The sequence below is a fragment of the Temnothorax curvispinosus genome, unplaced genomic scaffold (assembly GCF_003070985.1).
Source record: "Temnothorax curvispinosus isolate PA1 unplaced genomic scaffold, ASM307098v1 QBEX01010743.1, whole genome shotgun sequence".
Lineage (NCBI taxonomy): Eukaryota > Metazoa > Arthropoda > Insecta > Hymenoptera > Formicidae > Temnothorax > Temnothorax curvispinosus.
Genome location: NW_020220523.1, coordinates 1 through 70471, shown reverse-complemented (window position 1 = coordinate 70471; position 70471 = coordinate 1). Strand labels below are relative to the sequence as shown.

The window sequence follows — 70471 nt, the reverse complement described above, 5'->3', positions numbered from 1 at the left end:
TTTCCTGTACTGTAAAATATTATTATCTATATGCTTTTTCACACGTTTTTCTGTACAAAAAATAATAAGATCTTTCCTTCAGGAATTTTAATCGATAAATTTTAAACATATTTTTCTATATATTGACAATGTATCGACATATTTGGAGTAAAATGCAGTTTAAATATTTATAACAAAGTGCATCGCGAACATGACAGACGTACGAGAAAATATTCATACTTCTGAAACAATGTAGGATCAGTTGAAGATGATATTTACACGTATCCTCAAGCAAAGTGCACTTTACGTTATTACAATATGATGTTTACATTCATTTTTGCGAGGATATGTGTCCATCAGGATATGTGTTGCATAAATTATTTATAAAAAGTTGATATCAAGAAGAATAAATTTTTAACGAGAAATACGAATTGTGTCAATAACTTTACATTAATTAGATATTAATTAAATAACGTCGTTTCTTGTCAGGTTAATAATACATTGGTAAATTGCAATATTTACTGCACAGAAATTTATAATTACACATTAATTAATGAGAACATTTTAAATAATTTTAATAATACAATTTACATATAAATCACGTCAATCTAAACTCTTTTTCCAGAGTCAAAGGCCACGGAGTTCACGGATGTCCACGATCCAGCGACGAATCAATTGTTATGCCGCACTCCAAAATGCACGAGGAACGAGATGGAGAGTGCGGTACAGAGTGCACGGAAGGCATACGAGAGCTGGCGGCACACCAGCGTGCTAACGAGACAAAATTTGATGCTAAGATATCAGGCTCTCATCCGCGAACACTCGGTCAGTTTATCAATTCTAAATTCTAAGACCTTAAAACTTCAAGGTATTTTACTAATTAATTACGTTGGAATATTACGTTGGAAAAGTAGAGAAAGAGGTGAAAGAGAGGTGATGACACGTCGTATATTCGGATTAAAAGTGATTAACGAGCGATGATTAACGAGGCGAAGTTACTGACACTTATAGACAGACATCAACAGCGCGAACTATCGCTACTAGGCAATTGCAATTAGCGTTGTGTGGGCATCGTAGCAAATATTTTATGCTACAGTGTCATTATATCTTCATCTCTTATTCGTCTTTATCTTATTCTTACGTGTTACTCATTTGATCGCAGAAAGATATTGCGGCGAATCTCGTGAAAGAAAATGGAAAGACTATGGCTGACGCGGAGGGAGATGTGCTTCGAGGTCTTCGTAAGTATATCGTGTCAAACTGTGATATAAATTATCATGTACATCAGGCAATGCTCTAATTTATTATTTAACTCGACGTTTTTTAATGATTTAATCAAAATTGTTGAATAAAAATATAAAAGATGTTAAATAAATATGAAAGAAATTACCCTGATATGCACGAATATTATTTTAATTCTAATTAAAAGAAATGGGTCGACCAAAATTATGCAAAATGTAATCATAATAATTTAAAATTGTAATCATGATTAATATTCAATGAACGATACTGCGATGGATATCGATTGATTCTTAATTAACGGCAGAGGTCGTCGATGCGTGCACGTCGATCCCGATGCTGCAAATGGGCGAATCCACGGCCAATATCGCCACGGACATGGACATCATCTCGTACAAAGTACCTCTCGGTATTACCGCATCCATTTGTCCCTTCAACTTCCCCGCTATGATACCGCTCTGGTCGTTTCCGATATCGGTCGCGTGCGGGAACGCCGCTATCCTGAAGCCGTCGGAACGGGTACCAGGTGCGTCCATGATCCTCGCTGAACTCTTCACGAAAGCCGGTGCACCAGCTGGCCTTCTGAATGTAATACACGGCCAACATGCAGCTGTAGACTTCATCTGCGAGCATCCCGACATCAAGGCTGTCTCGTTCGTCGGTTCCGATCAGGCGGTAAGCGAAGATAAAAAACGAGATCAAGAATCGAAATTGTGTTATCACTGCTATCGCAAAATCGAGCCTTTTCTTCTTTTGCTTTTATCCTCTAAGATATTATTTTTATCAGACGTTGTCTATTTTGGTTAAAATATATTTTGTGTGTGTGTAAAGTTTGCGGTAAAAACATTTCTAATTAAAATAAGCTGTAATGAGGCAATATTATAACGGATAATAATAAATCAATAATAAATTCTCCAACTTTCAGGGCAAGTATATTTACAAGCAGAGCAGCGCGCACGGCAAAAGGGTACAGTGCAACATGGGCGCTAAGAATCATTGCGTCGTTCTGCCAGACGCGAATAAGAACAAAACGTTGTCGCAAATCGCCGGGGCGGCTTTCGGCGCCGCCGGGCAGCGATGCATGGCGCTCTCGGTGGCCATTTTCGTGGGCAAATCCAAGGAATGGATACCCGAACTAGTAGAGGCGGCGAAGAAGTTGAAGGTAAACGCCGGTCACGTGCCCGGCACGGATCTGGGACCTGTTATATCGCCGCAAGCGAAGCAGAGGATCAGAGAGCTGGTCGAATCCGGCGTTAAAGACGGCGCGAAATTGGATCTCGACGGACGAGATATCGTTGTGCCCGGCTACGAAAACGGGAATTTCGTCGGACCCACAGTGTTAACTGACGTTAAGGTACAATAGCTGTGCTAGTTCAGAAATTGATCAAACTCAAGCTTTAAATAAAATAAATTAATAAAATTTAAGCTTTTAAACCGTTGTGAATTAAAAAATAAACTAGGAACTTTTTGAGAAAAGCCTGCTCACCCAAATAAAAACCGAAAAGTTAAATTATTCTTCATATAGCTGGTACGAGAGTTTTATCCATGAAATCATCTTATTTAAGATTCATAAGATTTAAAGTCTGTGCTGTATTTTAATTAACGTTATATTTTAATTTAACACTGCATGGTTATATTCCACTTTATTTATATCACACTCTGCTTGATATGCACGTTACAGCCTACGATGAAGTGTTACACGGAAGAAATATTCGGACCCGTTTTATCGTGCATGTTCGCCGACACCACCGACGAGGCCATCGACATCATCAATAAAAATCCTTACGGCAATGGCACGGCAATTTTCACGACAAATGGGGCGACAGCCAGGGCATTCGTAAACAGAATCGAAGCCGGCCAAGTCGGAATTAATGTTCCCATACCCGTTCCTCTACCGATGTTCAGTTTCACTGGTAACAAGGGTTCCTTCCTCGGCGATATGCACTTTTACGGCAAATACGTGAGTACATGCAACTTCGTGGGTCTTTATTTTAACGAATCAGGTCTATTTATCAAAATAAATCATATACTTATAATTCTTAAAAATAATTTTCTAATTACAATTAGTTACTGAAACTAACTGAAACGTATCAAAAGTAATAAAAATAGTTAAAAAGCGATAAAAATATCCCATTTTTAATTGGAATTGTTGTCTTTGATAAATAATTGCATTATTATCGCATATATATACGTATACTATTTATAGTACGACAGAAAATAATAATTGAGTAAAATTTTTGTGAACAAATAATAGATATATAATATAACAATAATATATTGTAGTAACGAGAGCTCTTTGATTAATCTTATTTTAGGGAGTAAATTTCCACACGCAAACGAAGACAATAACACAGCTATGGAGATCCAGTGATGCTACCGATATCGCGTCGTCGACGGCGATGCCTACTATGCAATGAGACTGTAATTACGTGTGATTTTATGATATACCAAAACTTCACTCAACTTCACTGTGTTCTTAAATTTCATGAGTAAGAACGTAAAAAGCTTAATTCCGTGATTCGTCACGCAATTATAAACAATGTCTTCCATTGTTGTGTACAAATCTGTTTCTGTAAATGTTGAGCATATTTTTATGGCCTAGATAGACTACATATATTTTTTATACCACAATAAAATGTAGTACAAATATCAATTCTTTATTTATGCCCTAAAAATAAAAATTTGATTGCATTAATTACAAGGAGCTATACATATTATATATATTAAAAATTAAATAAAGAATTCACATGACGTTATATTTGTAGAATATATTCTAATTATTATTGAAGAAATGTATCTCTCGCAAATAAAATTGATTCTTTGCAATAATATTACTGCTAAAATAATAAAAAATATTAACTTAAGCGCAACCATCAAAAAATTCATTTGCTATATAGTGCTATTAAACGTTCATGCTAGTGAACATTTAGTCATTTAATAAGCTGCAGTAAGCCATAATAAATTCCCAATTTTCAACTAAAATCTCTTTATTAGGCGATGCAATAATTCGTAAAATAGCAAACAGCAAACGCGGAACTGTTTTCCTATCGATTAGCCCCCGCTTAGTAACAACCGCGCGTGGGCGAAGCCGCGGGCGAAAATACGCCTAAAATTCGATGGCATAAGCGCCGAAAGAAGTTCACGGTCGACACCTTCTGATTCGTCCTTGAACCCTTGGCCCGGCCCGCACGAACCCGCGCGCGGACATCCGTCTCTCGGCGAGAGATATTCGAACCAACTTCCGGCAGTCGGGAGCGATGCCGCGATGTACGCGCCGACGCGCGCACCCCGTCGTCGTCGTCGAGCCGCATCTGCGCATTTTCCAGCTGAGTTTCCCTCACAGGCGAGGTTCTGCCTGTCCCGGATTGTCGTGTATTCGCCGACACACCAGGCCGGCAGGGAAATCAAGAGAGAACCCTCGACTATACCGTTCACATATCGTGAGTACACCGATACACTTGTGATCGCGTTCCCGGCGTATAGCTTTCCTTCTCCCCCGTTTTCGCTTCCTTCGCGAGGATCAGCTTTATATTCGGCAGACGCGTCGAGAATAATTTATCTGTCTTCCGAGAGAGGCTATTGATGTTTTATCGAATTTGTGCACGATTAAACATTCGGCCTGCAGCAACGCTAGGAAATGTTAATCGCTTGAAAATGTTGAGCGTCGACCGCCGGCCTCCTTCGTTCGTCACAAGGCTCAATAACTCTTCGGTGATTTTTTTTTAAACAAGCCACCGTCGGTGTCGGCACCGGTTAAGTGGAGTGTAATTGACCGTTTTGGCTCTAATTTCCGGCATGTCGTGTTTATGCGCCAGGCGTGTACTTCATCGTGGCATTAATAACGCTGACTGCGAGGGTGCTTGTTTCTATAATTAATTATATTAAAAAGTAAAATTTAAATATGTGTGGTGTTAAAAGCTCTTTATATATAATTAGAGAAATTATATTTAATTTTATATTTATATTTATATTTATCTTGTTACAAATTATTATATTATTACTTTTATATTATTATCTTTTTTAATATTGAACAATCGACGCTTTTTTGTCAAAGAATTATTCAATAAATACCTGTAAGAGAGAAATGCCTACAAAAATCCTCGTATTTTGCAAAGTTATTTATTTTCAATAATGCATATATTAAGCGCTCATTAATTAGAGGTATTAATCGCAAATATTTCAGTTTTCAAATATTTAACTTTTAACATCTTCGAATGTTGATATGCTTTTGAACAATGCGGCTTTTAAATGTCAAGAGCTTTTTGTGTGAGCTAATTCAAATACTTTCCATTTCCGCGCTATGCTTATTTATATTTTAATTAAACATTGTTTCATGATTGAAGTTCATAAGCGACCTGTCGACTTTATTGCGAATTCAAAACTCGTCTTTGATAGCAAGTATTGCGGGAATGGGAATATTAATTTTTTTATAACAAAATTTTAAAACTGTCTTTAGATACAGAAAAGTAGTTCTATTTCTAATACTGTTCAATTTATTCCATTCATGTTAACTATATAAGTTATTATTACGCTAAAAATCGACTTAAAAAAACATATTTATGATAATTTTATAAAATTCTTGTAAAGCAATCTAACAAAAGAAACGTTGTTTGCAAATGTTCAATATCATTTCTCTGTCAATTCTTCATTTCTCTCTCTCCATAATATCTTTCCTTTCTTATGAGATACCTATTTAATGAAATAGTTTGTTATGCAAGAAGAAAAATATCGCCTTAATGTAGAGCCGGTGTTAATTAAAGTTTTTAATATATTCATTAACTCTTCACTGTTTCGAGAAAGTTGTAAACTCGATACTAATTGAGTCTTATTATTTTGCAAACAGTCTTAAGATAAAAAACATGATGATAATCACTAGCGAGTTTGGCTCACGCGAATACGTAAATTTATTGCCTTTCCTTCGCTTTACACAATGAGATTTTTTTCTGACAGCTTGAGTAATTACGTGTGAAATGGAAACGGGATGCCAGCTAACTCAATGTTAGAGCAGCCGATTGTAGAATAGAAGATCTCTTCTCTGGGTTCAAAATTCCTGGATTTGCTATCTCGTATATACGACACTAAGGGCCAATTTCACCAACGTCGGTTTAATTTAGAAAATATTCCACACTCAGATACAAAAAAATCCTAATATAAGATATGTATTTTCATGGAAACGATTATAAAACTGGAAAATTTGTTTCTGTTGTTTTTAAGTAGTTTTTCTTTTATTATCAATTTCTTATATTTAAAAGTCTCCTATTGTACAAAATATTGTATCTAAAATTGACATTCTGCGTTGTAGTGCCGTTTAAACGTCACGTTTAGTGATGTTTCATTATTTGGTGCATTTATATAAAATTTATATAAAACTTACATTTAATATATCCATAAAACTTTCTGTAGTGACGTTCAGCCACGATTTAATTCCTATGTAACTGAGAGAATAAACAAATTATGCTATTTGTCCTCCCTTGGAAACAGAAACTTTGAATTAATAACAACAATAAAGTTTTAATAATAAATGCGGTTTTTTCTGAGTAAATATTAGGATTAGACAATGGACTTACCAATTTCTTTCTATAAAAATTGCAATTATAATAAAACCAGTTTGGCCCATTCAGGGCTATAACGTCGTTCTTTTACGAAATTTTTTTTATTGCACCGTAACGCTTTAGTGAAAGACGAATGACTTATTTTGCGCGTATCATATATTTTTGTCTCCCGTGAAATCCCGTGAAAATCTCTATTTCTATCGTGATGTATTTTATAATTAATTTTTTATGAAATAAATGCCAAAATTATATCAATTCTAAAATGGATCTTAAATCTGAATAAATACAAAATAGTCAAATAATATCTGTGCAAACAAACTGATTGTCATGAAAATATAGATATGATGTGATAACTTTATTATATGTGTGCTGTGTTACTGAATGTTATTGCATTGAATTTAGTATCCTGTAAAAACAAGTCGATAAATTGCTACGATGCACGATGGTAAATAATTTATTGCATAATACCGGACGATTTATACAAACAAAATAATTGCTACTTATTTTATTACAAAATTGATTTCATATAAATATTATTCAATAAACATTGAATTTATTTAATAGATTTATTTTATAAATTTTTACTTATGAGCCCGTTAAATAATTTTCCAGAAAAACTGTATTGTTCAAATACACTTTAAATTTGCAATAAAATTTTTCATATAAAATTTATATTTGATTTAATTTCCGTTTCCAGGATATAAATTCAATTGAAAAGCTGTACATTGTTGACTTATTCTTCCCCGCTATTGTTTCTCAATAAAACTGAACATTCCGATTAAGTACAGTGCAGAATCCCGTGCTGAATAGTCGCGCTCGCGAAAATAAATACGAGAGGCCATTCGGCTGACAGAACCATATATTTCCGGCTGGCTGAGAGGATCGCCGCCGTGTATCTCTAACAAGATCTCCATTCCGACAGGTTGAATAATTATGTACAAAACGGTGCGGAAAGGCGATGCCAGTCTGCAGTACACGATACTGCCGCAGACGGATCAGTTCTCGTCCGGCGGATTCCCGCAGGCTTCCGGCAAGCCTCGGCCGAGGATCATCAAGTACACGATGGCCACTATAATGGTGCTGATCGTACTGTCTTGCGTGGCCACGCCGTTCCTGTTGAATCAGAATTACGATCACAACCTCGTCAGCACGATACGAGCGCTTAGCCGAGCAGAGCCGGTCATGAACACACCGAGAAACCAAACAAAGAACGTCAGTGAGGATAAGAACAGAGGCAGGATCTCGACCACGACGACATCGGCGACCGAGGTCACAAGGAGGAAAGACCTCGAAGATGGCACGACTTCCTTTAATGTAATTCTCCGGGGTGAAGAAGAGGAGGAGGAGGCTATGGTTGATGACGCCACGTTAGCAGGTATTATCTTGCTTGAATTTTCCAGGAAAACGATGCAGAAAATTATACTTCACAGAAATAATAAGGTTTTCAATATTTCGTTTGTAAATAATAACAGAAAAGTCGCGATAATGTTTCATGTTATTTTTTTTTATTAAAGAATATGTGCCACGTTTTTATAAAATAAATTTTATTTGCTATTCTAAACTAAAATATTATATTACAGAATAATATTTTCTCTTCTTTGTCTAAAAGTTCTTTCTGTTCTTTGTCCGCTTAAATTAAGATGAGCATTATGAGATCGAGCACGAAATTTAATTTCCCCTTGTAAAATACTTCGGAGTGCCGCGATAAAACATACAAACGATGAGCGTAAAATAAGATTCCAGCTTTACATAAATATTGGAGCCGTAATATAATTCGTCGAGACGCTCTGTTATCAGTTTTCCAACTAACCCGACGTTATTGTCGACTACGTATATTAGGTACAGACAATTCTCTCTTTTCAGACACGCCGGAATTCAGTACACAAGGGATCTCGAGCCTGGAAACGTCGACGAGGGACCGTCAAATGGCAACGACTTCCGTTCTACCGTCGATTTTTTCGGCGTCGTCGACGACAACGTCGAAGGCGTCCACGAGCGGCACGACGGAGAACACGAAAACGTTGAGCACGCCGAAAAAGCCGAAAATGCCGCGGGTGACCCTGAAGCTGCGAGAGAACGAGACCATACCGCAGATGTACGTGAAGGCGGGGATAGCCTCCTACAAGAAGGGTAACATCACCACCAGCGTCCTCGCGCCCCGTCTGAGTCTCGAGGGTTTGATATTCAAAACGCCGGAAGGCACGATAAAACCCTGGCCCCAGAAGTGGTTCTTCGGCGAGCCCTCCGATTCCGACGTCAAGTGGAAAGTGTTTGTAAGTGCTCGTATTTCTCGATCGAAACGCTCGTACGTTCTCCGGGAATTGCGTTCAAGGGGGATCTGGAGTGTCCTGCATTTTGATAGAGTGCATCGATCACGCGAATCACCTATATGTAAAAATTGCTAACTCGTCATTTTCTCGCACGTCTTGCTTTTTCCTTATTCCAGAATTATCTTCTTAGACAAGCTTTTCTTTCCGCATGTTTATTCTACAGTTTCGCATATTTTACTGATTATTTTTATCGTACTTTGGTAAGACCCTTTGAATGTTGCTAATTCGACGTTCTCTTCTGTCTTATATATATTTGTGTAATACATATATAATTATATATATAATTCTTACTTATCGTAAAAGCACTTTGAAAAAGGAGAGAAGAGAGAGAAAGAAATTTTAAGTTTTACTCTTTAAACAAGCATCTCAAGATTTTTTAATTTAATCCCATTAGGAGTTTCTACATTTTAAAACTCATCTCATTACCGCCGTTATTACACTTTAGAAAAAAGCAAAATTTTACAGGATGATTTTATATCTCCGACTTGATCTGCAAGATATATTATATCGTTTCCGTATACATTTTTCTCATATTTTCGAATTTAGCGATTCGAAATTTTTCGTCCTGTATAAATATTGATCGCGTTGCACCAAAGATATCTAAAACTGAAACTCTGTCCGATCGATAGGCAGAGCATGTTCGTGAATCTAAAAGCGGACGAGGAATTGCTCGGAGCCTTTATTTATCCCGCATGTTTCCCATCGGGACAGCGGTGGTACTTTTACTTCCTTCTCGGAAGATTGCAACATGTTACGTATTTATAACGATTTCCGCGAAATGTCTCGTGATATCGCATCCTATTATATTTTTTTAATATAAATACATAGAATGTATATTTCTCTCCCCGTTGCTTCCATTCTTTTTTATCTCCCGCAACAAGAAGATTTTCGCGCAAATGAAGTTACAGAAGAGGAAAAAGTCGCTCTTTCTTAAAACATCGACCTCGCTGGCCAATCAATATAAAAGCCGCGTGTTCTCCCTAGAGCCGATAAAGCTTACCTGAGAATGCTTGCGCTGCACTTAAAGATTTTGCGCGCAGACTACACGAACGTCATTAGGAAAAAAAAAGCAATCGCGCAAAATACGTTATGCGTTTATAAAAGGGTTGGAGTCGCAGTTTCGTTTAAAATTTTATCGTAGTAATTTTATTACGATAAAAAGAGATGAAGTTTCCGCTTTAGCTGAAACGACACATTTTACAACCAATAAAAATTCGTCTACTGAAAAGATAAATTTCCTATTAAAAAGTCAACAAGCGACAAGAGAGAGAGAAACCGTTTACTCGACATTTTCGCCAAAATATTTTCACCAAATATTTTCACGTGCTCAACAACTTTTGCATGTTTCAGGCCTTTTGCTTTTTCGTTACATATTTAAGCGGACTTATCGAGCTAACAGCTGCTCGCCAAGTAAAATGCTTTTGCTTTATCCAATTTTCATAAATTGTGTACAACACATATAGTACCGCGCTCCATTTTACAACGCGTCTCGTGCAGAATGCCTTTTACCGACGGAATGCTTAATTTACCGTGGAATTGAAAATACCAGTCATGATACACAAGGGGATTAATAGGATCTTGAGTACCTACTAATTCATACATTTACCGGTATACCCGACTTGTAGTAGTTATATCAGATGCAGTGGCGTCTGCCGGTTTGTATTTTGCATATTAAACGGTAACTGGGGTAACAGAGAGTAGCAACATTTTCTGATGAATATTCATTTTTTGGTGGATAAGGAAACAGTGTGGATTATATATCGCGGTGTTATACGAGCGACATTGGTGAAGCTGGTGGATCGCAAAATCATTCGCGAGCTTTTTAATTTGAAAAATGCAGTAGAAAAGACAATAAATACATGATATAAAGTTTACAATATCCTTGAGAAGTAAAAAGCATTATATTCTCAAGAAAAGAAAAATTTATTTTATTCGATACAGAATTATATTATTTCTGCTTATACAGCTATACGAATGTGTCTTAAAAAATTATATTTTAGAGATATTTTAGAGATTATTATTTTATTATTTTATATATTTTCTCCATTTCCTTTCAATTCAGTGAATTGATCACGAGCATTTATATGTTATACATAACGCGTAATAGCTTACTACATGTCTCGATCGAAATATTAAATCAAATTCCGCGAACGACGGACGCAAATAGCTGTACAGACGGAGGCTCAGTGGTATTAAACGGAACACTATCGTGAATTCCGTGCATTACGGGGTGCACAAATCAGAATTTCAAGCAGGTTATTGCGCCGATGGCCAACGGGAGCCGGCGAAAACGTATTATCGTGCACGCAAAGCCGTATAGACCGACGTTTGACCTAATAGTAAATTAAAGCAGCCGGTGAACAATCGATCGAAAGAATGCTTATTTATTTAACAATATTTGTCAACACCAAAATGGCCAAGATATTATATAAAAAAGCGATTTAACAATTTTAGTAGAATAAGGCATGATTTTCTTTATTACTTCACAGTGACTTTGGATTTCTTAAATAGATGTAGTTTTTCTTAACATTTTATTTTAGTTCTGAGATTTGTACATCTATATTTTATATGAATTTCACACATATACGTATTGCTGATTAAACTAACATTGCTTTTAATACTAATTGCAAATAAGACTTGCCTATTTTTATAAACACACACACACGCGTCGATTAGACTTAGGCGTTAATTTGCCATAAAGAATAACGTTTATGTAAAAAAAGAGAAAAAAACATTTAATATACGATATATTTCATCTCAGCTGAATGAAAATGTTTCGTGTAATGAAAATTAATGGAAACATGAGAAAGTATAAGGAAAGAGAAGTGCATGATTTAATACTCCTTATTATATTCGTATATTAAAGATATTACCGTTCAAGTGACCTCGCTTCATTGAATTTACAGACCGTGAATCACATGTCGATGGTAACAGTTTACTCAATCTTCGGAGGAATGTGCGCAACGGCATGTGGCCTAATCGCCCTGACGATTCACGTGCAGCGTAGTGCACGTAAAACGCTCAGACGTGCCGGGCAGAACGTCGAGGAGCCGGAGGTCGAGGAGCACGAGTCGACCCTGCTGGGCGCGGAGAGCCAAGAGACCGAGGAAAAGGAGTAAATCCCGGCGACGAGCACGACGCACCCGGTACATAGCGCGCGTAAGACTTGCCTATTTTTACAAACACACACACACGCGTCGGTTAGACTTAGGCGTCTTCCACATCGAAAGATAGAAGATCGTTAGACGCGGGCAAGGGGGATATACGAGACAGATTTTTTTACAACGTAGCCAGCTGTAGAGAATTCGCGACACGAATGCGCGAACAACGTGATTGGTCCCGCCTGAGATGAGGATCTGCACGAGATTCATTTTCCGCGAGATCGCTCGCTGCGTTGCTCTGTTACGCCGATAGGTTTTATCTTTCTTATCTGCCACGGCAGATTTTTTTAACGAGGGCTTCTTACAAGCAGAGAAACAATCATGTTGTACAATCATTCTTAACATCATGTTTTCGTTTGAGTGTCAGGTTTACATGCTCATTAATAAATTAGTGACGGACTACTTATACATTTGTTGCAACTGTGATGTACAGTTCCACTAGCGACATGATCATAACGATGTATCGATATGACATTAATCTTCCGATAATCGAGCTGATGGTAAAAAAAAAGTTGTATAAGGAAAGTTTTGTTGATTACTACTTTAAGTTTGCGATGAGGATCGGCAGGCTTTACAACCCCGCCGATGACGGGCGCACAATATTGTGTGTATGCCATGCTGACAAACTATATATATATATATAAATATATACAGAGAAAAAATACGTATCTCACTGGCAAGTTAAGGAGACCAAAATTTATAAACTATTGAAAAACAGTAAAACAAAACTGTGTTTTGTACTCTTTTTATAAATTTCTTTAAAAGTTCCTACGAAATTAAAAATTTGATAAAAGCTAAAGAAGTATTCTAAAAACATAAATGACATCTTTAAAATTCTAATTAGTTTTAATTCTAATCTGCAGATTTCGACGCACGCTCTCCTGCGCAAAAAGAGGTGCAAAAGTTAAAAATAATTTTACATAATAATAAAGTATACAGCCGAAAGGTAGGTTAAAATTAATCAAGGGATTTAGGAGAAAAAAATTTTCAACCTTTATAACGCGCAATAGCATGAGAAAGTAAATGTTAAAAATGAACGTGCCGTGATTAGAATCAAGATGTTATCGATAAATAACTTTAGAGTCCGAAAGAGATGTCTCCTTAATTCGGCCACCTATATTTGCTAAACTTTCTATAACGTACACGATATACGTATATAAATACACGATATACGATTATAAGGTATTATATGTGTGTCATCGACTTTTCTAGGGTCTCGAAAAAAAGAAGCGAAAAGTGCTTTTTAACTTTCTGACGCCAGTCGAATTCTATCTGCGTACAAAAGTAGCCGTACTGCCAGCTACAATAAAGGGCCCGCTTTCCAGCCCCGTTTAATTAAAAGTGATGTTTGACGAACGTGCTATCAGGAACATCGTTTAATCGATATCCACACGCCGTTTACTCAGTGATATCTGTCGCACGGAGAAACGTAATACCATATTTTGCAAAATATGACGAGCAGATCGCTGATATTGCATCGGAAGTGTGCCAGAAATATTTGCGTGACAGAAATATTGAATTAATCCGAACCTTGCGCGGTAACTGGAAGTTTAATTATAGGCAGCTTCACCAATGTATTGTTTCGATAAAATGATATTTATGTAAAAGCATACAGAATCGTTTCATGAAAATGATACATATCTTCCTATATAAATTATATCTTTCACGGGGAAAGCTAAACAAAAATTGTGTCAAAATTGAGATTGACATGGATATACATTATGATTGTTGACGTCGTCATGAGAAAAGTACATCGCAAAGTATTATATACTTAAGAATGCAATGTGTCTAAAATAAATGGACATCTCTAAAGTAAAACTTTAGTTTAGAAGCTGTAACCTTTTGACTTATATAATATTTTACGATCGCTTTTACCATGATTTTAAGATCTAAAAATGATACTTTTGTTAAATTACTTTTCGTTTTACTGGCGTAAAAACAAGTGTATTAATTTATTCGTATTATATTGCGTAAAATTGTTAATTGTGAATCTTTACTTTAATTATGCAATTTGATATTTGACAATAATTGCGCTTGACAAATTTTAAAATAATTGATTGTTTTTTTTTTTAATGTAAATTTTTAGCCACTGTCAAGCGATCTAGGACGATGCGCAAAACGATATACTTAATATTAACTATTCGAGCTTTAGCCTAGAATATTCCACAAGATTGATTCCAAGAGTCAGTGTTGCTATTTTATTTTATTCGAGGTAAAGCGCTCAAGATAAAATCGTGACGATAACTCGATAAAGAGACACGCTTGTGCAAGTTACTATTTGTAAAATCCGTTTTATTAGTATATAATTTCTATTATGCGCAACACGAGTCTTATCTATTTTAGTTCTTATATATTCCATACTTTACAATATTTATCTCGTAGTTTCGTTATTTCAAACGGGGTGAAACTTACATTAATATGCAATTTACTTATTGTAAAATATTCAAATAGCTAAATATTATTATATAAATAATTTAAAAAATCAGTTTGAATTGTCAGCAAAAATCTCATGATGAATTAAAAAGAGGCGGCTGGTTACATGTTACATCAATATATATTTAAATCTAGAAATTATTACACTTTATCCAGAAATTATTCATGCAAAATTCATACCTATTTATTTACAAAAATAATCAGCAATGCAACATACAAAAAAATTATAGATATAATTATTTCTCAAAGATTAAAAATCTGAATTTTCTTATTGTCGATGAATTAAACAAAATAATTTAATGAAAAATAGATGCTGCGAAATAATTTGCGAACAATTTCAATTATATTCATATTGTTACATAAATTTTATTCAATATTTTTGAGTCAAAGGTGAAAAACTGTAGCTATATAATCTTAAACGAAGCGATCTGATGGAATCCATTTAATTTCACATATATCGCATGCAGTTCACGTAATCAACCAATAATTAAAATTGAATTCACAATATCATTGTTATAAATCCATCTAGAGATACCTATGAGAAACGCAAGTACAATAAAGTATATTATCATATTCATTTAGATTGCATACATGCTTTGTAATAATGAATCACTCGTCATATTATAATCAGCGAAAGAAAACTTTATCATAAAGCGTATTTAGTTTAACATCATATAAGATTTTTGACAAAATTCTTGTTTATTATTTGTAATTAAGGAGCGACTAGAGTAACTTCGATCTTTGATCGATCTTACTTCCAATTATACCTCGACATATTTATTTATAATAATCTCTCGGTATTCAGTAGATTTTATTTATTTATGTAAATATTAATTGCTCGTAACAAATATTATATTAATGCTTGTAAGTGATAGTTATTTATATTTATAAGTTACATTAATTTATATTAATCTTTTACATTAGAATCCATTGCACAACTCACCTTTGGCTTCACAAATTTTATCACATTTCTTCTAAAATATTTCATTGAATGGAATTAATACAATTAATACAATATTAATTTATAATAAAATTACGCATATTATATATTGGTTTTTGTTTTAAAATTTTGAAATAAAAAATCTCTGAGTTTTATTTTATTGAATAATTTTGGACAAATGTAATAATTTGTAAAATACGAATTGTAAACTTTTTGTAAACGATAAAATGTCAATGATATAAAAACGTAATTGAATTTCAGATATTTGTAAATTTAGCACTGAATATCGAGGAATTATATTTAATTCGACATAGCGATTCTGCAGTAAAATTCGTGAATAAATTATAATCATTATATTGCAAATGGATAAGAGAGCAGGGGAAATCCGGTGACCATCTGTATGGAATATTTAAAAAGTAGTTAAGAATATAAAATTTGAACCGTATACTAATTAACTATTCGTGATTTTTCGTATATTAAGCTCTTATAGTATTTATTCAAACACGACTGCGAAATTCGTTGGAGGCACTTTGAGAGGCTGATAGTTTGCGAAATTATTTATAAGGCCTCTAATGGACAATTAAAGAGAGAAGAAAAAAATAAACTCACAACAGGATAGAGACAAGAATACTTTTCCGTCACGTGTTTACTTGAATGTGATAGGTCGGTTTTTAGAAAAGTTGTTTGAGGACTTATGAGAGAGGACTATCGCTCAAATCAATAATTTTCTGAGACCTTTGCCGTTTCGTGAAAATTGCGTGAAACAAGTGAAAGTGGAAAAGAAAAGGAAAAGTCATTCTAGAATCGACTGCGCGATTTTCGAGAGACGGACGTCCCGAAGACTCCGTGTCGACAAACAGCAGTATGCACTAGTAGAGCATATATACAAAAAAAAAAGATGTTCGATGCGTTTTCGAAAGAAATAAGGGTTTCATAAGTGACACAATAGCGCTGTAGCTGAAGAGAAAGACGGTTATAGTTTCTATTTTGAAGATTATATTTTTTTAACTTTATTAATTTTTGACTTCCACGTATATATACATGTATAAATAAATATAAATATATATAAATATATTATAAATATGATGGAACTGTAATGGACTACTGTATATATATACACGCATATTTTAAACAAAACCGTGTAGCGCATAAAATTGAGACGCTTTAATTTGTCGATACTATAATTGAAAGATTAGAAGAAACAATCACAAAATAATTCATAAATTATAAAAGCACAAAACATTCAAACAATATTTTATAGATAAGGTTGTAAAAAATTATGATTTAATTAGTGGCCACATAATTAATTAATTAACTCAAGACTCTTCTTGAGTTAATTGAGAAATAATTTTCTATGAAAGCATAAATATTTGCCGAATTTAACAGAGCTTTGCCCTGAAATGCTATTTACCTAATGTATGATGAGCCTGATTCGGAAATCAATACAATAATGCGCTTTCTAGGATATAATCCTATCAAATAATTACATACGTATACTCATTTGCATATAAAATTGTTTACAAGACCGAGGATGTGTTAGATTATTATATAACGATCCATATTGGATCTGCGCTGCACGGCCTATTTGCATTAGCTAGCTTAGGATAGGCCAAAAACAATTTCGTGTATATGTATATATATTATAAACATTGTATGTGCGTAGACTCGAAGTGTCTGTTAAGGATATGGCGGATAATATAATATAATCATCCTCAGGATTTTGAAACAATTATCGTGATAGCGGTAACTGAATTTTATTTGTTAGAAGAAATAGAAAATTGATACACACGCGCGTGTCTTTGCACGCATTCGAATATATTTCTATGCATAGCTATCAAAGCAAAATGTGATTTTCCGCGATGCGGATAACCATCGATCCACTCGAGCCTCACATATGTGCTAAATCTCTGCCATAATCCTGTTGGACGCCTCGATCCTACACGTATGTCTCGACAATCACGATGCGGCTTACCGATCGTGGTCCGTTTATTATTGAGAATTGAATTGTTAATTGAAGTTGGAAATGGACTAGAGCTCACGCCTAATTAGGGCCTATTAAATGTATACAAATAAAATATTGAGAAACAATTCCACAGTGTTCACGTTAAAACACAATTTCCGCAGTGATTAATTTCACTCTGTAAAAAAGTAAACAACTTACACAATTTATCAAAAATTGCGTAACTATTTTACAATCTTGTTTGTAAGGTAGTTCGCTCAATGATTCTGAAGTATACTCAATTGAAATTTACACCATTAATCTACAGATATCCACAGAACTGAATATAAGTACGTTATAAAACGGGATAATTAAATTACTACCAAAAAAAAAAACGAAACATCGATGTTTTGATCAATAATAATTGCATCTCCTTATTTTTGTATTTTCATCCCCCAATCAAGCTATAGCAGAGTCTGCCTATGCTTTCTATTTATTGTTAGAATTTTTCTTTTTTCTGTTACTCAGAGCGCAGACATATGTCTGCATTTTAAACAAGGGAAGAAAGATATAAAAAAGAAAAATATCTAACGTTAATTGATAATTAAGAAAAAAACAATCAGGAAAGCTTTGACAACCATTATCACCAGGAGATGGCAGCAGCACACTCAACCGTTCAGTTAAACACTGTGACACTGCGCAAGGCGCAGGTTCGACTGCCAATCGCCTCTATTTCCGTGGACGTCGAGCGCGTGTGCCAGAGAGATCGTTCAGTGCGGCTTAGACTTCAGCCGGACGGAGTCTGGGCTATATACCTCGTTCTCGGTGAGCGACACAGTAAGTATACGAATTGCTGACTGAAGTCGACAGGATCGGCTGCACGTTCACCTCTAGTGACGCATTGTTATTGATACCCGATAGACTCGTGTTCGGTAGTGATTCACCAAAATTGGAGTACAAGCTCACTCAGAGCTCCGAGTGCGTCGAGCGGTGAACGGTGTGTCGTAATATGTGGAAAAGTGTGACGTTGACGATTTCGCAATGAGGCAAGGAGGAAAATGAATTTTCTTCTCCAATTACAAGCGACAGCTTTTTCATTTTGTAAATACTTCACTGACATTGCGTGTATAAAGAATACATAATGATAAAACCTGTTCAGTCTTGGACTGGCCGCTTACATAATTTCTGTTGTAGTATTTCTAATTTGTAATTGTAATGATGTTATAATTCAGACACAATTGGAATTAATGAATGAGATTCAATTAGAATACATTTTGGGATATATTCCATATTTCATCAAATCGATAAGAGCTATTCGGGTTGAAGAGAATTTAGAAATTCTGAGAAAGAATTAATATTTTATTGTTTTATCTGAATAACTATTACAAAATTTTATATAAATTGAATATTAATCTAAAAGCTTTGCATTTCAAGGAGAAAATTTCAATTATAGTATATTCTTCATCGGATCGTGTCTCATTTTAATCTACAGAGGTGCATATATTTTGATATGTTTCGTAGTTCACTAATTGTATTCTTTTTCGTGAATAACTTACTCTGATTTTTATGGGCGTATATTTGAAAATATAATAAATATTATGTATGCAAGAAATGATAAATAATCGATATAAAAACTTCAACTTGAAAGAATTGAGTATAGTAGCAAACAATTCTTTTCACGATAAAAATCTCTTAATCATTACGTTACTGGGAGTTATGTCACTCAAGTATTTGCGCAAGTGTTAATAATTTGAACAAAGTCATAAGAGCTGATGCACATTAGTGGATAACGGCAAATCTTTACAGTCATAGTGGCGTGTTAATGCAGGGCCAAAGGTCACACTCTTCGATATCTCAAAGAAATGGCATTCTTATCGCCGAGAGCAAAGATACTGTTGTATCATCAGGAAAGATAAAAATTCAAATTTGAATATTTCCAGAGCGATCGAGATATATCATCCTTGAAGGATATTCAAACGTTGAGACGAAAACAAATCGCTTGATAATACGTAGTAGTCAGACCAATAATTTGCATAAATTGTTTCCATCCATACATAATAGGTTTTTTTTTTACGATAAAAGTGAAATAAATTGTTTACTGACATGAACTCAGTCAAAACTTACATAAAAGAGAGAAAGCAGCGATATAATCACCCCCGTCATACGCGAATTAAAACATATATTAAAAATTTATAACAAATACATATTATGAAAAACTTATATTTTACATTTTATAAAAAAATAATATTTGTAAAAAATAAATGTGGCGATAGCTTTTTTGCTGTATTTAATGTTTTTCTCAAAACTACGTATATACATGTATACGTACAGAATATGTTGACTCACAATTCTGACGCTAAATATGCCCGATTAGCGTGTGATAACGGTGCGTGTGATTCAAATAAAATCGAGAATTAAATTATATAGCATTTAATATTTAATGTGGAATATAAATGCTGACTTTGGAGAAAACTTTTTAAAAACAAGAATTGATATACTTTTCCATAAACTAATTTTTAATTATAATTTTAATTATAATTGTTACGTTAATAATTTTAAGATATTTTAAAAAACTTTCTTTTTAAAAACTGATTTGTTTAACCCCATGGACTACAGTTAAAAATTTCTTTACTCGTGAGTCACGTATAAGGAATAAAATATTTAAATGTAGCAGACTAGACAAGATGTGGAATTAATCAGTATTTTCCGTTTTTTTAATGGTTGTGATGAATGAATTAGATAATCAAGGTAGACTATCAATTCATCTGACAAGATAGCCTTCATTGCAATGTATTACGTTCATTCGCGTACGCACGACTGACGCATCGTGGAAACTGCAGACAGCACGTGCACCTCACGTTCCGTATATGCGAGCCATTCGATATTTTTCTATTTCATCCTCTCGCAACTCTTTCTCCTTTTTGTTATTTTTTACTACTTTTATTTTTAAATCACTTTTTATTCATCAATATATCTTTTAACTTTCATATACTTTTATTTATACTTATTACTTGAGAAAGTAAAAATAGATCTTCGGTAATTCATATCTTCGATAATATTTTTCAGGATAATCCTACTTGTAGACGAAGATGACAGATTAGCTTTTACACAGATTCTGTGTGGGCGAGGTTCTCATTGTGTGGAATCAATATAGAGCGTACATATTGACCGAGTCTTATTATAATCGTTTTTCTAAGAGTTGCCAACAAATGATGCCAATGAACTTTAGTATGAACTCCTTCTGTAGCATATTCTATTTTTATTTGTTCTATTCTCGTCCACTATAATTATATTGATTATAATATTTCTTTTCCACGCGCAAATTCTAATTCATTATATAAAAATATCAGACTTATGGTGTGTGTGCTGGATTCCATGTATATAGATAGTGGATCAGCTGTTTTTGAAAACATAACGACACGAAATGACTCGGATCGAAAGTATTCTGCAGTGTAACTACATTTGTGCATTTACATATCCCATTAACAAGTGAATGTCCTTCAATAATGTGGTATGCAGTAAAACGGACGCGTTGCATATCATTGATAAACTGATCCGTTTCGCCTGAATAAATTAATAATTATCGATTTAATTATCTGGGTGTTGCAATTTAAACTTGTGTATGTGTATCGCAGTAATAAATAAAAACCTGATAAAATCGATAAGAGTGAAAGTATAAAACATTCTCACATAGAAACTCTACTCAATTATAGCCTCGTACCCAAACCTTAAAAGGATGATTGGTGAAAATGAAGCCAGCTATCAGTTCTCTGATTGAATCACCATCCTATAATTATATTGCAGGTAGAAAACAGATATATCAGGCAATTCTAAGGCTTCTGTCATCACGAAATATAGCAATTAATTTCTTTATATGCTGATTTACATACTGATTGTAAATTTAAATAATAACTGATAATAAGCGATGTAAAACATCTATCTTCTGGTATTAGAAACTGTTTAGAATTCAAAACAGAGAAGTTAATTAAGTCGCAAGGTCGTCTTCATGCGAATTGTAACCACAACAATCATTACTACGGATGTGAAATATGATTTATGTCAATTGTAGCCTATACGAGAAGATTCTATTCGTGAATCAACTATGATGATGGTGACGAAGCAAAATGCTCTGAAAATATATTTGTTTTAAAATGTTGATAACATTTAACGTTATAGATAACGTTATAAAAGTTAAAAAGATCAACGCACAGAACCACGTTATATCACAAAATATTACTTTATTAGATATTTCCTAAATATTTAATATTCAAATCCTACAATTTTTTCATGATAAATTATTTTTTATTTCAATTTTTATTGCATTTTTAAATATTCTTTTTTTCGGCAAATGCACCTGTTATTATTGTTATTGAAGATTAAGTATATACTGTATTAAATATATACTGTAAATATAACGTATTCAAATTTTTTACTCTCTTATCATGCGTGCTAATCGTATTATGTTTTATCTTTCTTTATCTTATCTTATACTTCTCGCTAAATCAATAATTATAATTATAATTTCTTGTAATGTAATGTACGCAAGTGCACGAAGTCTGCACACGGATATCAGTTACATTTTCAAAACGAGAATCGCGTCAAGTTCTCTTTACATCACGCGTACCAGAAAAAAAAAGTAAGAGAACCAGGACAACGACGCGTGTTATGCGAACGAAAGGTGAATAGTTCACGCGATTAATGCTATGAATGTCTCGTTTCGTAATCGACACGCCAGACGAGGCAATTCATTTACGCCAATCGAAGATTTCGAGGTCGATCGGGACTGTATTCGGGACAAAGGTCTTGCGAAAATCTGTCGAAGGAATCTGTCGGTTCTCTTCGGTCGAAAGTCCTATTCGTTCGACGACTATATCATCCGTAAGTAACTTAGTAAAAACACATCGTAAATACGAGATCCAATCCAGGAAATTCATCCGTTTCGTTCACATTTCGGTTTCATCCGCACATAGTACATTGATTATTGCAACATACGCGAATAATGTATACCACATTATTTTCCAGGCAAATATATTTTACACAAGAATTTAAAATTAAAATGTATTATACATAGAACAGGGCATAGTGTGCGATGAATTATATGCATAAACAATATATAATTCAATAAAGCAAAATTATGACTGCATAGCTTTTATAATAAAAATAATAATAACATTATCAGCACTTTACTATCTATTATAAGTAATTAGTTTATCATCATGTAATTTAAGAGAATTTGTTATACAAATCACGATTTTTTAGCGTGTTACTGAAATATTGTATACTGTATTACTGAAATATATACGTACACATCGCATTAACTTGCTGCTATTATGTAATACAGATCGGAATTTCCCGAGCATATTTAGTTATCGCAATGACAATTATATATTTATCATCAAATCGGAAGTCTTTTTCATTCAGGATGGCAGATAAGACATCAAAATAATTTCAATTGCGCATAGATTCGATCAACATCCGCTTACGGCGAATACGTGGCCCATAATTACGAATGATAATTACGAATGGTTTCCATTGATCGATATGCAAAGGTATGTCTTATCGACACGACAAGTGATTTTCCGGCAATTCTCGATGTTATAAGACGCGCCATTTTCTGTCGTTATCGTGTATGTCAAGTATACATGTAACAGACTCGAGACGATATGAATCACCGATGTCTAAAGAAGAAGGAAATAAATTCCATGTTCATACCGTTTCATAACAAATAATATTGATGTATGAATAAAATTACTATGTATTTACCAAAGCTGTTGTAAGTTTATGTTCAATATATTCAATATGAGTTTATATTTCTGAATCTATATTGAAAGATATAAACATGTATGTATCTTCAATATATTCAGATATATTTAACTAATAATATGTAATTAAAACATATTTGTCTGAGATAAACTTGCATAAAATATTACTATACATATTAAATAGAAAAAATAATTAACTAAATAAGAGATTATCTAAATATTTGATTAAATAAAACTTTCAGGCAAATATATGTACTTATTAAAAACATAAATAGAAATTTTATAGTTGGTTGCAAACTTATATTTAATAAAAAATGCTAAAACCTATTTCAATCTAAATAATTCTTTTAATTCTTAATAATTCTGTAATCATCAATTTTTTACACGCTATAAATTAATATTAAGTCAATCTTAAATCACTTTGCTGTTTCGCATTTCCACTATCATGAAGTTTAATAAACGATAGAATTTATTCATGAAACGATTTACTTTGCTGATTTCCAGTTACAACGCAATTTATATCTTCTAAGATAAGAAGTACATAAACGCGATACACGTAAACGATAATATAAGCGAAAATCAGTGACAGATTAATAAAAATTGCACATCGATTTTCATAATACTTTCATGATCTATTTGATCAATTTATCGCATTGCGATCTATAATTGACATTGGTATATGTATTAAGACGTTCTGCGTCACTGGAAGTAAAATCTATCTGTGATAACTGACTCATAAAAATATTTTTTTTATTTATAAAAAAGAAATTTAAACGGATGTTTCTACGTCAAAGCTATGAAACGATATAACGTTATTGGTGCGATTTACTAGTATTAAATTGATGACTTATTGAATGGTCATTGACCATCAATCATGCTGCAGAGTAGTGCAGAGTGCACATAATCATCGCCACCGTAAACCAAAGTAGTATTATCTAAACACCCTGAATGTGTATAAAAAAATTAAATGTTTACGTTATACACATATAATCTGTGTATAAAATGTGATGTGTATAAAAAAATATCATCATTATTATTGTTCCTTAATGCGCGCATCAACAATTTATTTATGATATTGTATTCGTGATATGCAATCGATAATCATATATTATTCGCTTGATGCGAAGTCCAAAATTTCCACAAGAATGTCTCTACGTTACGTGTTTTCGATACAAGTAATGCAAATATTGCACGTGACTCCGACACAGTTGGTTGGCACGCCAAAAACAGAAGTCAACAAATATTATATGCTGTATCATGCGTAGTTGAATGTTAACGTTCTATTCAGATGCGCTTGCAACTTGCCAACCTCACGCTCAATGTCAGTCACGATGCGTCAATGAGTCAATTTGCGGATAAACTTCAATAAGTGTTACGATACAATTTGATCTTTCACGAACTTAATCGCTCGTTAATTTCTTATATTTTGATCTCGCTCCTTTGGTAACGAAAAATTTGACTTGATATTTCAATACATAAAAAAATGACAAAAAGACAGATTCCTTTCATCGTAAAAAGAAATTATTTTTAACTCGTCGCTTTTGTTAATTTATTATCTGCAATAATCATCATTTAAAATAAAGCATCGAGACAAATCCAAATCTTTACTTTATAGGCATAATAATTAATTTTTGCCGCTTCCAATATAGGTGTAATAATGAAATATAATAATGAATTTTTAAATTCTGTAAACAAATACAAGGTAAAGTTAATCTTATGCGAAATCCACAATTTGCTGCCCTTTGCATATGCAAAGAAACATTTATTTTAAATATAATGTGTACAGCACACAAAGAAAAAATAATGACAAGAATGCAATTTAATAAAAATCGAATACGCGAGATGAAAATTATAAATTAATCTTAGTTATAATATTATAATAATTACGATTGTACTAAAAAAGAGAATGTAATTTGTCTGTTTCAGAAATACTATAAATACTTGCCGAAAGTTCTCAGGGAAGATATAGCACTTACTATTAGATAGATAGAACTTAGAGAAACAAACGAGAAAAGGGACGTTTGAATTTATGATAAAAATTATCATGCCGTAGAAAGAACGTTCCGGGAAACTGGATGCTGCGTCTAACGAAAACTCTTGAGGACATCGTTATCGCGATCACACGATCATTTGGAGTTCGAACGAAGACCGAGACAGCGGGAGAAAGAAATAGCTTTAAAACTCGTCAACGAGCAAACACTCTTTGACGACACACAAAATAATTAAATCGGCCTAAGCAGTCTCGATAAGGAATTAATTCATTTTGTGAAGATAAAGTGTAGAAGTCTGTTTAGTTTCTTATACGCGATTTAGAATAGAGATAAAAAGAGTGATAATATATATTGTGAAATTTAATAAAAGTACGTGACAACTGGCAAAATGCATTCCATACGTGCTCATCGAGCGTTGAACAAACATAAAACTGTGTTACAAATATGGAAGATCGCCACGAAAGGCTTCGGCACGAATGTAGAATACAGACCAATCAGAAGTGTCCTCGTCGCCAATCGAGGTGAGCAAATTGTCATTCATTTTTGGTAAAGCGACACTATAAACGCGAAATTTTCTTTAAAAACATCGGTATTTAAAAAGACATTGTAAAAAGTCAATTTTACAGAATTTGTTAAGTTATAGTATAAACTTCTCTTTTGCAATTTTCGATATGTTTCAAAAAAAATATATGGTATCATTACATTATAATATTATCATAATTATATTTTATTAAAATAAAGAATATTTTAAATACTAGATTAAAAAGAAGGACAAAAATATTTCAACATTTTAATGTACATTTACTGTGTTGTCTTTTCCCGTAACAAAATATTCCGTATATCTAATAAATGTTAATTACAAAATAATTTTTTTCCTAACTTCATCGCTATTACAAACCGTATCTTAATCTCTCCAAATATCAAATTTTGTTATATTGCAATCAATATTTGACTAGCGACTTCTATAAACGGATTTCGAAAGATTGCAAGAAGAAACTTATCTGGCGTAAAAAAAACAGATAAGACAATACGATACATTACATGCATTATTAATACAAATCTAATTTTAAATACCGCGAACTCATTAATACGATTAATAACGGCAGTTTGCAATTATTAATTTTATCACTTAGTATTTTAATAGGTTACAAACACTTAATTGAAATTTAATTAGCAAAATTTGAGTCTCCTCTTTATTTATTGTATTCCCCTATGGTATATTGTAGTTACTTTTAATTTCTATGTACATACAAATTCGTTGATAACACTGAAAAAAGAATTAACACACATTTCAAATAATTGCTACTTTCATTGAAAGCAATCATCATTGCTTTCACTGGGTGCGATATATCGACGTCGAATTGATGAGTTAATGAACGTTATCAGTGACTTGTTCATTTTTGTAGGACAAGGTTGCGTGATTAATCAACATGCGTTGTTCTTGATATAGAACCGAGAAATCGAGTACATCTTAAGCACTCCGTTTAATTAAACCGTGTACCATAATTTACTCACGTAATACGTCCCAATGAATTCAGAGATTCACATATATTTTCTGCATTTACATTATTATTCTAAAAATATTACAAGATTAATAAAAAATGGCATATGTTTCAAAATTATTTTAAATCTTTATATGGACATTAATATTTTTTAAAATATAAAAAATGTTGATTTCAAAAATATTAATGTCCATATAAAAAATTTTGATAATAAGTTTATCAAATTAAAATCAATTTTCCTTAACAAAAGTTTGATTAAAGCATTTTTTTATTTTCTTAATTTTCAATATTAAATATATTAGACAGCTTCGAATTAAGATGCGGTTAATGTAAAACTGACGTAAAATTACATAAAGCATATAACGCCCGATTTCAAGTTACATCGATTTCTTATCGATTTTGTATAAAATCTTAATACGCAGACATAATATTTCAGGAGAAATTGCTATTCGTGTGTTTCGTGCTTGTACGGAACTTGGCATTCGCTCCGTGGCAATTTATTCGGAGCAGGATAAAATGCAGATGCACCGTCAGAAAGCAGATGAGGGCTATTTAGTAGGCAAAGGACTACCACCCGTTCAAGCTTACCTCAATATTTCTGAAATTATCCAAGTAGCCAAAGAAAACAACGTCGACGCCATACATCCTGGTTATGGATTCCTTTCCGAGAGAGCAGACTTTGCTCAAGCGGTTACTAATGCTGGCATCAGATTCATCGGGCCTAGTCCTAAAGTCGTCCAACAAATGGGAGACAAAGTAAATTATTATTGACACGTATATCATATTTAAGAACATTTAACGCGTTATTTATATTCAATATATTAAAATTTATAATAATAAACGGCGACAAACTGCTTGTTCCAATTAGTGTATTCCAGATTGTTTTGCTTCGGATATAAGATTTTTAAGCGTAATAATATAAAATAACAAATAAGATACTTTTTCTTCGCCAGTGAGTAATAAATTGAACAAAATCCTTTACTTCAACCGAACTGGCAGTCTTTACTTAAAAGCACAACGCGTTTCAACCGAGATTCCGGTCCTTATCAAGTGCGTGCATTACATTTAAACGCTTGCAAAACACTTCATATTGTACACAGTGTGGCAGCAATGGGTCTACGAACTAAACAACAAAAAGAGTATAATAAGTAGTTTACGAACTAAAGTTACTAAAGTATAATACGGAAAGGGTATGATAAAAAGAATTATAATAAAGGAGCAAAGAGAGCACCGCTTACATGTTTTGTATGTCGAATGGTAATAAACTCGTAAACGAATGGTAATGACTCTGCAATCGTTTATTACCATTCGACATACAAAACATGTATAAGCGGTGCTCTCTTTGCTCCTTTATTATAATTCTTTTTATCATACCCTTTCTGTATTATACTTTAGTTCGTAAACTACTTATTATACTCTTTTTGTTGTTTAGTTCGTATAATAGACTCATTGCTGCCACACTGTGTACAATAAAGTGTTTTCCAAGCGTTTACTTGATAAGGACCGGAATCTCGGTTGAAACGCGTTGTGCTTTTAAATAAAGACTGCCAGTTCGGTTGAAGTAAAGAATTTTGTTCAATAAAACAACAAAAGTGGGTGTGCTCAACATCCTGCTAGAAATCTTAAATTCTGATTTATTTTAGTTATACAATTCTTCAAAAATTCTAGAATCAAGATACAACAAATACAGTGTAATATTTAATCGATAGGTAGCTGCTAGACAAGCCGCGATTGAAGCTGGAGTACCCATCGTTCCGGGAACAGATGGACCGGTAACAAGTTCTGACGAGGCGATAGAGTTCTGTAAGAAGCACGGTCTTCCGGTTATCTTCAAGGCAGCATACGGAGGTGGAGGACGAGGTATGACTAAGACGTAACTACTAAAACGTCAAGAACTAACAGTCACAACATTTCAGTTTACCTAAATATAAAAGAAATATTTACAACTTCCCAAAACTACCTATTAAGTCTTAAATAAACTAATAAAAAAATAAAGTTTTGTATTAAACTTTGGATATTAAAACAGCGATAGATTTATAATCTTTCGTTGCTAAAGAATGTTTTAAGATTTCCTTCTTTATTGTGAAAATAATTCGATATTTTGGCATTATCGAATTTACTGGTGTTATATTATTGCATACACGTTATTCATACGTATACAATACTAATTTCCGTGGAAAATAAAAGTAAATTTACCGTGAAACAACATAATCGGCTATAGCCATAAAAAATCGTAAATATGAATCATATGGACAAAGAATGTTTCTTTTCCGCTGAATAACGTTCTACGCGCATTAAACGCGTCTATTCGTTATCAAACAATGCAAAAATTATTTGCACACGAACTACATTTACGACCAGTTACTCGGCGATAATATCGCGAAACGACGTGCATACCTGTTAGACAATAACGATTTGTGCATGACATAAATGACATATAATGATGGGTGTTTAAGTACGTTATGTAAAATATATAGATATATAGAATGGTATTTTTAGAAATTATAATATTATGTAGCCAATAATAATTTAAAAATACTATGTCTTTCTAATATAATTAAAAATTATTTCTTTTGTTAAAGTAACATTTCTCTAATAATATTAATGCAGGTATATATCACCAAAACAATCCATCAATTATTTTATCGACTAATTATTTTAATTTTATTTTGTTTGCTCATATATCAGAAAAATATTTTCTTCATGCCATCCATTAAATCAATACAGTAGATATTAATTACGCATATATTCATTACTATATTTTTGACAGAAGAGAAAAGGGCTCACACACTACATTCATTAATTATTTTGACATAATAAGACATTATATAATGCGCATCAACATTAATTAGTAAAATAATAAATACAATATAATATTAAAGATAAGAAACATTTCAATCTTATTAAAATTTAAGAAATGGATCTAAGTCTTATAGAATATCCTGTCAATTTTTTAAAATTAATTATACGTGTATCAAAATGTGACATTATTAAGAAATTTTATCATTAAAAACAGGTATGAGAGTCGTAAGACAAATGGAAGAGGTCGGTGAGATGTTCGATCGTGCATCTTCGGAAGCCGCGGCTGCTTTCGGAAATGGCGCGATGTTCATCGAGAAATTCATTGAGAGACCACGTCATATTGAAGTTCAATTACTTGGGGACCACGCTGGCAATGTCGTGCATCTATATGAACGCGACTGTTCTGTGCAGCGTCGTCATCAAAAGGTCAGTATCCTGTTAATTTTAATTTTAATTTAGTGCACGCAACAATTAAGTTAAAAATATTATTCCAATATTGATTATTGAATGTAATATTCTCAGCAACATTTTAAGAAACATTATATGTTTTTGCAAATTTATAATTAGTTTCTAAAAACTATAAATAAACGATTTGATAATATAAATAATGATTTTCAAGAAGATATCATCCGATTGACGATCAAAATTAGTAACGCTTGTATAAGTTAATTTTATTAACACCTTTGTAATATCGGGACGAAGATAACTGATGTAAAATTCTTAGAGATTAAATACAGAAGATACGTCGATATCATGAAAAATATGTATAAGATAAAAATATTGTTGCTATAAGCTAACATAATATAAAAGCTTTGAGTTAGCAATTTTCTCTCCAATTCTGTAAACAAATTAGAATTCGTCTAGTTTTTCCTCAAGGATTTCTCAAGGATGCCTGAATACGAAAGGTATAAGTACATTCACCGCGGACGCGTTCGTTCATCTTGTCCGAAACAAGGACAAGGACGATGACGCAACCACACGAGATTCATGATTATAGTCCGCAGATTTACGTAATAGTTTTCAAATTAATAATAGCTCGACATCGTAAAATGTGGTGCAAACGGGCTTGTTGCGCTTCTACATTATGGATAGAATATGAAAAACTCGAGTGTCATTCTAAGCAATTTTACAAAACCTTTATAAAATACGCAGGTTATCGAGATTGCGCCAGCTCCCGTATTGTCGGCCACGGTTCGTGAGAAAATGACTGAATACGCCGTCAAATTGGCAAAACATGTTGGTTATTCGAATGCCGGTACTGTGGAATTCTTGGTTGATCAATCTGGAAATTTCTATTTTATTGAAGTCAACGCCAGATTACAAGTGGAGCACACAGTAACCGAGGAAATAACAGGGTAATGGAATAAACGTAAAAAAAAAAGATAAATATCTTTTCACATTTCTTCATCATTTTCTCTCTTCTTTTTTCAATAATTTAATATAATTGTAACATTAACTACACGCATATACTTTACGCAAGCGTCAATTGTTACACGCCGCTTCGTTCTTTCAGAATCGACCTCGTGCAATCCCAAATTCGAATTGCCGAGGGCATAACACTACCGGAGCTCGGCATGACGCAAGAAAAAATCGTACCTCGAGGATTCGCGATTCAATGCCGTGTAACCACGGAAGATCCGGCTAAGAGCTTCCAGCCGGACACTGGAAGAATAGAAGTTTTCCGTTCCGGTGAAGGTATGGGCATCCGATTGGACGGCGCTTCCGCATTCGCCGGTGCTATAATCTCGCCGTATTACGATTCGCTTCTTGTTAAGGTAAGAAATACAAAATAGTATCATTGTTGTATGTTTATATCTGGTACTTTAATATAAATAACACAAGGGCGGCAGTGTGGTCTAGTGGTAGAGCGCCAAACTCGTAATCTGAAGAACCAGGTTCGAGTCCACTAGAGCCATGGAATGTTTTTCCGAAAGCTGCGCCCCTCCGTGCAAGATTGAGGCCCTTGTGCGGAGAAAACTGGGCTCCGTCTTTCGGAAAGAGACGTTAAGCCGTTGGTCCAAAGGGTTAAAGTGAGAGGAAAAGGATAGTCAAAAAATAATATTGAGATAATGGACAGTTAGAAAAATGATTAAGTAACGATCAGAATAACGGGAATATTTTTTTTTTTACTATCATTCTCCTCTCACTTTAACCCTTTGGACCAACGGCTTAACGTCTCTTTCCGAAAGACGGAGCCCAGTTTTCTCCGCACAAGGGCCTCAATCTTGCACGGAGGGGCGCAGCTTTTGGAAAAACATTCCATGGCTCTAGTGGACTCGAACCTGGTTCCTCAGATTACGAGTCTGGCGCTCTACCACTAGACCACACTGCCGCCTAGTTTTCTTCATAGTATTTATATTGTATGTATGGAATAGTATAGTATGGAATATTCCACAGATCAAGCTAAACACATTCATGTGCAAGCAACATAAAACATTTTCAAAAATTATAAAAAAACTTTAAAATGTGAAAAATTATAAAAAAAAACTTTAAAATGTGAAAAATATGTCCACACGGTGTGTAGAAAACCTCGTCGGATGGTACCAGTAAATCACTACATATTACGCACACTATATTCATTTTTCAACTCCGCTGATGGAAAATCGACAATAATCCGCCTGATTACGAGTGACAATTGGCTACGTAAATGATCGTTGCGGATTTCACGACAAAGCTCCCATGATATTTTGCTGAACGTTATGTCATTGTCGCACCGTTAAAGTTAATTTTTTATAAATAATACAATATTTCTTTCATAAGATTATTGATGATGTTAAAGAAAAAAAATGCTAAAAAAACTAAGTATATTGTTGCACGTTTCCTTAAAAAAAAACCAAACAATTCTGACAAAAAATCAGCATTAAATATTTAATTTCTATTTTAACAATATTTTTTCGATTTTTTAATATTATCTAATATAATTCAATCAATTTCTATTATTTTGTAGAGATTTAAATTATTCCAACATAGAGACAATCCCGATCGCAAAGAAACCTCAACATACTTATCATATTATCTATACTTGAAAAATAATATTCTCTCTTTCTCAGGTAATCGCCCACGCCGGCGATCTTCAATCATCCTGCGCCAAGATGAATCGAGCTCTCCGCGAATTCCGCGTGCGTGGAGTAAAAACGAATATACCTTTTCTACTAAACGTCCTGGAGAATCAAAAGTTCCTCAACGGTATTGTCGACACATACTTCATCGACGAAAATCCTCAGCTCTTTCAGTTTCAGCCGAGCCAGAACCGAGCTCAGAAATTGCTCAATTACATCGGTACCGTCCTGGTGAACGGTCCGAGCACGCCACTGGCTACTCAACTGAAGCCAGCGGACATCAAACCGCACATACCGCAGATTGCTCTAGGTACATGATCGATTACCAACGAATAGGATGGCGATAATCGGGGGTGACATACTTTAAACTACAACCATAGAAAAGTTCGATAGCCAAATCCCAGTCCTATTAAATTTTGACATTAAGCGTTAAATTAGATAATGTCCACATTAGGTGGCAAAATTACTCTAGCCATAATTAGAGCAGAGGCGTACGGAGGATGTGCTTTCATGCGTGGATCAGCAAACCAGGGATCGTATTTTTTTCTATTTTATTTTTTTATGTAAACAGGATGTCTACTAATTCTTTGCTCGGATTGATTAACGTTTACATGAAGATTGCTGCAAATTAATCCTGTAAATGTTTATGTATTATTGAAATTTTTGAAGATTTTTTTTAATTTTTAAGAACTATTAACAAATGACTCAAAGGATAATTTAAATCTATATCTATATTAATTTTTATTATGTTTTCTTGCATGATGAGACTTTTTTTTGATTTAATGACCGTTACAACATACTCGACTTTATATATTAAAAAATTATATCATTTTTCATTAAATTTTAATCAATTAAAAATTATTAGTGCTTTAATGAAAGCAAGCAGTATTAAATCATGTGTGTGATATTACATGATATATTAAAATATATTTACGGAAAAAATAAGTAAACATCCTTTTTGCTTACAAGTAACAAATCGTTTCCGCTTCTCTGCTGGGTTTATATAGGAACACTCGGTTTAACCGTTACAAAAAAAATCTATTTTTTTTCTTTTTGGTGTGTTCTTGTGTCTAAATTCCGTAATTACTGCACTGCGCTACATTAAGCACACTGCACACTGCGCGAATTCGTACATAAATGGGGTCATGAAGCATCTTCATATGTCTCTACTTATCGTCATTACTTTAATAACAAGTAATAAAGAAGCATGTTGTTTTTCGTTACCAATTAGCATTATTCGTAAAGAATTCAATATTTCATTCTATACGCATAATCAACAAAAACCCATTTATATTTAAAGTCATCGGTATACGCTATGCGTTTACGAATGGGATATATCCAATTTAATTGAGACAAATCCCGGAAATCATGTTTTGAAAACTCATATTGTCATACTTTTATATAGTAACTTACATCTTTAAATATTAATTTCCCTCTTGTACACACTTCTCTCTTTATCGCATGCTTTTATTTTTTGTTTGGCAATTTTTTTAGACTTTGCTAAGCTTGCAGCTGCAGAAGAGACCAATGATCCCGACGTACCAGGTATGATTACACACAGTATTATATATATATATATATTGCCTTTTCTTTCTTTATTTATATTATTTTAAAATTTAGCATTGCGCAGCTTGAGAAGCTAAAAACTGAACACCGGTATAGTATAACAAAATTTTGTGTATAAATAAAATTTTTTAATTTGTCATTATTCTTTCAGATTGGCTGACATTTATTTATTGGAATTTAATTCCTTTGTTTTTCTAAATTTAAACATATAATTAATTAATATATTGAATACACCGGTACTAAATAAGTTGTTAATAATACTGCCATTAATAATAATATAAATATATATAGCTACATTATATTGAAATATTAATTTATTACTTAGCTCGTAGCAATATATTAATTTGCAATTGCTACGCTTGTCTTGTAAAATATTTTCTTAGCATAAATTTTTCGAATAAAAAAATATGTTTAATAATGCTATATGATATACTTAAAATAATATATAACAAAAATTTTTATACTTTCGATATTTATATTTTATACATATGTTAAATGATTTAATTAAATTTTAAATTGAACTTATTTGAACGAAATCAAAAGGAGAAAATGTTAAAAATATTTATAAACATGCAGTATATTAATATAATTCAATATTAAATTAATAATCATGTAAACATAATTATTTTATAAATGATTAATTTTTTACTGTTATATTTTAACGATGTTTATAATCCACCGCTTGTCATAAACATTTTTCACGCCTACTAACAACAGCACGTGCCAAATAACAATCCGTTCTTTTTAGAAAAGTATCAAACTAACCCTCTTCTGTGCTCCTTTTCAGAACTTCTGGATCCTCCGAAAGGATTCCGACATATTTATAAAGAGCAAGGTCCGGAAGCTTTCGCCAAGGCTATTAGACAGCACAAGGGTCTCCTTTTAATGGACACCACGTTCCGTGATGCCCATCAGTCCCTTTTGGCGACTCGTGTACGATCACACGATTTACTGATGATCTCCCCATTCGTCGCTCACAAATTCAGCAATCTTTACTCGCTGGAAAATTGGGGCGGCGCGACCTTTGACGTGGCCTTAAGGTTCCTTCACGAGTGCCCTTGGGAACGGCTGGAAGATATGCGCAAAACCATCCCTAATATTCCATTCCAAATGTTACTGAGAGGCGCTAACGCTGTCGGATACACGAACTATCCCGATAACGTCGTCTTCAAGTTCTGCGAACTGGCTGTGAAGACCGGCATGGACATCTTCAGAGTATTCGACTCGCTCAATTACTTGCCAAATCTTATCGTTGGTAAGTTTGAAGCGGCCTATAACTATAATATAACTCAATTATAACGCAACTGATAAAGTGACATTCTCAAAGCAAAATAATCTTGATTAATTTTAATTCTAATCACAAAGCTATTCAGTATATACTTGGAATATTTTCTCGTAAATATTTCTTCGTTGAACGCGAGTTTTTCTTTAGGTATGGAGGCCGCTGGGAATGCCGGGGGTATCGTCGAAGCAGCGATTTCCTACACGGGTGACGTAAGCGACCCGAATCGTACCAAATACAATTTGAAGTATTACACCGACTTGGCGGACGAGCTAGTCAAAGTGGGCACTCATGTCCTGGCGATCAAAGATATGGCTGGATTGCTCAAACCAAGAGCAGCCGAGATGTTGATCGACGCGATTAGGCAGAAGCATCCGGATGTGCCTCTTCATATACACACGCACGATACTGCTGGAGCCGGAGTAGCCTCTATGTTGGCCTGTGCGAAGAGCGGGGCTGACGTCGTGGACGTTGCCGTTGATAGCATGTCTGGCATGACCAGCCAGCCATCTATGGGCGGCATTGTCGCTTCTCTTCACGGTATAGTTTAACAAACTTTTAATTTTGAGCGATCATAAGTAATTAATTTTTATTTATCTTTTGTACTTGCACATGACAATTCTTAAACAGTTTTTATTTTAATTTGAATGATAATATAGGCAGCTTCAATTACGCTCATTATTTTAATTGCTGTCATATTGCAATATTTTCATCAATTTATTCAGATTAAATTTATTAACAGTAAGAATCGGAATTATATTAAAATTTGATTAGTGCCGAAACTGAGAAAATTTTCAATTAATGTCACAATAGGAACGGACATTGATACAAAATTGGATCTTTCTGATGTCTCCGAGTATTCCGCCTATTGGGAACAAACGAGAACGCTCTACGCACCCTTCGAATGCACGACAACGATGAAATCCGGAAATGCGGATGTCTACCTCAACGAAATTCCCGGTGGTCAGTACACGAATCTGCAATTCCAAGCTTACTCGCTCGGTTTGGGCGAGTTCTTCGAGGACGTGAAGAAGGCGTACCGGCAAGCCAATCTCTTGCTCGGTGACATTATCAAAGTCACGCCGAGCTCCAAGGTTGTCGGCGACTTAGCGCAATTTATGGTTCAAAACAAATTGACCGCCGATGATGTTCTCAAGAGGGCCGAGGAATTGTCGTTCCCTAAATCAGTGGTCGAGTTTCTTCAGGGTGCCATTGGCGAACCTCACGGAGGATTCCCTGAACCTCTCAGGTAAGATTTTTGCATGCGTACATGCGGATGTTAATTTTTCAGAAATTCTTTCATTAAATTTAACTTGCATTCGTAACTTTTGATCAGGTCAAAAGTTCTCAAGGACATGCCACGCGTGCAGGGCAGACCAGGCGCGAGTTTAGCACCACTCGACTTTGATGCTTTGAAGAAAGAGCTAAAAGAATCTCACCCGCACGTCACCGAAAAGGACGTCATGTCGGCCGCACTTTATCCTAAAGTAACAAACGACTACTTGAACTTCAGGGAGCAATTTGGCCCGGTAGATAAATTCGAGACCAGAATCTTTCTAACGGGACCTAAAGTAGGGGAGGAGTTCGATGTCACGATTGAGAAGGGTAAAACTCTCAGTATCAAAACCTTGGCGGTTGCCGAAGATCTCACGGAAAATGGGGAACTCGAAGTGTTCTTCGAGATGAACGGTCAACTGAGATCTGTGTTCATCAAGGATAAAGAGGCTGTCAAGGTAAGCAAAACTCGCAGACTTTCAGTTTTATCCAATATGAAAATAATGAAACCAATAAAGTGGAATTACAATTTGGACAATTAAAAATGCAACGTGGTTATTGGCGCGTAAATTTATAAGTTAGTAATTTGCAAAAGTCAATGAATATATGACGAACGTTTCGGTTCTATTTTGAGCGATCTTCAGCATTGCATAGTCAAAACATTAAAAAATACAGTTACATAGAAACAATAATAAGTGAAACTTATTGAGTATTTCATTAATTAATATTAATTTTATTTAAAAACCTTTATATCTTATAAAACACAAATAACTAATCGAAATGTTTTTGAAAAACAGGACGTTCATATGTATTTACATGCCCACATTACAATGTTTTATTGTTTTTCGATGTTTACTAATACTACATTACATTTTATTACTTTTGACTTGTATTTACAATGACTCAGTTCACCTCGGGTATTTATGTCTTTATTCTCTGTAACATCGGTATTATTCAATAACCGCCTCTAGACTCCACATCTATTTTCAATTGTATTAATCGTACTTAATATCTTCAAATTCACATTCCCGCACCTAGACAATATGGTGAGTTAAATTTGATTTATTTATATCGTATCTTGATTTCCTTGTTGATTATCACAGATAGAGATCATTTAGTCAATTAATAACCAACATGCAAAATAATAGCTTTCTAATTCCCCACTTTCAAAGCAACTTACCATTGAAAAATGGCAGAACGCGAAAAAATTGATATATTATGCAACTGTATTTATTTTATGTTCTGACCACGCTGAAGATGGCTCGAAACTGAGCCGAATGTCCGTCATATATCAACTTTTAGTAAATTACTAAATAAATTATAACTTATAAGTTTACGTATTAATAATACGTAAACGCGATGCCCACTTTCAATTGCCCAAATTGTAACTTTACTTGATAGGTTTCAGTTTTATTACTTTATACCATCAGGTTGATACTTCAATTACGTTATAAGTAAAATGAAATTAAAATGTTAAATAACAGTTACATTGAGATTAAAATAAGATTATTATTTGAAAGTAAAATTGAAGTTAATTAAAATGAGATTGCAATTAAATAGAGATTAAATAAATATCTGAAATGCAAAATACAATACGAATTTTCTTATTCGCTATGCAGGAACTGCATGTACATCCGAAAGCGACGAAAGGTGACAGCAATCAATTGGGAGCGCCGATGCCTGGCGAAGTGATCGACATCAGGGTAAAAGTGGGCGACACCGTGGAAAAAGGTGCGCCGTTAGTCGTTCTATCTGCCATGAAGATGGAGATGGTTGTACAAGCGCCTCGAGCAGGGAAAATCAAGAGTCTTGAAATCAACCTGGGCATGAGATTGGAAGGAGACGATCTCGTTCTGACATTCGAATAGGCTCTCGTATACTGATGGGACTGACCGAAAATCAAATCACGTGAAAGCAACACCAAATATTTATTGCTATTTACTTGGATAGTGCGTATGGAAGACAAGATCTTTAGCAACCTTCGTACGAAGCTTGGATTGAGATTTTCCATTCAATGCTATTTTAACATTCTGTTATCGATCACCGTCTTATCCAGAATCGTCGATCGCTTGAATAACCAAAGTTTATTATCCATGAATCACTTTTATCGCGCATTGGCGAATTTTGTAAAATAATTGTTATGTTAATTGTTATTAATATTTTTTAAATAATTCTCTTTCTTAGATTGTATATGTAAAACATCCTATACAGAGTTTTAAAAATGTTACATCTATACACTGAACAAACTGTTCCACTTAGCAAAAAAAATGAAGAATTGGTACTTATTCATTACACGCACGGTCGTCACGTCCAATTTTCTTCTACTTAAAAGTACAACGATCATTCTTAACATAAAATAATTCCACATGGGCTTCCAACATTCCACGTGAAGTAAGATCCATCCCACGTCGCCTGATGCTTGCAGTGAAAAATTATTATTGCGCGGTTTCGTATATCAATTTTCCACGCGAATTGTACAATGATAGACTTCATTTCGCACAGCAGACGATGGGGGATGGGCTTCGCTTCACGTGGAAAGTTGGAAACCAATGTGGAACCATTTTAATGTAATGAACTGTATACGAAATGAAACTAGAACCATGATTTCAACAACATAAGTTAAGATCAAGGCCACCGGCGCTGAGTCCAATTAGAAGTGACGTATAATGAATAAGTACCAAAAAATTTAATGTTAAATTAATTATTTCTCCAAAAAGGCCTTTGTTCGTTATTTATCTGTACACGCAGCTTTATTTCGGAGTATTAATAATTAAAATTTTGAACGTCTTGCATATCATTTGTAATATAATGCGAGTGGCCAATGTGATTATTACGATACAATTAAACAAAGCTGCCTAAGAAATATCACCGTCATTAATATGAAATGTACAGCACTCCTTTAATTCACTTAATCATTATAAAAAAAATTCGACAATAATACCACGACAATTTTTTTAATGTGATGCATTCTTAATGAGACATTTACAAATTGATACACGTTTTTACACATTTAATTACGTAAAAGACACACACATTATAGTCTTTTTTCATATGTTAATCGTAACGTAAATAGATTTGTAAGATAAATATAAAAAATTGTAGTAAAAAACAATGTGCTTAAAAAGTATTAACTAAAAAATTTGTTTCAAGAAATTATTTTCGGTGCATCGATATAAATGCACACGTTTGTATAAAATGATTATATCGATCTGATCCGGTTTATTTGCTCATGAGCAACGTATAAAAAAATGGAAAAAAGATCAAGTATCTTCTTCAGCTCCATTCTATATTAATTATAGCGTGTATATATAAGCGATTACCCTGATAATTTAATTACAATATCGAGCTAAGCCTTCACGAATGATTTAGCAAGTATGTGGAAAAAATAATTCAGGGAACAAAGACTAGAATATTCCTGAAAAACCTTGTCTTTGTTTTTTCAAGATCAAGATCAAATGTTACATCTTTCAAAAGAAAAGAATTTAATAAGTTTTTGTATCGATTGAAAAAAATTATTTTTATAGTAAACGAATAATTATGAAAATTATCTACGTTCTATAATTTTATAATGTTATCTTAATGCGCGGATTTATCGAAAAATATGTACATTAAAGGTGTAAATCTCTATAAATATGTATATAATTGTGCCATAAACGCGGATATATTCCGACTGTATAAATGCGTATTGCATTTACTGCAACATTTGTTATTGTAAATGCAATGTTGACAATATATATATTTTCAAAAAGGCGATTTTTTAGGAAATAAGGAAATAACGAAATCGCCATATTGTATGATATAAATGTAACAAATGTAAAGTATACAACTATGTTTTATATCCATTGTATCAATATATTTCTACCTTAATCGTTTACAAAATCTTAATTTTGTTCCTTTACTTAGAAATAAATTAATTGTGTTTCTTAGTATTTTCTCTGTCCAAAGCTCAGAAAGAATTATATAGGTATTTATGATGTACACATTAAATTATTAATGTGTACTTTTTTGTCATATCTTAAATTAATTTTAAAATAATTTTTTTTTTCCAAAAAAGTTGTTATCTTTATAATTTTAATTTTAAGTATATAAAAGATAAATGATGCATTGATGTGTATGATGTATATTATATAAATGATGTAAATTTTATTATTTTGTTAGAAATTTGTTGATGGAGATATAATATTATGTACCTACTATTCGCCCGTCAATACCTATTCTCAATAAATCTCATGTATCCTATATTTATACGTATAAATTTAATTAACCATTAAGTAAATTAAAATTAAATAATTTAAATATACATTTAATCTAGACATTCTAGACAAATACAATTCTATACGTGTGCACAAAAGCATCTTATATGTTATTGATCAATTATTTCATATACGTTGTATTAATAATAATTTAAAAGTTTCTATATTACGTATATTATCTTATTTCGTCATATCTTGTCATATTTTCCAGTTAATACGTTGCTTCAAAGTAGTATACATTATAAATAAATATTTCATTTAACGCTAAGAATATCTTTAGCAACATCTTTAATTTTTTTAAGGCAAAAGGTTTAACAATTAGTTAAAAACCGGTAAGGATAGGATTTTAGGAAGTAATCAGAAAACTTGAGATTTTGTAAAATTCGAAGCTTAGACGAACGGAGTGCATCCATTTATTGTAATAACCCATCATATACTCGAAAGGAGAAGGTCGTAAAGAAGTTTTTATGATTCTCTGCAAATATGCGAAAACGTGGCAAATAGACTTATGGATCTTTAAGTCCAGGCGTTTACAGGTCATAAATGACAATGGTAAGAGAATATGTCACCGAACGCCGACAAATATATATATAATATATATGTATATATATAAAACATTGTATAAGTTAACATTTCCGACTAAACTCTTATCGGTGTATCGAAATCGATACAATATAATTACAATATATCTGTATAATAAATATGAAATATCGATACATATGTATATGTGTACAATATATTTATCATAATCGTAATAATTCTGCTCTGATATATTTAGCAATATCTTGTCTGAACGATAAAGAGAATCTTTTTTTTTTTCGGTATTTTTGTCTTTTGATAAAGTTTCTCGAGATTACTCGCTAAGAAGATCGGTCCCGAATTTTTCCACGCGTTGCGCGTCCATTAAAAGAAACCTGTCGTGGAGATCTGCTGTCGCACAATTTACACTAAAGCGATTTTCGGTGACTAGATACTTCGAAACCGTAAACTCCTCCGCTTACAAGTACGTACGCTCGTAGTAACATGATATATGCGAACTGGAGGTAAACATGTGTCAATGAGAAAGGTAGAGTGAACTAGTGAGAGACTTTGGAAGGCAAAGAGTGTGGACGAACTCTTAAAACTATCGACCCGACCGATGGGTCTTTTCACGAATGATTGGCACACCATTCGCGGCACGTCGAGTCGATAGTCCGATAACAATTGCTTGTTGATAAACTTCCCCGTTGCACTCGTCCGAGTAAAGCAACTAATAACGAAATTAAAGTAGAAATTAAAATAGATATATTAAAATAGATATATTTCTGAAGTACGGAACTTTCTGTTCCACATCGTCACCGTTATTAAATAATACGTAAAGTACGTGAGGGTCGAGGAAAGAAAGTCCGCACAAAGGCTGAACTTTCAAGGCTGTCACATCTGATAAAATGTGCATAACATAACACGCGATTTAACCCTTTGCGTTCCAAGGTTACATCATGCTGAACGGAGGTGGTGAGCATTTTACACTTATATCCAAGTTAACACTGGCTATTCTGATGTATCAAGGTTACTCCGTAATCGTGAACGTTTAAATGTAAATTATTTATTCATACTTGAATCACAAAGAGTTAATCGCAAATCCGCAAAAATAAACATTTATGATAAAGTCTTGAGAGTGAGGTAATAAATCGGACAGTATAGACTTAATAAAATATTCAATATCTCGTACGTAAAATCGAAAAATAACGATAAGACATTAAATCTTAACGGATAGAACATATTTTGCTGATCTTAATTACAGAACAGATAGAGAATTTAAAGCATTCGTTGTCAAAACTTGTTCCTATCGTCACTAAAGCGACGTGCATTCGTTGAGTCAACAGGTTCTTCGATGTTAACAATTGGTCGCGTGACGATGTCGCGTATTCATTCAAGCCTAATACGCCGATTAGGGAAGCCGCTCAACAAGCGAACATGTATCTCTTAAGAATCGACTTTTAGTTTAAACAGTAATAGGTAAGTATAGCGTAGGTATTCAAAGTAGAAAGTGTAAAGTATCACAAGAATTACAATAATCGTAATAATTACGTTACGTCGCAAAGATTAAGTTCTTGACCTTACTACATCGATCGCACAGTAATTATAAGCGCTTTTAATCGCGTCCCGCGCTCCGAGCACGCGCCGATAGACAAAGGGGATCTCTATCAAGTCGGATAATTCTCTGTAAATACATCAGTCTTTGACACAATAATTATAATAACACCACTGACAGAATAAAGCCGTGAGAAATATCGCTTTATGGCATGGAGACGAAAGTACTTATATAAAATACGAATTCGAGTTCAGGAAAGGTGGGTCGAAATGCGATGTGCTACATTTGCCGGAGGAGGACGTTCCTCCGGATAAATTTTGCAAAGGAGACTTTAGTAGAAGAGAGAAAATGGATTTCGCGATGGAGTACATTAATACGATGCATAAGCACTTATCGAGAGTATTCAAAAAGCAGCTCAGCAGAATCGTTCTTCATGCGCGGCAAGCCAAATCACTCGATTGGAGAATAAGACGTTAATCCCGTTATTATATTGCAAAAAGTGCGTGTTTCTGTTATCGATTATATGTAGGTTTTGATTGTGGATAAAACATGAAATTTTTAAATCTTTCTACCTAGAACCGGGATGTTTCGGTTAATAATAACAGATAAATAATTAATTGATACCTGCATTGATAATTTCACGTACTCATTGGTTTCACGCTACCCGAAGGTTTACGCGCGAAATTTTCGTATTAAGATAGAGGGGCGAGAAAATAATCAATAACAATTGACAAACTTATCTGAATTATCTAAAACATCCACTCTCACGATGTGACGAAACTTTGACAAAAGTATCACAACGCGATAACAAATTTAATTCAGCTAAAACCACCTCGGTTCCAACTCGGTTTCCGAGCAAATCCCCCCGCTCAAATAGCAATACAACTTTATAATTGAAATTCTGCCATAATTAGCAGCAATTAACTAGCATTATTATCAAATTTCGATCAAGTATTTTAGCCCACGTAGGTGCACGCACCAAACCAATTTCCTTAGGCCATACAATTGATTTCCAAGATGTTTAATCAAAGCGTACGAACGTCGCGTTGCCACGTCGCGATTTAAGTTGCCGTGGCTTGCGGCTGAGGCGGCGCCGGCGCCGGTGTGTTGACATTTGGCCTATAAAATCGGTTAACTAATTGTTTCAAACTCAATACAACGCCTAATCCGGTTCCAGGCTCCATGTTGATGAACGAGTCGAGATTATCCTTGCAGGCTGAAACGTATGAAATGCAGCCGATGAATAAAAAGTGTGCCATAAGATCGTTCCACACACACACATATACACATACGTGCAGTTAGGAAAATCATGGTGTGACTCGAAATAGTGGTAATTAGAACAAATGAACGTTGGAAGACGATGTTAGGAAAGGAGTACTCGTTGTAAGGATTCCATTCACGTTCGTGTCAGAGGGTAGAATTCCAAGAGGCCAGGATGCTTCGAGAATTGTAGAGGAAAAATCTTTTGCATGTCACCGAACTTTCCTACGTACTTGGTGTCGAGATCGGAGGATAATCCGGCGGTGTCTTGATCCAAGTGCCGTCCTTGCGTTTCATGTGATGCCGATTCGACGCGAACTGCTGTAAGTACACGCTGGCGGGCACCAGACGGAATCTTCTGTGATACTCGGGTCGCAGCGCCTCGTCGGAACGGAAGGTCTCGGTCGCGTATTTCCAGAAATGCGTGGGAAACGGCAGGCAGCTTTCTAAATCGTACACCACCGCCCTTTCGTCGGGCGCGTAGATGAGAATAGCATGATAGTCCTACAGAGACAGAGGCAACGTTTCACATGAAATAATCACAGACGAGGCGAGGGCACCGTGAAGTTCCTTAACTAATTATCGTCCCGCTGGCGTACTAACCCACACGACTAACTTGTCCTCGTCCTTCCCCGATCGTTGACGCCAAAGGGGAACGCTGCGTCGTGGGTTGCTTACGAAAACAACGTGACAATGTTGCAATTCGGAAGGGTGCCTAGTCGCTACGTCTTGACAGAGCTTCCACACGTTTTCCTCGCTGAAATTGGGTATAATACACACCGTTCTTTATCCTCGATCAAAAACGTTCGGGCAATCTACTTCATTTTTACGGATTTACGAAGGGATACACGGAGAGAATTTTTTGTTATATTTTACCCTTAAATTCACTACAAACTTGGGACAACTTGGCAACCAAGGAATTTTTTAAATATACAAAAGACATTTTACAAACAACGTGATAAAAATTGCCAAGCAGATTGGTAAATTTTACAAAATTATTGAAATTTCCTTAATATATTTGAGTAAAATTAATCAAACATATTTTATATTTTAATGTATTAGATATTAATATTTTTTATTATGGTAGATATTAATCAGAATAAAATTCTTGGTGGACGGTGGTATATGTTGTCCCACAACTACCATGATTTCAAGGTAAATTCTAAGAGAAAATTCTCTCCGTGTAGTTATACGTATGATTAACGAAATATTTTATTTATTATTTATATAGCGTATATTAATAAATGAGAAAGCCAATTGAAATCGATATATGCATATCAATCATAATTTAAATTATTTAGAAAAAAGAAAGAATTTTGCATAAATCGGCATAAATACATATTTAATACCTATAGCATCATTGTACTTTGTTAGTAAAAAATTTGAATTATTGAGATAGAATAATTGGTTAATTTTATTAATAATAATATTAATAAAACTTAATATTAATAAAATTATTAATAACATTTTGCATTTTATAAAATATATGTTAAACTGGGAACTACATACATAAAAAACCACAAAAGTAGGTATTATAAACAGCGTAATAAAAAGAATACAAAGAATATCATATTCTAATAGTAACATTAATTCGAGAACGGGTGCCTGATTACTTTTTTTGGATAAATGATCACTTGGAATGATCTTTACACCCCAATTAAAAGTAATTATAATTAATTACATATTGTAAATTTTTGATTGTTCTATAATTTAGTATTTGAAGTGTATATTTACAACAGGTGTATATTTACTCAGCATTTTCTGAAAAAAGTAAGAAATAAATAAAAAATACATTAAAATTACTGTAAGCTTTATTTTTTCAATACTGGAGTGTAAAAATTACTCCAGACGCTCGTTCTCGGATTAAGTAATTACTGCAAAAGAAACTCGATCTTTGAGAATCACCCTGGAAATTGCAAAAGTCACAAATAATACGTAGGTAGCTCTAAAAATAGTAAAAGTTGCAAAGAAAAGCGTCGACAAACATAGTGCGCAGCTTGTTAAATCTGACAATTACGTATTAGTGAAAAGCTAACAATAAGAGGAATTGCTTCTCCAACCCGATTACGTGTTCTGCGCAATTAGGAGAAAAAAATAAAACCGATCCATAATCGCGATCGTGCGAGCGCGACAACCGCTTCGCGTGCCGCCACATTTCGCGTGCGCATTATTTATCGCATGCATTATTAATTGCAATAAAAGCACGCTCGTGCATTCGCGCCGTTTAAACGGCACGTAAACGAGTGGGCCGGTGGTAAACGGCGTGGTGCCAGCATGGCCGTATATTGATGGGTATGTACATACCTCGGGAAAGCAAAAATTCATTTCGCAGAAAGCAGCTGGCGCGGAAAACGCGAATAAGCGATCGCGCGAAGCTCCCGTTAAATCTCTGACCTATATATTTATCGATCTCTTCAAAATAGGTTACTTCGCGTCGAAATTTGTCAATTCTGAGAATCTATCCACGAATTGCTGTACATATTCACGGATCTCTGCATATTATGCACCAAGATTGTGTGGAATAAATCAATCAATCCATTAGATAAAAGCGTCGTTTGCTCCAAATTAATTTCAGATTCAAAACTGTGCCTTTTAATTGTCAATTAATTCTGAAAATTTGTAATCAGCGTATAACACGCTGTTACTACTCGAAACTTCGTCCCGGACAGCACACATATCCAAAATCGGGACACAAGACGTCTTGAAGACATCTAAGACATCTTTAAGACGTCTTATGTCCCGATTTTGGACATGGTCCTGTCTAGGATCTTTCGCCGTCGAGATATACGCGCGCGAGAAAGCGATTCGACGCTCTCTCTCTCTCTCGCGCGGAGTTTCGAATTACGCGCCGCAAGGATGGCCGCGCGCGCGGTCGTCCGCACCGTCGCAACGTATCGATCGGAGGCACGGGGCACGGGTGCATGCCGCAATACGGCGCGTTTGTTTGTCCCCGAGGATCGATCGACGCCCCGACCGGGACGACGACGATGACCGCGCGCGGGCCGCGGAGTCATATGTCACTTACCAGTAGCAGCTGGTGTTGACGCAGTCGGACGCCTTCGTGAAGAGCGGCACCAGGGGCTTCGCGTTCCCGGTCACGCGAGGTTCCACGGCCATCTCCTGCGTGTTCTGCGGACCTTCCTGCCGGACGCGACGCGACACGCGAGAGAAAACGCGGACCGAGAGGACCGAGCGGGAACACGCGCGCGTTAAGCAAACCGCGTCGGGCGTCCCGCGTACCTCATAACGAAACGTCAAACGATCTCGCGTTACCTCGAGCTCCTCGTGTCCTCGTTCTTAGCCGCGACGCGCACACCCGAGCGGTCGGAGCATTGTTTGACTACTGCACCTCGGCGCCCTCGGTGGCTCGCTCGAGCCAGCGTCCCCAGATCGAGTGAGAGAACCCCACACCGCGCGCCGCGCGGCGCTCTCGGCGTCTGCTCGGCGACCTATCCGGAGCGGGGAGCCTGCGCGGCATGATCCGCCTTGGATCGGGGCGATTTTGATATCGAGTTAATTTAACCCTTAACTGGCAATGTGGGGTATTAAACGCCCCAGCCTGGTTCAGCTCTAATTTAAGCCCCCTTATAGTACGAAAATGGTACTGAAAAATGGAAGAGTTAAAATATGAGTTATAAATTTTTGAGAATAGTCATTTTTTCGTTTTCTTTTACGTTCTCCAATTTTTTTCATACTTATAATATTACATTTTATGAAAATAATCTATGACATTTGTTAAAACAACGTTCGAAAACTATCTTGGAATTTTTTTAAGTAAAAAAAATCAATATAGCTTTTCCTCGCAGCAAGCATTTTAGTGGTGGGGTCTGAAACGGCCCCAGTGTGCCAGCTAAGGGTTAAATGCGACGCAGGGTGTTCTCCAGCATGTAAATTTGCTCGGCGAAACCAAATATTTCGGAGAGTTTTTTCACAGAAGGCAGAATGAGGATGTTTCAATTTCAATGTTTTTTTTAACGCCTTTTGGTATTTTTCGTAACAGCACCGTTTTCAGTGTTTTCACGGCGAAATATGCACGCGACTGAAAAAACAGCGCGATTATTGCGCACACATGTGTGGATCTTTCCCTCGATTTGAAAACATTGCGCCGATGCACCTGCAATATGCGAGAACACGCGAGAATAAACACGTGAGATGCAGCGCGTTGTTGTTTTTACACTCGCGTGTAGAATTGTTATCGACGCGGATGACAAATAAATTCGATGAAAACGATGAAGTAAAAAATAAAAATCTCCTCGCGCTAGCTTCGTTTATATTTCTCGTGTTTTTACTGTTACATTTTTTTAAACGCATGACCATCTTTTCATTCATGAATAAATTAAGAGCAGCAGAAATGGCCTTGTTAACTGAAATAAAAATTATAATATCTAATCGCGCTCGCCAACGCGAACAGCTTATTTTGCATAAAACGTTTGCCTATCTACTATAACCTTTGTTTTATTCAGAGCACGTCAAAACTATCACATGTTGATAACAATGATAAAACCTTGGACTGCGGATATCACATGACTATATCGCGCGTATATAAGCTTTGTCACGTACGTCATACATGCTTTTTTCCAGTGTTTTCCACGGTTTTCGCGAGACGCAATCGCGTTTGCACATCTTCCGTTCCGTACACGCTAAAATCAGACAACAACGTAGATAACGATCGCAACGATGGCTATAAATCCTGCAAAAGCTATACTCCAGCATGGGAAGACCGCGTTATTCATATGCGACGTTCAGGAAAAATTCGCGAAGGCTATATTCCAATTCGACAGGATAGTTCAAAACTCAACGAAACTGGTAAATCTATCATTACACACACTCTACATTACTTAACATTACGATTTACGTTATATGAGAAACATAAGGGTTAGGTTATGTTATTTCTCATAATCACACAATGGGTCTGTTTTCTATTGCTCAACTGGCTGCGCTATAAGTTCAGAGTTTATCTTTTTCCTTCCAATGTGGAGTAAAAGAAAGATAAGCTCCGAAGTGACTAGTGCAGCCAGTTCAGCAATAGAGAACAGACCCATAATCATTCACTTTTGAACTGGCATTGTTGCACCAATGTATTGTCGTAATATAAAATGCGATTGTTTGCAGATCAACGCTCTGAAAATTATGAATGTGCCCATGCTGGTTTCCGAGCAGAATCCGAAGTCTTTGGGGAAGACTATACCCGAGTTTGATATCTCTGGAGCCAAGGGACCTTTTGCGAAGATGCAATTTAGCATGTGTACTCCTGAAGTAGATACAGACTTCTCTTGTTCCTCCTCTACAAATTCTATTAATGTTAGATATATTAATGTGGGTTCATTTCCTTCAGATCAATAAGGAGCTTGTGACACTTTGCGATGGACAAAGACCAGAGTCCATTATACTCATAGGCGTCGAAACGCATGTCTGTGTAGAAAATACAGCTGTCGATTTGAGGCGACACGGCTACGAGGTTCATACGGTGGCAGACTGTTGTTCGTCGCGTACTCAAGAAGATAGATTACTAGCTTTGAAGGTACATTAAACGATTATCCACGTCTATCAGGCTCACTGTGCGTTGTCCTCCGTCGTATCTATCGGCTAAATATTTTTTTTTCACAGAGAATGCGAGACATAGGATGTCACATAACTACTTCTGAGAATGTTATATTCAAGATTGTAAGGGACGCAAGTCATGAACAATTCAAAAATTTACTGGCTCTCATCAAAACACCGACTTTGTACACAGGGCTAGCTCCTGTCTCCAAGATTTGAGTGCTCTTAAAGAATTATTTTTACATTTTTTCTATGTGTACATATGTTTATACCAATGGGATATATATGCTACAGTCGTAAACGGTTCTAAGAAATAAAGAGGCTATATTCTATCAAAATATCGATGCATTTTATTCGTGTAGAATATAAAAAAGGCTTAATGTTTAATAAGTAAATCAAATAAGTCTTTGTAAGTGAAATAATTCAGGTTTATCGTGAAATCTTTACTTCATGCCGGTTGAGCCAAATCCGTCTGCGCCTCTATTCGTGTCGTTTAAGGTATCTACTTCTTCTATCTTGGGATATGTAATCTTTTCACATATTAATTGAGCTATGCGATCACCAGGTGCCACTTCGAAATCCTCATTACTGTGGTTGAATAGTACTACGCCAACATTGCCACTGTTTAAAAAGAAGAAAAATTAAGAAAATGACTTATCTTGGCATTTTGATAAAGTCTCTATAGAAACAATACGTACCGATAATCCGCATCTATTACGCCCGCGCCAACATCTATGTGATTTTTCAATGCTAAACCAGATCGTGGTGCAATTCTGCCATAGGTACCAAAAGGAACTTCTACTTGCAAATCAGTCTTGACTAATTCCTTGCCACGGGCTGGTACAATGTACTTGTACGCGCTGTATCACACAAAAAAGAGAAACATATCTTAGAAACTTATGTAATCCTCTTCTTCAAACTTTAAATCATTATAATGGCAGGCAGAGAAATATTGCGGTACTCAACATTACATTAATTATCATTATCGAAGGTTGATTCCCTTGCTTTCTCTAGACTCAGGTTACTCAACCATTTATCGAAGTTACTTATATGTTAAGCCCAATCTACAATAGCCGTAAAAGTATGCGTTAAGACGTAAGCAGTAAAAATTGACCAACTACAGTCGATCATTCTTGGATTGTAAAAAAATCCCATTAGTCATATAGCTTACTGCTTACGTCTTGACGCATACTTTTACGGCTATTGTAGAATGGGCTTAATATTCTAAATATTTGTAACTGATCCAGTAATTGTGGATCGATGACACTCTCTTATCATGCTACTAACAGCTATACTGGCACTTATTGTTAGTAGGACAGAGCAGGAAAGTCAATGGATGGGAGCGTGTCGTTTGGCAGACAATGTATACCTTCGTAGATCGTAGCCCGCCGCATATTCCGAGCCCTTCGTCGGCGGAAACGCCTTCTCCGACAGCTTCGCGAATTTCAGCACGGTTCCTGACATGACGAGATCGTTTAATCTTTCACAAATTCCTCGCAATTCGAGCCGACACACGAGCGCCTAACAATGCCACGCTTTGCCACGCTTATCCGCCGGTTTGCCGCCAAAACGAGGTGGCGGCGAAACAGCTGCATCCGCTTACCGCTATTCATCTTATCGTCTCGCGTACCTTTTGTAAAATAAATCAGCCTGCGAGACACAATTAGCTCGCAAGGCTAAGAAAAAAAAACGTGACATTATTTTTGGCAATCGCGGTCGCTGGGGGCAACGTGATAATGAAATCAGTATTGCAGCCGTTGTTTATACCGCGAAATTCAAACACGCAGTTTTTTAATAAAACGAGAGACAGAAACGAAACGCTGTTCTTAATGACTCTTGATAGTCGACTTGGGCTGCGGTCCACTTGACGATACAAATTTTTTGGAGCGTCCTTCTTTTCCTTCTTTCTTCATTGAAAGAAAAGAGAAGAGGAATGCTTCGAAGCATTTGTAGCGTCAAGTGGACCGCAGCCTACTAAACTATATTTTTTATCTGTGATAATGAGAGTCCTTCTCGTTCCTTTGATCGAGGCTTACGATAATGAGAAAAAAAAACGGTTCCAACACGATCGGAATTCAATGAACAATAATATCTGTACCCGTCTATATGGAGACACGTGCTCATAGAGAACAGCAGTATAATTAGCTACAAAATTGCGCAGTTATTTATCGCAGCTATAGAGAGTGCAGGTTAATATATCGGCGACCGACCTCTCACGCGGCTGCATAAAAGTCGGCATGCACAGATCGTCATCGCTCGCACGTGTGAAACGTCATGAAGGCGAAACGCATGCCGGTGCATCTGATACGTTCGGAGAAAAACTGCTTTTCCTTTTCCCCGTACGCGATGCGAGCGTGAGACGTGAGACTCGCACACGTGATCGATAGCCGCGCGCATGTGCATTATGTGTGGGCCGATCGCCGATTGCTGTTATCAGCGATCATACCGATAGCGATTGGCAAATGATGACTCGTCGCGAACGAGAGGTTCACCCCAAGTCCAGCCGTTTGCACGATCGTGAAAAAAATCGATAACGTTCGTTCGTGATGACGGAGCTGCGCCGTCAAAATAACCTCGATTTAAATCTCGATTACATTTCGCAGATGGTATTGCAGCGATACTCGGAGCAAATATTAAAAATAATAAAAATTCGTGCTCTATTATAATTATAAGTAATTATCTTGCGTATATTATGAAATCTACAGTAAATTTCTTGGAAATTAAGAACGAGGAAATGAGAAATTTTTCTATAAACGTGGAATTTTATTTAAAAATTAATGAATGGGTATAATTATGTTTATAATTTTCAGAGCCTTGATTTGCAAATGACTAAGTTTTGTTATAGTATTATTTTGCTATAATAATAAATTGCATCGTTGAGAGGATTAGAATAATTTTGAACGAACTTAATATGGATATAGAATTAAACATTTTTTTGTTTGATATGTGAAAAGAAGAGTTAGCGATTATATAACGACGAATTACTAGAAATTTTACTGTGGACAAGTTGTGTACAAGTTAACTGCAGTTAACATATGCAAGTTAACACATGTTTAGCATTAAAGAGAAATTAAGATTATCGTCCTCGCTTTTGCCCCTGAATCGCCTTATTTTTAGAGCTGATTGAATGCTCCTCCGCACCTCGTCTTTTTTATCGGAGTATTTACAGTCAATGTGTTGCTGTTCACACGATATCGGTAAACGAATTACTGGGCATATATCCTGTCGTACGCGCCCTTAAGCGAGCTATGTCCGCGTTGTGCGTTAATTACACCTGATACATGCTCCATTTTTGCTGTGTGCTGACGGTTACGCGAGCCTCTCTTTGTCTCCGCGTGATGTAACTACGTTACTCGCTCGCAACCCGCAAGGAGCGAGTACATTCGATACGAACGTCAATGTCTAATATGCCACGAGGTCGGAAGCCGTTCCTTTCCTTTTTTTATGGAAAAATGGGGAGAGAGAGGGAAAGGGGGTAAAACTGTAATAAGATCGAAAATAACTTATTAAATGTACAAAGAGTACGCTTCGACATTGCCGACAAAGTCTGCTTGATCTGTCATACGGAAGTCGCCGAGCGTACGCCCGATCGATCATTGCAAAAAGAGAGCCTTGGGCCTTGGGTCGATGGAGACCCTCGAACTTAACATTTTATGTCTTTATAGTGCAATGTGATAAGGAAAATTATCGCGTTTATCGGCTTCTGGAAAAATTTTGCTCCGCTCGGTTTCATTTAGGGCGCTAAAAAGGTCGCGGGTTGCCCAGGCGGAGCCGGCACATGCTAATTGCATTTAAAATACGACTAGGACTGAGTTACTTAATTAATTTAAGAACAGCTACGATTCTTTGATCCGTCTACTCCGCAATATATACATTAGAGGAGCTAAAATTTTTGCATTTAGAACACTCTGAAAAACTCTAATTATAATAAAATACTACTTCATAAGTTAATTGCTAATTAAATAAAATTAATTAGGATTTCGCCGAAGTCATTCTGATCATACTTTATCGATTTTCAAAAGCTCGACAAATTTAGAGATCTTGATTAAGTTTTTTCATTAGCGAACTGGATCAAATAACATTGGACATATAAAATTACCCGATTCTCTATCGACAAACGTATGCGTAAATTCTGCTCTAACAGAAAAGCTGCAAGCTTATTGGCTAAAAACTGTGTGATAGCCAATCAATTTGCAGCCTTTCTGTTAGAGCAGAGTTTGCGCATACGTTTCTCGTTAGAGAATCGGGCTGATTAATTTAAAAGATAATTGCTTCGTATCCATTAATTAATTTTATATTCGAATTTATATTATTCTCTCTCGCGTGTGTAAAGTTTCTAGGTGGCACCACGAGTTATGACACGACGGTCGGACGCCCGGATGGTCGATGGAAGATACATGGCAATATTAGCATCTGATCTGTAATTGTGCTCGTTTCCCTCTCTCACTTCGGTTTCGGTGCACACAGTCTCAGCATAGTTAAAAAAAGAAACAAATCCCAAGACTCTCCTCCGAAGGTTTTTAACTTTACTGACCTTATTCTCTCGATCACGAATCTCAAGTTCGTGAATTGTTTGCAAACTTTCAATATGTCAAACAAACATAAGGGAAGCTTGTCAAGGGATTTGTTGACTAGGCGACTGGTATATTTATAACATGATAAACGATTGTGATATTTATGGTTGTGTTAAAATAATAAAGATGCAATAAACAGAATTGAGTGCTCCGTATTACATTTTGACGTGTCAAAATAATTAAGAGGTTAGTATGTTCAACAAAACTTTTTGATTTGTTAAGTTGATTACACACCGTATGACTTAGCTTTTGTTATAAGTGATTTGTTATACATTGCTTTTTAACGTGCAAAACTTCTTTATTAAATATATCATCATTTTACGTAATGTATAGTTATGAACTTGCCTACTTGTTCTAAATTGGTTTCAAATGCTCTTGATATCAATTTATTGCTTATATTTTGAAACTGATGTATAGTTGCTTTCAGTATAGCGTTTATGTAACTTAAATATAGTGTTTTACATAAAAAATATAGTTGATCGCTTGAGTTTATTTGTCTAGTAGCTATTGTCTAAGCTTTATATCATTTTGACTTGTTTATTTGAAGTGTGCATGGTTTTGTTTAGTTTTGTCCGAGTTAAAAATGTCCAATTCAGAGGCTGGTGTGGGATGCATTAGTGAGGTAACACTCGCAATTAGCAAAGCAAGAAGTTCTCAGGCAGGCACCGTGAGAGTTCTTGATAGCCCCGACTCCAATGGATCTGGCCATTCAAATTCATTTACCGTACAGCGATTTAATTACACTAATGATAACAATACCAATTCGGATATTCTTCAGTCACCCCTTACCAGCGATGACTTGAGAATACCTATTGTTGGTTATGAAATCATGGAGGAAAGAGCTAGATTTACAGTTAGTTAATTTTATATCAACGATTCTATAGTCCTACTACTATATCATATTAAAGTCTATTAATATTCTTAATATATATTTCTTGTTAATATAAATATAAGTATTTTGCACATGTAGTAATGTATGCTTTTATTACTTTTAATGGTATAAAACTTTAAAAATACATAATGATTAATGATAAAGGTATGATGCAGTAATATTATTTAAAATACAAAGTTAAGAAAAAACTGTTTTATTTGTGTTGTATTTCAAAGTATTTTAAAGACAGATTTTTTTCTCTGTTTTTGATACCCAGGTCTACAAACTTCGAGTTGAATTGAAAAATGGTGATTGCTGGTTTGTGTTCCGGAGGTACACGGACTTTGTTCGATTACTAGCTCAATTGAAGAGGCAAAAAGTTCCTATTGCTCATTTGGCATTACCGAGAAAGAAATGGCTTGGTGACAATTTTGCTCCAAGTTTTTTAGAAGAAAGGATATGTGGCCTTCAGACATTTGTTAATGGCATATTGAGTAGCCCGCTTCTCATAGGCGTCTCATGTGTAAGAGAATTCTTTTGTTTGGATGAGCCTCCCGTTTTATCTGATACAGCAGAGGAATCTAGAGTGAGTCATAATCATATTTATAGAGTCATAGATCATATTTATAGATCTCAATACAATTCCTATATGTTAATTTGCTTAACAATTTAAATATTTAATCTTTTCAGGCAATATTTGAAGCACTGGAAGATACGATATATAATTTGAGACAACAATTAAGAGAACGCGATGCGGCACTTTCATCTGAAAAGACTATATGTAATGAATTCCGGAAAAAGCTTCATCAGATATTAAGGTAAGCACTAAAATGTAAATATTTCTATTTTTTCAAGTAAAATATCATATCAATTAACAACGAAAGAGCATCGAGCCGTAACTAGGTGTTAATGTTAATGTATTCACATATAATTTAAATTAAATGTTTTGGTCAACATATTTTAATTTAAATTATATGTGAATACATTAACATTAACACCTAGTTACAGCTCGATGCTCTTTCGTTGTTAATTGATTTTTAATCCTGTGAGCCTTTACTTTTATAAAATATCATATTTTGAACTGTTTCAGTGAAAGACAAACCTGTTCAAAATGTGGTGCAACTCAATAGTAATTTTATATATAGACTGGATCATAATATTTTATAAGAGATAATATTGGATAAGATCTGATAGAGTTAATCTGTACAAATTTTAAATCAATACTGTTATAAAAAAATTCTAGATGATATAGAAAATATTTTTTATATATAAGAACTTATTTTACAAATGGGATATATTTTTAGGGATGATATTTTTTGCATATTATTAATTACAACAGCAGAATTTTATCAATATTACAGTAAGCTATATATAAAATTTTATTCACAAATTTTTGCATTTGACTATATATTTGATACAATGATTGATATTACTTATTCAAATAAATTACAAATAATTGTTTATATGGATATGTCTTACATCTTTAAACACATATATATGTATATAAATTTATATTTACAACTTATCTATTAAAAATTGCTTTTATGTTGAAGATATAAGATACTGATCAAATGAGTGTATCTGCCTCCATTTTCGAGGAAAAGATGTATGAATCTCATATGTATTGTCAATTTAATTTTTTGTCATATTTATACGACTGAATGAAATGTTTAGCGGGCTGAACATCAGATCATAATAATTTTCTGCATTTTTTTCATTATGGCGAACTAAAACTTTGTTCACCCGATTGCACAAAAAATGAATTCAGTAACATTTGTATGAGTAATATCTTTGATATATTTGATGAAATCATGCATTCTGTAAATTTTATATCTATACATTTATCTTATTCTATTCATATAAAATTATCGTCAACTGTATAAAAGTTTGAATAATTTTACTGTATATTATAAACTGTTGAAAAAATGTTATAAAAAAGCGTAAGTAAGATATTAATTAAAATTTAATGTTTATGAAATACTATTTTAAATATAGCAAAATATTGTTAGATATAATAAATATCTGACATTGTAAATAAAATAAAGTGTATTGCAATATGCGTTATTTTTTCGTCTTAATATTTATTATATCTAAAATATCAAAAAAGTAATTTAATAGTAAAATATTGTAATATTGCATTATTGCAATATACAAACTATTATTTTTTCTAACTGTTTGCGTGTTGTGTTACTCTCATACATCTCGATATTTTCTATGTATGTACAATACTAATCACACACTACACACATATATGCACACACACTCTTAAAAGATAAAATAATATATATATATATATAAATCTATATACAGAAATTCTTCAATTTCTTTATATGATTAAGGCAATTCTTTTATGCTTAATACAAGAATTAAATTTTCAAGTTATTTCAATAATAAAAATGAGTAATTATGTGTGTGCATAGCCACATACACACACACACACATACTACGTTTACGCGAGCATTACTTCTGCAGTAACTTACGATAATTCACATTTATGCGGAGTAAATTATTGTAAGTTACTATACAAAATCCCGTTTTCGCGAAAGAATTATCATAAGTTACTATACAGAGGTAACGCTCGCGTAAACGTAGTATTATACATATATATACACATAATAATAAACTCAAAATTTTCGGTCAGTCTTCCTTTTCATCTGGAGCGACAATTAGACATAACGCTTGCATGAAGTATGTCAGTTTAGCTGAAAAGAGGCAAAAACATAAATTTTATTTTGTTATAAGTAAAGCAAATTATATTTTATAGTGTCAATGATAAATAAATCTTTTATATAAGAGACTTCTATATATTTTTTCAATTGGTTACACTCACCTGATAAAGTATTCCTTATCTTCTTGTACACAAATACATGGTAAACGACAATACCGCACAAGATAAATGCAAGTGCGAAAAGATATTTTAACGATGGTTCGTAAACTATCGGGAGCACCGAGAGGAAGATGGAAATGATCAACACCATCCAAGGTATCACGATAGGTACGGTGTACGGTCTAGGAGCGTCCGGTTTGGTCCGTCGCATAATTATCAGCGATATCATCGCTAGTCCGTAGAACACCCACATGAGGAAACTGGCGAACTCGATCAGGGCGATTATGTCGCCTAGCAGGAGGCACGCTAGCGAGAGTATGCCCTGAAAAACTACCGCCGCGGCCGGTGTCATCTTCTCCATGTGCACATAACTGAAGACTCGTGGTACATGGCCCTCCCTGCCAGCGACGAAGCACAGTCTGGACACGCTGAATTGAACGCTAAGGGCGCATCCGAAGGTCGACAACGCTACACCGAGCGGTATCGTGAAGCCCATCCAAGACGGCAGGACTCGGTCCGCCCAAAGAACCGCCACCGCCGGTGCGCTCTTCATCTCCGACATCGTCAGCGCTGCCATGTACATCAGGTTCATGGATACATATAGAACGGTGATGGTGGGTACCGCGATGAGGGTGCTCCGTAAGATATTGACTTCAGGTTTCTGGATCTCTTCGGTAACGATCGCGGCCGAGGTCCATCCGTCGTATGCCCAGAGACCGCTGTAGAAGGCCAGGGCAATATTGCCGGCTGACGTGGTGGTGCCACGAAAAGGATTATTAAGGAGTTCCACCTGACCTGAGCCTAGCCACCATATCCCACCGCCGATCACCACCATACAGGCGACCACTTTGCACACGGTGAACACGTTCTGTACTTTTACGTAGAGCTTGACGCTGACGAGATTGATGTACGTTATCAAACCCAACGCTACGATCGCTATGAGCTTCTTCAGTGTCATCATGGAATCGCTGGGTAGATTGCAAAGGTATCCGGAAAACGGTTGCACGCTGTACTCCGCGAAAGTCAATATGATTACTGCCACTTCCGCTGGCCGTAGCAGCATCACGTAGATCCAGGAACAGGTGAACGCCGGTATCTGACCGGCATAATGGTGTAATGGCCCGAAGGCTTCAATGAAGTACGCATATTCGGCACCGGAACGTGGTACCACGGTACTCAACTCGGCGAAGGCCAACGCACCCAGCAGGGACAGCACGCCGCAGCTGATCCAAACGATCAAGCAAAATCCCACAGATCCTGATCGCTCAAAAGCGCTGGTTGGTGACACGAAAATGCCAGAACCTGGACAATAGAGGTAACAAGATTGCAGATTAATAAAGTAATTCAGTAGTATTCGGTGGAGTCAGTAGAGTCACGACAGTAGCTGGCTAATGCCTCATGACGTGGATGACCGCTTAATCTCGATTAACCTTTCCGACGTTTTTAGTCGTATATAATTATTATATTGATAGATAAAATATTGGTTGACGGACTATTACTCTGTTGACCATTGAGAGAGCATTTAGATCATTTGTAGGCTGCGTGACGTAGTTTTCCTTTATTACATATTAATGAATTATAAAAAATTGTTATTATTAAGATTTTAACACGAGCAGGCTGTGATGTTAAGTTTTCCTTTATTACGTATTGATAAATTATAAATTTTTATTATTAGGATTTTAACATGTGCAGGTTGCATGATGTTAAGTTCTTTTATTATCTATTGATAAATTGTTAAGAATTTTTATTGGGATCTTAAAATCGAAATAATCGGGATGAAATGTTCGACAAACATGATGTTATTTCATTGTGTTACTGCGTTGGTTTATATCGGGTAATATAATTTGATCGTATAAGATACAATATCACAGTAATTAATACTCTCTTGAACTGTGAATTCTTTGGAGATTCTAAAGCAGATAAAGGATAAGATCTGTCTGTCGAGAGATAACACACTCGAAGAATTTGAAACTTTTTACTAAACTTTCGAGTGATTATATCACGAAAATAAACGTTCTAGTAGTTTAGAAATATTTAGCTCGAATTTAAAATCTAATCGCTCAATATTTTATCTATGCAACTGTTGACTTGTATATATATATATACGCACATATAAAATTCTTTATTTCGTACGATATAACTTTTTTATTGACTTAAAAGAACATTATTAATCTTATATTTTTATTTTATCTATGCAACTGTTGACTTGTACGCACACATAAAATTCTTTATTTCGTGATATAACTTTTTTATTGACTTAAAAAAACATTATTAATCTTATATTTTTATTTTTGTAACACCCGGTATCTAAGACCGCGTGAGAAAGCATTCCGGACACTGTCAATCAACTGTTAAAATACAAGAGCTTTAATGTATAAAGCGGTATCTTATTTGGGTCTATACAATTATGTAATTACTGTTAACTGCTTTTAAATTGTTGTCTTGCACTAAAGGCTATACCATCACAGTTCTGAGAATGTCATAATTTATGATTGTTACTTATTGTGTACGATCGTTCTAATGAAATATTGATAAATGCTTTTGCGATTATACGTTATCTAAAAGCATATGTAACTTTCGTGATACACATACATCTCGCTACTTTATGACGAGTGATGGTCAAAACAAAAACGCAATAACAAGAATATATATTATTGGCACGAGAAAAAGCCGGGCAATGACTTTCTTTGTGTCTAAAAATGCGTTGCTTTAAATTCAAAATTAACGATCACGAAACATAAAATCAAAACTAATTGACGAATATTCTCCGCGAAATTGAGTTTTCCCTTAATTATCCTCAAAATTAGAAAACTTTCTGCAAGCATATGTAACTTTCATGATGTACAGATATACATACATCTCGCCGCTTTATGAGTGGTGGTCAAAATAAAAGCGCAATAACAGAAGGCTATTTTATTGGCATGAGAAAAAGTCGGGCAGTGACTTTCTTTGCTTCTAATGAAGCGTTGATTTAAATTCGGAGCTTACGAAGAGAATTAAAACGAATTGATGAACATATTTATTCTCTGCGAAATCGAGTTCTTCTTTAATTTCCAAAATCAGGAAACCATTATCGCGTTTTAGGTTCTATTTTATTGCGTGGTTACTATTCTACTTTACTATTTAGTATTCTAAATGTTTATGACATTTTTTTCAGTGAGAGTAAATAAATTCTCTAATTTCTTTTATAGAATGCATTAATTTGGATATAATGTTACAATTTTTAATCAGGTTGAAAAAAGAGGGGACAGAACAGAAATAGAATAATATTCGAAATTTTTGGAACACATTCTTATTATGTAATTTTATCACGCTGAGGAACATCTGAAGAATGAATAATTTCATGACGTATATTGGAATTATTTTTATCACGTAATTACTTTCGATACTTTTTAATTTGCTCTTGACACAGATGTTTTTCAGTTCAGTGGAAAATCGAATTTATATCTTTTACGTAAATTTTTTTTACTTACGTTCGAACAAATGTGATTACATATTAATATACTACTTAATATACTATGCAGTTTAGTTCAACGATTAATTATTCATTGTATCGCCGAACAATGCCGAATGAAAATAATTTTCGTGACTTGCAGCAAAGAGCGCTGCATTGTGCCGAATCTTTTTTTAGCACGATGCAGTAGCGGATTTGAACGAGATCGCCTTCTTTGTGTCGCATTACGGTTTATCGCTCGAAGCATGATCGCAAACGGGAGTGTCAGAGATCGGGAATCCGCAAATAAAAATAAAATGTGTCATGGATTTCCACTTTTATCATTTAGACGCGTTGCAATCTGTGTTGCAGTTCCACAATCTCGATTATTAACTCGCGGAATATCGTGGCACGAGAACATGATACGAGCACGCGGGAACAAAAACGTGTGCACGTGTACAGTACACGATGTTTAATTTACATATTATTAAATGGCAGACGCGAGATAAATACTGATTAAGTTCTAATCGTGCTTGTAGACGACGATTGCATTCACGATTCGCATATTCGCGAAAGGGTAGATTCTTATGTCCATTTCGACCAATGCAGATTAACTTTAATCTCGGTTTAACTTACTTTTTATCTTTTTCTAGTTCTAAGAATTAGACAAAAGGTAAACAAATAAAAGGTAAGTTAAATCAAGATTGAAGTTAATTTGCATATGTAGAAATTAGTCAATAATCGTGCCTTACCTATCATCACCGCCAGAATGATGCTGACCGCGCTGAAGAGCCCCAGCTCTCTCTTCAGCTCGACTTTTCCGACCGTTTGCTCCTCGTGTGCCATTTTTTTTTCCGTATGTCGCGAACGAGACGAGAAACGAGAGCGTGGAGCACGTTTCACCGTTCCACCGACACTGTCAACAGTGATTCAAAATTCAATGACACATCGCATGGACTGGCGGGCTCTCCGTTTGATGGTAGTGGCGGAGGGCGGAGGCGGCGCGCGGTGGCGGTTTTTATCTTCTCTCCTCTGGACGGCAACCGCGAGCTCGTCGTCGGCGCTCCGCGCACGATGGTAGCGGGCTCGACCACGCGACTGAAGCTATTGGAAGGGTTTTATCACTGCCAGAGCCTCAAATCGACACTGTTAATGGATCAGCTTGTCGTTTAATTCTTTTTTTCTTCGTGAGCACTGACGCTGATAAGGAGAGACACTCATCTTCGCCGCAGACGGCTCGCTATCTTTCTTGATTGTCGGTCACCGCGGGTTAGAGGATGAGCGAATAAACGAATCTCGAGAAATCAGCATTGTACAACGTTAAACGCCGAATTGTGAGATTTGCCGTCTGACAATTATCAGCACAATTGGCAATTATCGCTCACGTGAATAAACCGAACTATGTTGTTAAACGGTTTGTTTGCCCGAATTTTACGAGCTTGTTCCGCTCGGGTAAATTGGAAAACATCTAATCTAAGTCGTCAGCAAGGTTCTATCAGTGTACAACCGATAGCATTGCAACCGAGTGACAAATAGATAAGAGCAATTTAATTTTGTCTTTTTGGTATTCCAGGATGGAATATTTATAATTGTATCGCTCCACGACACGATAGTTGCCATTTTTGGTAAATTGGACTTGGTACCGATTGTCATTAAGGTCACATAGATCTGCGATGACTATATGTTTTACTTGAAACTATGTCGATAGATAAAGTATAAATATGCAGTAATTTTATATATAATATAACAATAAAAAATTCCGAATAAGAGTAAATATTTTTTTTATATTTATGAAAAAAGAAATAGCTAATAGAACAATAACTGTTGCTTTAAAGGTTGATTATTCCTTGGGAAGAATGAGCTGATTCTTTATCTTTCCAAAAAGACTGCCGACTTACAGGTGTTCAACGTAGTGCCAAATATAGATAATGTTTCACACAATTTTGCATAACATAGCATTTCGAAATGACTTCGAAATATCTTTTTGTCGACTGAAGCAAAAATGACAAGCAAAGTATGTCACATACCCTGAACAAAGGACTTTCATACTTTAAACATATTAATCGGATTGATTTTTAATTGAGAATTTAATTGTGTCAAGCCGTTTCGTATTGAAAGCAAATATAAATACGCTGTTACTATATAAGTGTATACATTTTTGACGATATAAACTTAAAAGGAAATGTACTCACAACGTGTTAGTAAAATTGGGGATTTAATTATTGATTTTTTAAAAACTATATTTTTATAAATTTTAATACTCTGGATGAAAATTGTGGTAACCACTGAGCAAAGCGGAATTATACAGAAAGAATGATGGGGGTAATATACGGAGATTACTTCATATCATTACTTGAAGCTACCATTATATTTTAAGTGAATAATCGTTTTGTCCGTTAACACTCTTGCTACATCAGCTATATAATGTACATAGAGTTATAATCTTATCTTTATAACATTTTTATTTTATGTGTTACACAATCTTGTCAACGTGACGGAATTACGTTCTACAAATGTTATTTTTTCTGTCTTAACGAATTCAATTCCGGTAGAAATATACTTGATTTGAGATAATTTGATTAAAATCTAATCAAACTGAATCTTGATATATACGAGAATACGAGAGATATTAATATTTCGATTGGCGAAACGAGTTACTTAATTGTGTCGCATATATTTGATAGCGATAATTTAGTCCTGACATAATTCTTGCATTCTTTAATAAAAGAGAAAAGATTTACTAAAATTATTTTAACAATTAGTTCTCTTTGCATTATCTACTTTACTCAATATCGACACAAATTAAATATCACAAATTAAACCAGAAATTAAGGCGAACAAATAAGTTATCCGTAAGATTTTAACTTAATAAGTTAATTTATTATAATAACACAAATATATTAATTTAATTAATAATTAACTGAAACACACAATATTAATGTGAAAACGCACTTTTGATTTTTGCAATGTTATTACAAAATAAAAGATAATTCTTGCTGTATTTAAATTTGTATTTTAATTATTGAACAATAATTCCTGATAGGCTGATGTCTAAGTTGGGACAAAATCAAAAGCACTTCTCATTGGCTTATCCAAGAAATGTGTGTCAGCCATAATGCCCGGTCTACAATGGATGTCGGAAGTCGGAGTCGTAAGAAATTGACCAATCACAGTTCATTATTCTTCGACCGCAAGGAGAATAATAGATTGTGATTGGTTAATTTCTTACGACTCCGACTTCCGACATCCATTGTAGACCGGGCCTAAGCCATGAGCGTCACGATCTCGGATGAGTCGGATCAGAGTCGGATGTAGTGATACTAGTGTCAGTACCACGGTCTTGTCAATACTGTCAGTTTTTTTGTTCTGCTCCTTTTAGGTTAGGAGCGTTAACGCCTTCAACCCTCCAGGTACTGTCTGTACTGTCAGTTTAGTTAGGTGAGGTTAGATCATCATATCGACACGTGCAACGTTGTGTTCGAATACGCTAGAGATCTGTAGATTTGTACAAGCGTATGTATCTCCGTTTATTGTAGATTCGAATGAATCGAGAATGAATGATGCCAAAAGGAGTTTGCCGAACGAGGAGGAGAACGAATTCTATTTCGAATCCGATCACCTGGCACTGAAGGGCAACAAGGATTACAGTGCCTTCCTGAAAACGATAGTTATTCTTGAGGCTCAGAGAGTTCAAGCCATAGAAGATCTGGACAAGCTTATGTCGGTGCGTGCCGAGGCGCTGAAGGATCCGATATCGTTCGTGGCACAGCTGCAAAACGGTGATCTTCCAGAGCTACCTGGTCCGCAGAAGATCGCTGAGATTCCCTACATCGATTGGTCGCGATACAACGTTTCAGTGCCGGACGTACGGATGAGGCCGCAAACTCGACATGGACACGTGTTGCCTCAAATGCAAACAAAAACCGAACAGGAAAATGGGAAGGTATGTATCGACGTTACGTACATTTGAAAAGAAACCCCTGTATTTAATTGTCTCTTTTCACAGATTTTGGTCAGAGGTCGTGCCTTCGATGAGAGTAAGCCCGAGACTTTCAATCAATTGTGGACAGTGGAGGAGCAAAGGCGACTCGAAGAACTCTTAATTGTGTATCCACCAGAAGAAATAGAAATGAGACGTTGGACCAAGATAGCGAATGCATTAGGTATGTTAATAACATATATTGCTTTGCAAGTGAGATGTTTATAACTGGCTTATTTTTGTAGGAAATCGTACGCCTAAGCAAGTATCCAGTAGAGTTCAGAAGTACTTCATTAAGCTCTTAAGAGCAGGTTTACCCATACCAGGCAGAGGACCTAAGTTAAAGCTGGACGTCAAGAGAAGTTTAACTCATAAACAGCGTAACAATCATTTCTTATTTAAACGCTCGACGTTCTTTCCACATCAAGATATTTCCTTTAATTCGTCAGATGAGATTAGGGAACAGCCTGTAGCAGAGGAATCTGTAAGCACTGTAAATTATTGTTTTATATAAAGTGAGATATTGAAAAGTTGTTAATATTATTATTCTTTCCAGGAGGATGATACACTAAACGGAGGAAGTGATGATAATCCCGAGTTAAGGCAGATACATTTATTGCGCCAAGTAAAGACTGAAAAGGAACAGGACTCTCCTGCATACAAACATATTGGATACAAAGTACTATTCTTTTTATACAGCTATTGTACATAGAGAGAACTATCGCTCATCAATGATATTTTTTTCTACAGTGTACAGTGTGTGGTGAGGAACCTTTAAAGGGTACCAGATGGCATTGTGCAGAATGTCTTGGTGGAATTGATTTATGTGGTAATTGCGCACTAGCACAATTGGAAGCAGAAAATCCCTCACACGATCCATCCCATAGGTTAATTCCCATAAAACCACTACTGTGTACTAGAAGTTATGATATAGATTATCTTCCACAAAATTTTAATGATTCTTCCTACAATTATCTCGATCCAAATTTCCTGCCCGGATAACCCGAATAAATAAATTTATTCCAAATGAAATACATTGTACATATAACAAATAATTTATTAAATAATGTTCATACAGTGGTGGATTCAGAGTTAGTAGTTGCATATTTTAGACGAATTTTCGCCTGAAATTGATTGAATGTACCATTTTTTATACTATCACGAATGACACTGAAGAACTGAAGATAATGATGGATATTGTGTCTGAAACCACAACTAATTGTTAATATATATGTGCGAGATTGATTAATTCAATATATAAATACGTACATCATTAAAAGTACTAAACCAAGCATTTCCTTGGTATGATGCAAATGATGGATATACGCTCTCGAATGATTTTGACACGCAAGACATTCGCATGTTTTACAAATAGGAGAAAAGTCGTCTGCATACCTAGAAAAAGAAAATATGCGAAACAGCATTATGTTTATACATTTATATATTTTTACATTATACATTTATTTGAAATACGAACGTTTCGTTTTTCACCTTACCTCTTTTCAGCTATTGACATTGCATATTGATTATTCTCAGCAGTGTCATGCTCACACATGAAAGTCAAAGCTTGTGACTGTTCGGTAATAACGTACGGATAGGACGAATCAAATACGTCTACTCCTAATTCGATGAGATCCAATACAGTAGCTGGGTTCCAACAACCCATTGACACTCTTATTTTATCGGTGGGCAATAAATTCTGTAAAATGTTTACAGCATATTGAAGTACTTTCAGTCGTGTAAGTTGTATAAATTTTTAAATTTGAAACTGGTACTTACGATGGTATGTCGTACTACTTGTTTAATTTGTTCTGATGAAATGTTCTGTACACTTGGTCCATTGTTATGTAGTCCATCTATTACAAATCCTGCCAAAGGCTTATCTTTTAGATAATCTATGGACTCTTCCCTAGCCTGTAAATTATAACCACCTTCCACTGGTCCTAGTATTCCCTTCGACTTCAAAGCATCCGAGCGCAAATGGATATCTAAACATTGTTCTAGTAAAGTTTTACTTCGACGCACCGCCTTCGACACTCTTTTCGCACTGCTATTAACATTTGTATCTCCGTCGCATAAAGCAACGTATAGATCTGGTTTGTAAGCTTGCACAAGTTCCATATATTTACTAGCCGAAACAACAGTTCTTCCTGTTCTGGACCAGACAGAAATGGAATCTAATTGCTGAAAGCCAGAGTTGGTGGTATACGCAGGATCGTGTATTGATAACAAATTTATATATTCCTGCAACAAAGTCCTTTGATAATTGACAATTTTGAAATTTCAATGCATATTGATAGTCCCATAATTTTGTTTCTGCCATACCTTCATACTAACAAAATCGGCAAAAGAAGTGTCCAACTCTTTAATAACATCTTTCATTAATATCGTTGAGGAAAGCGAGACAGATAACAGTTGTTCCTCCATTGTTACATTTTTAAAAATGTCTTTTGTTAAATGTGGTACACTGCCGCCCTAAAAATTATATTGATGTAAAAAAATAATTATTATTATAAGAGAGGAAGAATTATTCATCTCATACCTTTGTGTAAATAAGAAGTAATGGTGTTTCGAAAGAAACATTTGGTAATCTTTCAAATCCATTTAATGTACCAATTCGTGCAGCACAACGTGCTACAGAATCAGTGAAAAATTTCATTGTTTTACTACAATTTCTTATATGTTATCTTTCTCTCATTAATACAATTCTTTTGACTAAATAACAGCTGACGAATGCTATGTAACAAATATAAAAATTTATAAGTTTTCACTATAATGCATTTATGGATTAATTTAATGTATGTGTTTATAGTCTTTCATTTAATTTAATTAATGGAGCCAATTATTTAAAAAGGTATATTGTTATAGAAATTAATTTTTAAAATTGATGGACACACGACTTGAATATAACCTCAATACAATTTTCGAATTTTACGATGTAAATATTAAACATTCACACAGAACGAATTTATTAATTTTTTAAATAAATGATAGAGTAACGATAATAATTATCAAAATTTAAAATTAAAATTAAGAAAATTAGAGGCATCTACCACAGAGAAATCCGAAAGCAAGCATGCGGAGCAAGCCCACATTACCCGCGTTTTAATGGAAGTATAATGGAAAATGGAACCCGTCCACTGGGACCTCTATGTGCACTACTACTTTTACCGTATAATAGTCGTGTCCAGGAATATTTTCAACGGGTAACATGTTACATACACAATCTTCGAATTCGATTCTGTCCCGAAATACCGAAACAATTCGAGATACTATCATAAAAAGACCGACAATAATCGACCCGACAATCTTATATAGATTCGCGCGTTCGCGTAAATATTGAAATTTATTAGATATATATAGGTATAATACTAATCTCATATAATTTATTATTATCTCAGATTGTTTTATATATAAACACGTATAATAGATACGTAAAAAGGAAAAAGTAGTTTTGGCAATAGACGATGATATTATTGCGTCATAATGTGCATTTTATTTATGAAGCATTTTTACATTATAATAAATCATGAATTTAATTACTGTATAAAAACTAATTATTCAGATACATTTGTTAATAATCGAAAAATGTATATCTATCGTCGATAATATCGATATTCTTCATTTCGATATTCTTATCTCCGAGCTCCCCTTTATCCAGGTAGCAAAGTGACACGTCAAATGATGTCTTAATAATAATGTCTTATAAATGACGTCTCCCATACAGCACACTTGTCCAAAACTTATGTCCCAATTTTAGACATGGTGCTGTCAGCTGTCTGGGCTATGACGTCAATAAGATGTCTTTAGACGTCATCTTTGCTACTTGAGTAATATGTCATGATAATTTGTTCAGGGTTAATGATTTTAACAATCTCGTCGGTGCCCGAAATGATTTCCTCTTTCTATGAGAAACAAAAAATTAAAAAACAATATGTTTATTTAATTTCTTATGATTTTGATTGCATATACGGTCCCAGTTCACCGAATGTATTTTAATCATTTTAATAATTTAATAAAACACTAGAATTTTGAGCAAATATATATTTTGCACGGTTCATCTATTATTGATTAAAAACATTTATATCGCATTTGAAATACAAAAACACTGTTTTGTTGAAATATGTATACGCGACGAACATTCAATGCAATTATTTTGTCTCCTTATACATACCTACATCTCGTTAATTATCATATTCATCATCTACTTCTCATCTATTATATCATTAGTATAAGTGAATAATTTATGTTCACAATTATAGAAAATTATAGAAATTAATCATATATAAGTTTATCATGTACAATCTCAAAAGATGTTACTTTCTTAAGTATTTGTTGCTATATATATGGATAGTGAGATTAATTGGTTATTTCCGTGAATTTCTTATCGAGACCATGGAATATCATCAATTCTCAAGTGTATATTTTATAAACAGAGCTGTATTAAATTCTTAATTTTCTTTCGTTTTTATTTCCGCTATTATAATATCTAAACAGCATGTGCTGCATATCTCATCTAAACGCTATTACGTACACTGCTCTAATTATAATTTCAAACAAAGAAATAAAAAAAATCGACCCTAAAGAAAACTAATGAAAACTAAACTGCTGTGCACACAGTGAGTTCGATTTTTCACAGCAGGTATCCAATCACTTATGAGGTATTCACAGGTATTTTGACTATTTGGTATGGTAATAAATACGCGATGTTGCCAAACAAAGACAAATGGGTAAAGGTAGGAGTTAGAAGTGATTCTGTGCCCTTGTGTGAGCGACCAGTTTAGTTATATAGATTCATTATCACAAGTCATTTGAAAATAACGTGACTCTCTTAAAATGGATATTTT

The 70471-nt window shown here is 34.7% G+C and overlaps 9 protein-coding genes across 18 annotated transcripts in view; 6 read left to right on the top strand and 3 right to left on the bottom strand.

The window, feature by feature from the left end:
* Positions 1-3871, top strand: part of LOC112460705 (probable methylmalonate-semialdehyde dehydrogenase [acylating], mitochondrial) — a 6023-nt gene extending 2152 nt beyond the window's left edge. Inside the window, exons 3-8 of the mRNA XM_025025511.1 lie at positions 605-804; positions 1142-1220; positions 1526-1893; positions 2144-2572; positions 2900-3178; positions 3534-3871. Of these exons, the coding sequence (XP_024881279.1) occupies positions 605-804; positions 1142-1220; positions 1526-1893; positions 2144-2572; positions 2900-3178; positions 3534-3635 (1457 nt within the window). The 3' untranslated portion in view covers positions 3636-3871. The remainder of the gene's footprint in view (positions 1-604; positions 805-1141; positions 1221-1525; positions 1894-2143; positions 2573-2899; positions 3179-3533) is intronic.
* Positions 3872-4445: 574 nt separating this feature from the next.
* LOC112460706 lies at positions 4446-15537 on the top strand. Of its 3 annotated transcripts, none has more exons than XM_025025515.1 (5): positions 4446-4658; positions 7693-8145; positions 8634-9043; positions 12007-12246; positions 13474-15537. In XM_025025515.1, the coding sequence occupies exons 2-4, from the start codon at positions 7704-7706 to the stop codon at positions 12217-12219; spliced, it is 1065 nt and encodes a 354-aa protein (XP_024881283.1). In that variant the 5' UTR covers positions 4446-4658; positions 7693-7703; the 3' UTR covers positions 12220-12246; positions 13474-15537. The 3 variants fall into 3 exon arrangements, with proteins under 3 accessions (XP_024881283.1, XP_024881281.1, XP_024881280.1); XM_025025513.1 differs by having other exon boundaries at positions 12007-12259; XM_025025512.1 differs by lacking the exon at positions 13474-15537 and having other exon boundaries at positions 4448-4658; positions 12007-12970.
* A 2765-nt stretch (positions 15538-18302) lies between these two features.
* LOC112460703 (pyruvate carboxylase, mitochondrial) lies at positions 18303-40357 on the top strand. Of its 3 annotated transcripts, none has more exons than XM_025025508.1 (14): positions 18303-18410; positions 25262-25847; positions 27265-27584; positions 28538-28688; positions 29845-30056; positions 30783-30985; positions 31144-31405; positions 32681-32999; positions 34184-34234; positions 35043-35510; positions 35688-36077; positions 36351-36786; positions 36874-37270; positions 38432-40357. In XM_025025508.1, exons 2-14 carry the CDS (start codon positions 25715-25717, stop codon positions 38678-38680), a joined length of 3591 nt encoding a protein of 1196 aa, XP_024881276.1. In that variant the 5' UTR covers positions 18303-18410; positions 25262-25714; the 3' UTR covers positions 38681-40357. The 3 variants fall into 3 exon arrangements, with proteins under 3 accessions (XP_024881276.1, XP_024881278.1, XP_024881277.1); XM_025025509.1 differs by lacking the exon at positions 18303-18410 and adding an exon at positions 22157-22451; XM_025025510.1 differs by lacking the exon at positions 34184-34234.
* Positions 40358-41336: 979 nt separating this feature from the next.
* On the bottom strand, positions 41337-52254 carry LOC112460698 (protein N-terminal glutamine amidohydrolase-like). Of its 2 annotated transcripts, XM_025025503.1 has the most exons (6): positions 52151-52254; positions 51310-51397; positions 50639-50800; positions 45003-45156; positions 44633-44903; positions 41337-44355 (listed from the first exon to the last, which is right to left on the bottom strand). In XM_025025503.1, exons 1-6 carry the CDS (start codon positions 52239-52241, stop codon positions 44201-44203), a joined length of 921 nt encoding a protein of 306 aa, XP_024881271.1. In that variant the 5' UTR covers positions 52242-52254; the 3' UTR covers positions 41337-44200. The 2 variants fall into 2 exon arrangements, with proteins under 2 accessions (XP_024881271.1, XP_024881269.1); XM_025025501.1 differs by lacking the exons at positions 50639-50800; positions 51310-51397; positions 52151-52254 and adding an exon at positions 47425-47798.
* LOC112460699 (isochorismatase domain-containing protein 2-like) lies at positions 48918-50280 on the top strand. Its single transcript, XM_025025504.1, has 4 exons — positions 48918-49205; positions 49512-49655; positions 49735-49920; positions 50007-50280. Exons 1-4 carry the CDS (start codon positions 49077-49079, stop codon positions 50157-50159), a joined length of 612 nt encoding a protein of 203 aa, XP_024881272.1. The 5' UTR covers positions 48918-49076; the 3' UTR covers positions 50160-50280.
* A 2044-nt stretch (positions 52255-54298) lies between the features above and the next one.
* Positions 54299-56662, top strand: LOC112460702 (sorting nexin-16). Its single transcript, XM_025025507.1, has 5 exons — positions 54299-54700; positions 55081-55367; positions 55663-55971; positions 56076-56203; positions 56476-56662. The coding sequence occupies exons 2-5, from the start codon at positions 55098-55100 to the stop codon at positions 56513-56515; spliced, it is 747 nt and encodes a 248-aa protein (XP_024881275.1). The 5' UTR covers positions 54299-54700; positions 55081-55097; the 3' UTR covers positions 56516-56662.
* A 1274-nt stretch (positions 56663-57936) lies between these two features.
* Positions 57937-63047, bottom strand: LOC112460700 (b(0,+)-type amino acid transporter 1-like). Its single transcript, XM_025025505.1, has 3 exons — positions 62398-63047; positions 58216-59514; positions 57937-58087 (listed from the first exon to the last, which is right to left on the bottom strand). Exons 1-3 carry the CDS (start codon positions 62489-62491, stop codon positions 58023-58025), a joined length of 1458 nt encoding a protein of 485 aa, XP_024881273.1. The 5' UTR covers positions 62492-63047; the 3' UTR covers positions 57937-58022.
* Positions 63048-64961: 1914 nt separating this feature from the next.
* LOC112460709 (ZZ-type zinc finger-containing protein 3) lies at positions 64962-66646 on the top strand. 4 transcript variants are annotated; one of them, XM_025025521.1, is made up of 6 exons: positions 64962-65055; positions 65182-65588; positions 65652-65808; positions 65870-66108; positions 66181-66303; positions 66375-66646. In XM_025025521.1, exons 2-6 carry the CDS (start codon positions 65199-65201, stop codon positions 66624-66626), a joined length of 1161 nt encoding a protein of 386 aa, XP_024881289.1. In that variant the 5' UTR covers positions 64962-65055; positions 65182-65198; the 3' UTR covers positions 66627-66646. The 4 variants fall into 4 exon arrangements, with proteins under 4 accessions (XP_024881289.1, XP_024881287.1, XP_024881288.1 ...); XM_025025519.1 differs by having other exon boundaries at positions 64965-65083; XM_025025520.1 differs by having other exon boundaries at positions 64965-65088.
* Positions 66647-66656: 10 nt separating this feature from the next.
* On the bottom strand, positions 66657-68862 carry LOC112460708 (queuine tRNA-ribosyltransferase accessory subunit 2). Of its 2 annotated transcripts, none has more exons than XM_025025517.1 (7): positions 68787-68862; positions 68167-68360; positions 67950-68099; positions 67404-67868; positions 67121-67323; positions 66894-67019; positions 66657-66827 (listed from the first exon to the last, which is right to left on the bottom strand). In XM_025025517.1, the coding sequence occupies exons 2-7, from the start codon at positions 68281-68283 to the stop codon at positions 66695-66697; spliced, it is 1194 nt and encodes a 397-aa protein (XP_024881285.1). In that variant the 5' UTR covers positions 68284-68360; positions 68787-68862; the 3' UTR covers positions 66657-66694. The 2 variants fall into 2 exon arrangements, with proteins under 2 accessions (XP_024881285.1, XP_024881284.1); XM_025025516.1 differs by lacking the exon at positions 68787-68862 and adding an exon at positions 68678-68749.
* Between the last annotated feature and the right edge of the window lie 1609 nt (positions 68863-70471).

Coding starts and splice junctions, on each gene's coding strand:
- LOC112460706 (XM_025025515.1), top strand. CDS start 7,704: ATGTACAAAACGGTGCGGAAAGGCGATGCCAGTCTGCAGTACACGATA. Junction 8,146..8,633: donor TGATGACGCCACGTTAGCAG/GTATTATCTTGC, acceptor CTCTCTTTTCAG/ACACGCCGGAATTCAGTACA. Junction 9,044..12,006: donor ACGTCAAGTGGAAAGTGTTT/GTAAGTGCTCGT, acceptor TTGAATTTACAG/ACCGTGAATCACATGTCGAT.
- LOC112460703 (XM_025025508.1), top strand. CDS start 25,715: ATGCATTCCATACGTGCTCATCGAGCGTTGAACAAACATAAAACTGTG. Junction 33,000..34,183: donor CATACCGCAGATTGCTCTAG/GTACATGATCGA, acceptor CAATTTTTTTAG/ACTTTGCTAAGCTTGCAGCT. Junction 36,078..36,350: donor CATTGTCGCTTCTCTTCACG/GTATAGTTTAAC, acceptor ATGTCACAATAG/GAACGGACATTGATACAAAA.
- LOC112460699 (XM_025025504.1), top strand. CDS start 49,077: ATGGCTATAAATCCTGCAAAAGCTATACTCCAGCATGGGAAGACCGCG. Junction 49,206..49,511: donor TTCAAAACTCAACGAAACTG/GTAAATCTATCA, acceptor GATTGTTTGCAG/ATCAACGCTCTGAAAATTAT. Junction 49,921..50,006: donor ATAGATTACTAGCTTTGAAG/GTACATTAAACG, acceptor TTTTTTTCACAG/AGAATGCGAGACATAGGATG.
- LOC112460698 (XM_025025503.1), bottom strand. CDS start 52,241: ATGCACCGGCATGCGTTTCGCCTTCATGACGTTTCACACGTGCGAGCG. Junction 51,398..52,150: donor TTTATGCAGCCGCGTGAGAG/GTCGGTCGCCGA, acceptor TCGTCATGTCAG/GAACCGTGCTGAAATTCGCG. Junction 50,801..51,309: donor GCGGGCTACGATCTACGAAG/GTATACATTGTC, acceptor TGTGTGATACAG/CGCGTACAAGTACATTGTAC.
- LOC112460702 (XM_025025507.1), top strand. CDS start 55,098: ATGTCCAATTCAGAGGCTGGTGTGGGATGCATTAGTGAGGTAACACTC. Junction 55,368..55,662: donor AGGAAAGAGCTAGATTTACA/GTTAGTTAATTT, acceptor TTTGATACCCAG/GTCTACAAACTTCGAGTTGA. Junction 56,204..56,475: donor AAGCTTCATCAGATATTAAG/GTAAGCACTAAA, acceptor GAACTGTTTCAG/TGAAAGACAAACCTGTTCAA.
- LOC112460700 (XM_025025505.1), bottom strand. CDS start 62,491: ATGGCACACGAGGAGCAAACGGTCGGAAAAGTCGAGCTGAAGAGAGAG. Junction 59,515..62,397: donor CATTCTGGCGGTGATGATAG/GTAAGGCACGAT, acceptor TCTATTGTCCAG/GTTCTGGCATTTTCGTGTCA. Junction 58,088..58,215: donor GATAAGGAATACTTTATCAG/GTGAGTGTAACC, acceptor GCCTCTTTTCAG/CTAAACTGACATACTTCATG.
- LOC112460709 (XM_025025521.1), top strand. CDS start 65,199: ATGAATGATGCCAAAAGGAGTTTGCCGAACGAGGAGGAGAACGAATTC. Junction 66,109..66,180: donor AGCCTGTAGCAGAGGAATCT/GTAAGCACTGTA, acceptor TATTCTTTCCAG/GAGGATGATACACTAAACGG. Junction 66,304..66,374: donor ACAAACATATTGGATACAAA/GTACTATTCTTT, acceptor TTTTTTCTACAG/TGTACAGTGTGTGGTGAGGA.
- LOC112460708 (XM_025025517.1), bottom strand. CDS start 68,283: ATGAAATTTTTCACTGATTCTGTAGCACGTTGTGCTGCACGAATTGGT. Junction 67,869..67,949: donor CCGATTTTGTTAGTATGAAG/GTATGGCAGAAA, acceptor ACTTTGTTGCAG/GAATATATAAATTTGTTATC. Junction 67,324..67,403: donor AAGTAGTACGACATACCATC/GTAAGTACCAGT, acceptor AACATTTTACAG/AATTTATTGCCCACCGATAA.